The sequence below is a fragment of the Raphanus sativus genome, chromosome 6, assembly GCF_000801105.2.
Source record: "Raphanus sativus cultivar WK10039 chromosome 6, ASM80110v3, whole genome shotgun sequence".
In the NCBI taxonomy this organism is placed as follows: Eukaryota; Viridiplantae; Streptophyta; class Magnoliopsida; order Brassicales; family Brassicaceae; genus Raphanus; species Raphanus sativus.
Window position 1 is genome coordinate 25169150 of NC_079516.1, and position 71307 is coordinate 25240456.

At 36.0% G+C, this 71307-nt stretch overlaps 8 protein-coding genes across 11 annotated transcripts; 5 read left to right on the forward strand and 3 right to left on the reverse strand.

Annotated features, from left to right (window-relative positions):
• Positions 1–785: 785 nt before the first annotated feature.
• On the forward strand, positions 786–3650 carry LOC130495671 (uncharacterized). Its single transcript, XM_056987113.1, has one exon. The coding sequence runs from the start codon at positions 786–788 to the stop codon at positions 3648–3650; it is 2865 nt and encodes a 954-aa protein (XP_056843093.1).
• A 1666-nt stretch (positions 3651–5316) lies between these two features.
• LOC108807339 (protein SHI RELATED SEQUENCE 4) lies at positions 5317–6842 on the forward strand. Of its 2 annotated transcripts, XM_056987545.1 has the most exons (4): positions 5317–5471; positions 5631–5702; positions 5758–6237; positions 6532–6842. In XM_056987545.1, the coding sequence occupies exons 3-4, from the start codon at positions 5781–5783 to the stop codon at positions 6738–6740; spliced, it is 666 nt and encodes a 221-aa protein (XP_056843525.1). In that variant the 5' UTR covers positions 5317–5471; positions 5631–5702; positions 5758–5780; the 3' UTR covers positions 6741–6842. The 2 variants fall into 2 exon arrangements, with proteins under 2 accessions (XP_056843525.1, XP_056843524.1); XM_056987544.1 differs by having other exon boundaries at positions 5631–6237.
• Positions 6843–12648: 5806 nt separating this feature from the next.
• On the reverse strand, positions 12649–15838 carry LOC108812330 (zinc finger CCCH domain-containing protein 44). The gene is made up of 4 exons (XM_018584569.2): positions 15364–15838; positions 15208–15287; positions 14949–15136; positions 12649–14751 (listed from the first exon to the last, which is right to left on the reverse strand). The coding sequence occupies exons 1-4, from the start codon at positions 15606–15608 to the stop codon at positions 13048–13050; spliced, it is 2217 nt and encodes a 738-aa protein (XP_018440071.1). The 5' UTR covers positions 15609–15838; the 3' UTR covers positions 12649–13047.
• A 2482-nt stretch (positions 15839–18320) lies between these two features.
• LOC130497102 (uncharacterized) lies at positions 18321–22812 on the forward strand. 2 transcript variants are annotated; one of them, XM_056990065.1, is made up of 2 exons: positions 18321–18629; positions 18830–22812. In XM_056990065.1, exon 2 carries the CDS (start codon positions 19722–19724, stop codon positions 21270–21272), a length of 1551 nt encoding a protein of 516 aa, XP_056846045.1. In that variant the 5' UTR covers positions 18321–18629; positions 18830–19721; the 3' UTR covers positions 21273–22812. The 2 variants fall into 2 exon arrangements, with proteins under 2 accessions (XP_056846045.1, XP_056846044.1); XM_056990064.1 differs by having other exon boundaries at positions 18322–18629; positions 18807–22812.
• A 16607-nt stretch (positions 22813–39419) lies between these two features.
• On the forward strand, positions 39420–44355 carry LOC130495672 (uncharacterized; the record flags this gene model as incomplete). Its single annotated transcript, XM_056987114.1, has 6 exons — positions 39420–40520; positions 40626–40917; positions 42069–42299; positions 42519–42619; positions 42674–43964; positions 44024–44355. Coding segments are annotated over exons 1-6 (3348 nt in total), but the record flags the coding sequence as incomplete, so codon positions are not given.
• Positions 44356–47063: 2708 nt separating this feature from the next.
• On the reverse strand, positions 47064–47508 carry LOC130495673 (uncharacterized; the record flags this gene model as incomplete). Its single annotated transcript, XM_056987115.1, has 2 exons — positions 47064–47085; positions 47345–47508. Coding segments are annotated over 2 exons (186 nt in total), but the record flags the coding sequence as incomplete, so codon positions are not given.
• Positions 47509–61204: 13696 nt separating this feature from the next.
• On the forward strand, positions 61205–64704 carry LOC108809570 (NAC domain-containing protein 37). 2 transcript variants are annotated; one of them, XM_018581709.2, is made up of 4 exons: positions 61205–61338; positions 62541–62709; positions 62848–63119; positions 63942–64704. In XM_018581709.2, exons 2-4 carry the CDS (start codon positions 62553–62555, stop codon positions 64596–64598), a joined length of 1086 nt encoding a protein of 361 aa, XP_018437211.1. In that variant the 5' UTR covers positions 61205–61338; positions 62541–62552; the 3' UTR covers positions 64599–64704. The 2 variants fall into 2 exon arrangements, with proteins under 2 accessions (XP_018437211.1, XP_018437212.1); XM_018581710.2 differs by lacking the exon at positions 61205–61338 and having other exon boundaries at positions 61348–62709.
• Positions 64705–66877: 2173 nt separating this feature from the next.
• Positions 66878–68662, reverse strand: LOC108805919 (binding partner of ACD11 1). Its single transcript, XM_018577911.2, is given in 9 exon segments — positions 66878–67153; positions 67296–67419; positions 67508–67842; positions 67934–67975; positions 68070–68111; positions 68113–68145; positions 68386–68464; positions 68554–68614; positions 68617–68662. Coding segments are annotated over 9 exon segments (783 nt in total). The 3' UTR covers positions 66878–67132.
• Positions 68663–71307: the final 2645 nt, after the last annotated feature.

Consider the following 71307-nt stretch of genomic DNA (forward strand, 5'->3'; position numbering starts at 1 on the left):
TTTGATTTCAGAGCTTTAGCCAGAAACTGCAGGTTGAAGGAAATCCCTAGCTCTGGGAATCGTTTGTCTTTGGGAGGAGTGAGAGAAGTTTTAACCAATGGACTTAAAGAAAAGGTTTGGGTGCAATGCCGTCTAGATCGAGCTTTCGGCAACGCAGAATGGTTCAGTTTATTTCCTCAGGCTCACACATTATACCTTGACAAGACTGGTTCGGATCACAGACCAATATTTACGAGTCTTGCCAACAGTGGTCAGAGGAGAACTGGCAGATTTACTTTCGATAAGAGATGGTGCAAGAAGCCTGAAATCGTAACAGTGATCAAACGTGGTTGGTGTGACAAGTTTGATGCTGCTCAAGGCTCGGTCTCAGAGAGAATAAAAGCGTGTAGGCAGGAGTTGTGCAAGTGGAAGCGACACGCCAATGTCAACTCAAGTGTGAACATCAGAAATTTGAGAAGGAAGCTTGAGGTAGAAGAAAGTAAAAGGTTTCCAAATCTGGCAATCTTACCTTCTCTACGTGTAGAGTTGGAAAAAGCTTATGATGAGGAAGAGTCCTACTGGAAGCAAAAGAGTAAGAACACTTGGTTGAAAGTAGGCGATAAGAACACCAAAGTCTTCCATGGTTGGGTGGAATCTAGACGCATGAAGAATAAGGTTCACTCTCTGATTGGTGATGAGGGAGTTGAGCACTTCACGGAAGAGAGATGGGAAATATAGCAGTTACCTACTTCAAGAACCTTTTCACAACCTCTGGCTCTGCTGATGCAACTGAACTGCTTGAGGGTATGGAGCCTAGAGTCAATGAACGGATGAATAGAGATCTTATACGGCCTGTATCAGATGCTGAAATCAAGAAAGCAGTAAAGGCGATCAAGAGTGACAGTACCCCTGGTGTTGATGGTATGACAGGACAGTTCTTTCAGAATTTTTGGAGTATAGTTGGTCCTCAAGTGACGCAAGAAGTAAGGCGTTTCTTTGAAGACGGTTATCTTCCACCGGATTGGAACTATACTGAGCTATGTCTGATTCCGAAAGTTCCAAATCCTAACATGATGAAGGATCTGAGACCTATCAGTCTTTGCTCGGTAGTATACAAGATTGTTTCTAATATCTTGTGTGATCGCCTTAAGCTGGTACTCCCACATATTATCTCCCCTACACAAGGTGCCTTTGTGGCTGGCAGACTTATCTCCGATAATCTTTTGATTGCTCATGAAATGATACATGGATTGCGGACCAACCCGGTTTGCAAATCAGACTTCATAGCGATTAAAACAGACATGTCAAAAGCATATGATCGTGTTGAGTGGGATTTTCTGGAATCACTCTTCCTGCGATTAGGCTTTCATCAACGATGGGTGTCTTGGATCATGCTTTGCGTCAGATCGGTATCAAACTCGGTGCTTCTAAATGGGCAATCTTTTGGTCATTTCACGCCACAACGAGGGATTAGACAAGGTGATCCGCTCAGTCCTTTTCTTTTCATACTCTGTGCTGAGGCTTTGGTTCACACAATGGAACAAGCAGAACGCTCTGGGAGTATTTCAGGAATGAAACTAGCGCCCCAGTGTCCGGCAGTTCAGCATTTATTGTTCGCAGACGACAGTTTTTTTCTTTGTAGAGCTACACTAGCTGAGTGTGCTGAGTTCCTACGGAGACTGAAGCTATATGGAGACTCGTCTGGTCAGATGATTAACTTCCAGAAGTCAGCCATAACTTTTGGCGCAGGGATCGATCCAGTTAACCGTCGTGTCTTAGCAGAGTTCCTTAATATAGAAAAGGAGGGAGGTGATGGGAAATATCTGGGTCTTCCAGAGTGCTTTAATGGATCCAAGAGAGAGCTGCTAGCATTCATAGGTGAAAACATGAGCAAAAGACTGCGAGGATGGTTCGCGAAGAAGCTTTCTTATGGGGGCAAAGAGGTTCTCTTGAAGTCGGTAGCGATGGCTCTTCCAGTCTATGCCATGTCTTGTTTCAGGTTGACTAAGCACCACTGTCAAAAAATCATGAGTGCTATGGCGAGCTTTTGGTGGGATGAAGATGGAGAGAAGAAGAAGATTCATTGGATATCCTGGAAGAAGCTCTGTATTTCGAAAGAGAATGGGGGTCTTGGCTTTCGAGATATCGAGGATTTTAACCAAGCTCTTTTGGCCAAACAGGCTTGGAGATTGCTCAATGATCCTGATAGCTTGATAGCCAGAATCTACAAGGGTCGTTACTTCGCATCGTCGAGCTTCATGGAGTGTGGGAAAGGATACCGTCCCTCATATGCTTGGCGCAGCATTCTGTTTGGTCGGGAGCTTCTATCGAAAGGACTCATCAGATCTGTGGGTAATGGAAGAGATACCTTTGTATGGTCTCAACAATGGATTATGGATGATTGTCCCAGAAGACCTATCAACAAACAGCGAGACTTTGATGTCAATCAACGGGTGTCATCGCTAATAGGGGAGGATGGTCAATGGGATATTGAGAAGCTGCAGTACTTCTTTCCAGAAAATGAGGTGCTGAGGATAAGGCAAATCCAGTTAGGACCTACTGAGGATAGAGATATACGGGCCTACTCTGCGAATGGAGCGTATACTGTGAAGAGCGGCTACAAACTGGCAACTAAGCACAAGGAAACAGAGGAGGTACAGTCAATGAGTTTGAGGCCGGGTGTTTTGGAACTAAAGCGACGTATATGGAAGGTTAAAACAGTTCCTAAAATACGTAGTTTCTTATGGCGAGCATCTTCGGGAGCCTTGGCAGTCGCGGAACGCCTCAACACGAGAGGACTGAACTTGGATACACGTTGTAGAATTTGCTTATCTGGTTCAGAATCCATCTCACATGTCCTCTTTGTCTGTTCAAAAGCACAAGAAGCATGGGCGTTGGCAGGTTTCCAAGATCTTTCTCACCTGCATACGTTACCGTTGACAGAGGCGCTTTCTACATGCTTGAATATGATGGAAGATGTATCTCTTTTGGTAACACAGAGACGAGATATCCCTTGGTACTTGTGGACAATCTGGAAGAATAGAAATTCACTGCTATATGCAGATACCCAGGAATCTCTTCTTAACCAGGTACAACAAGCGAGTGAAGAAGCTCGGTTATGGCATGTTCTCAATGATCAGCAAGATGTACATTCAGTGCTACGTGGTTTAAATGAAGAAACTCAGAAATGGGAACCTCATATCTTTGGCTACGCGAAGTGTAACCTGCACGCTAACTGGAGAAATGCTTCACTACACAGTGGTTTAGCATATATCATTAGAGACCAAAGTGGTAATGTCCTCCATCACGCTCGAGATGCTATCATTTTCTCACCAAACAGGTTCACAGCGGAGCTGAGATGTTTGGTTTGGGCATTACAGAGCATGAAAGACTTAGGCTACCAAGATGTGATTATAGCTTCTGACTATCGCGATGTTATCTCTGCGGTGAAAAAGCCGAAGGAATGGCCACTCTTCAGAGCTCAACTTCAGGAGATCAGAAACCTCCATACCTCATTTAGGTCGGTGGCTTTTGAAACAGAGTTAATCTCCTCAAATCAGATAGCAAGAGAGATAGCTACAAGTGTCCTACGTGATGGTCGTCTCCAATCCTATCTGGCCTTAGGAGGACCGGCGTGGCTCCATAACAGAATTTTAAGAGAATCTATCTAGACTGGCTCGCAGACCTGTTTCAGGTTGAGCTCATCTTGTTTTTTCTCTTTGTTGTTGCATTTTATCACTTTCTTCCCCTCTGTGTACGAACCCTTTGCATTATTCAGTTGATGAGTTAAAAAAAATTACAAAAAGTAAACTTTAAATAATAAACTTTAAATTCAAACCCTAAATCCAAATCTTAGATCTTAAATTTTAATCTAAACCCTAAACCATAAACCCAAACCTATACCCTAAACTCAAACTATATACCATAAATCCTAAACCCTAAACCCAAACTCTAAACCCTAAACCCAAACTATAAACCCTAAATCCTAAATCTTAAACCCAAACTGTAAACCATAAACCCGAACTCTATACCCTAAAATGTATTTGAAAATATATTTGATGATCATTAACCCAAAGGTATTTGAAAATTATGGGTTTATGATTTACCGTTTGGGTTTAAGGTTTAGGATTTAGGGTTTAGAGTTTGGGTTTAGGGTTTAGAGTTTAGGTTTAAGATTTATGGTTTGAGTTTAGGGTATAAGTTTGGGTTTATGGTATAGGTTTAGAGTTTTGTTTAAAATTTAAGATCTAAAATTTGGGTTTAGGGTTCGAATTTAGAATTTATGATTTAAAGTTTACTTCTTTTGTAATTTATGATTTATTTATTTATGTGATATTAATATTTATGGTAATATGATTGCAATAAGGAAAGAGGTGAATTCATAAGTTCATCCTAGGGGTGAACTTGTTCATGATTAATTAGCTAGAATTTGAGATATGGAAAACAAGTATAGTACGTATAGACAACCCATGTGCTAGTTTTCCGGTTCAATTATCACCACGTGTCAAATTATGGTCCCTCGGATGAGCAGGACAGAGTAAGTATTGATGAACTGATAGGATGAGAGAAATAATGGACACTAGGTGTTTTGCCCGCACATGCGGGCATAAATTTCTTATAAATACTTATTAGTTTATGTCTTATTAATCTAAAATCAGCATAATAAATTATTATTTATGTTTTTTAAATAGTTAAATCAAACATCAAAATATTTATATATGTCAAATACTTTTAATCAAAATATATACTTATTATTGTGTTAAATTTTTTTAAAACACTCATATCTTAGAAATAGTTTAGAAAATATATTTATATTTTTTGGTTGACTAATATTTACTAATAAATTTTTTTGTATCTTAATTTTTTTTAACTTTTATAATAAAATATTGTTTTCAGATAGACACAAAAAAGAATATATATAGAAGAATTATCTTTTTTTTTGATAATTCTAAAATATTATTTTGTAATCAATTATTTAATATAGCATATAACATATAAATTTTATATCATTAAAATAAATTAGTGAATAGTTAGAAACTAATAATAAATTAATAACCTATCTAAAAGTCTAAAACCTAATAAAAATATGACAAATAAGAAAAGCTAATATAACATATAAATTTAATATTAATAAAATAAAATTTGTTTTTATTTATATAGAATATTCATCAAGGCTATTATTTTAAATTAATGATTTAGTGACTCAGTTCAAAACAAATAATACATCAATGATAATTTAGCTTAAACTTAATAAAATATGACAAATAAGCAAAATTAGCTAAAATCATAGAGAACATGACAAATAAGCAAAATCACTTCATAAATAATAGTATAGATAAGAGTTATAGAGAGAGGGGAAAGAAAGTTATTTGATTGGTTTCGCTTTGCTTTTTGCTCAGAAATCAAGTTTTTCACTTTGGTTTCACAAAATCTGTCCAAAAAGACGAACATAAATTCTCTGCACAAGTCGGCGTAAAAGAAATCTAGAGCAGGTAGTTTCTGGTTCTCTCTCTCTCTCTCTCTCTCTCTCTCTCTCTCTCTCTCTCTCTCTCTCTCTCTCTCTCTCTCTCTCTCTCTCTCTCTCTCTCTCTCTCTCTCTCTCTCTCGTCACCCCAACCACTCATCTACCGATTAATGATCACAAACTGTAGGGGGGAGATAGAGATTTTAAGAGCATTGAAAGCAAAGAGAAAGACGCGGATTGGGGTGCCAATATCATCATGGTAATTAGGGTTTCTGAATGATTATTAATATTATTTTCCTAACCAAGGTTTCTAGGAGGAGCTTGTTCGAGTTTAAAAATGGCTGGGGTAGGATCATCAAGAAACAACGAAGAAGACAATCAACACAAGACAAATTGGCTTTGGTACAGAAACACAGTTAGCTCAAACACGAGCCACAGTAATCAGCACCCGATATGTCAGCAGCAGATATGGCAGCAGCAAAGCCTCGATCTATATCCGGGTCAGATCAACGTCTGTGATGTGAATACGTCATCAAGATCCGTAACCATAAGTTGTCAAGACTGTGGAAACCAAGCAAAGAAAGGTTGCACGCATATGCGGTGCAGAACTTGTTGTAAGAGCCAAGGGCTCGATTGTCCCACTCACGTGAGGAGCACATGGATCCCTGCTGCCAAACGCCGTGAGCGGCAGCAGCAGATAGAGACGCCAACAGCCAATCGAAATGGCCGTGGCTGCGGAGTTGGGAATATCCCAAAACGGAGTTGGGATCTACCGGCTACCTTAGACTCACCAGGTTGGGTCTGCATAATTGCTATATTTTATTTCAAAAGTCAATGCATCATTTTTTTCCTTGATAAAAACCATTTCGAAATTGTAAATACAAATCCAATAAAGAAACATAAATTTCGAAATTTGATTTCAAAATGGTGATAATTAGCATATTTTTTATTTAAATGTAAGAAGGTGTAAAACGCTTATTTTTGTTAGAAACAATCAAATCAGTTTTTGTTAGAAACAATCAAATCATTTTTTGTTATATATGTTTGTTTTGAACCGTTTTGCATTAATTCTGTGCAACTTGTGGTAGAGATGGGTAAGACAACATTTCCAGAAGAAGTGAGCTCAGATGCACTTTTCCGGTGCGTTAGAATGAGCGGCACAGACGACGGAGAAGGCCAATTTGCTTACCAGACTACCGTGGGCATAGCTGGTCACGTCTTTAAGGGAATTTTATATAGCGAAGGCCCAGAAAGCATGCCTGGTACACAATTCTATGAGAACCCATTAAGATCTTAATTGTTGCATAAACATTTCTTAAAAAAATATATGTCGTATGCAATGTCTTTGTTTTGAAATATAAAAACGCTTTACCATTAATAAATGATTACCTGATGACTAGTCAAGTGAGAGAAATCAGTACAATTAGATCCAGTGCATTTTGGTAATGCTGATTGTTCCAGATGCTTCTCCTAAATATGGGTAAAAGGGTAGGAGTAGGACGTTTAGTTACTGTAAATATAGTCCCACAAAATGAACAATCCTTTTTACCGTTTCAACATTTGTTTATACTGTTTAATGTCCAGAAAAAATGCTTCGTTCCTCCCATTAATGTTAACACGGACTGTTTAAGTCGAAGTACTAGAGTTAAATTAAATAAAAATCAATTGTTACTCTATTCTTCTATAGATTAAATGTTAGCGGAGTTTTCTTCTTATTTAATGAATAGTTATGAAAAAACACAATAAACGACAGGTTTAGGAAAGAAAGGTATGATTGCTTAAAGAAAAAGTTGCTAAAAAGGAAAGAAAGTTGTTTCTAATAGAGAAAAGTAGTTCAAACTTATTCCTAAAAAGTTGTCAAAACAAAAATTACTCCACAACAATTTGGAAATTGTGAACGAAAGTTGAGATATATAAATGATGAGATAGATAAATGATCCTGCAAAGAAAAATGTCTACATGAAAAGACAACTCACAACTCTATGAGTAATTAACGTGCCTATACATGATTAGGGATGGTCTATTACAGTAAATTCCAATAACTGAGGTTGTTGTTAATTGGCTACTTGGATAACTTTGTAAATTTGGTACGGATGTATTAATTTTCAAATTTCCCTATGTCACTTAAACATTTTTTTCCGTTTTACAAAAAATCATTTTAAAATTTAAATGCGATTTATAATTATTTTTAAATTAATATTAATTGTAAACTGCATTGATGTTATAAATAATTTATTTATTTTAAATATTATTATTATTTAAATAAAATATAACTAATAAAAATATAAATATATTTTAATCAATTTTAATATGCGTGAAAGTATCAAAATAAGATCCGTTCAAAGTTGGAGGCAAAATTCTCTTTTTATAACAACAAAATTTATCTGAATCCATGCAGATGTTGTATCACATATACAAAACCTAATATGCTAAAAGAAATTAGTAATACATAAATTAAAGTTTGAGTTTTATTTATTCCATTTATATATTATCTTATATGAAATGTAAGATGTTTTTTTTGAACAACAATGTAAGATGTTTTAAAGAATTTTTGATGTTCTAATACATAAGAGGTTCTTATATTTCTAGGTAAGTTTTAACTTTATTGAAAACATGAAAATTTAATAATTAATTTTGTAATTGACTGAGAACATTTTAATTTATACTTTCAATTATACTTTTCAAATAAAAGGTTATTTTTTTAACATGTGTACTTTAGTTAGAACATCTTATATTTAGAAACGAATGAAGTATATAAACTATCTTATAGAGAAATATGATGTAACATATTCAATCATCGTTTTACATATTTTTTTTGTAACCTTTTTGGAAGCGTAAAAAAAAAGGTTTTCTCCTTTTGTTTCAAAGCGCTTCAACAAGAAGTCTTCCTCCGAGTCAGACCTAAAATAGGATATTTCAATAAGAAAATATGTTTTTTCTTAAATATGTATTTCCATTCACTATATAATTTTAATATTACCTGTAATGGCGATACTCCATTTACTATCTATGAAATCAGCAGCTACTAAGATCGTTTCCGGCCATGCCTTGCTGCTAAAAACGAGTTTAATATTGTGTGCATTTATCTTAATCATAGATATTATAATTAATATTATAGGAGGAAGAACAAAAGAAGCTATAGCCAACAATGTTTCTCTCTCCTTATCCTCACATGAAAAAATTGAACTGAGTTTCGCTCGGACGTCCAGCGCCGGAGGTTCCCTTCCTCCTTCTCCTTCGTTTGTACTTTTCTGTTCTTAGGTCATGTGCTGCGCTTCCATTATATCGCTTGGTTCTGGGGTATGGTCTCTATCCGGTGGGTGCTCCACACATAAGGGTTTCTTCCGCGAGGAGTTTAGGGTGATCTACGATTCGGTTTGGCGGTGGATCTTTGCCAGGTCTTGGGTCAGGAATCACTCCTCTACAGAGTTTCGGTTATGTGGTTCATGTTGGTGTCGCAAGTGGACCAACTTCTCTTTCCCGGTGGGTAGGTGAGCTCTGATGGCTTCTTCAGTCATATGAGACGAGTCATGAGCCTAGTGTGCAGGAGATGATGGCACTTATGCTTGCGTTTCTTCGGTAGGCTCCGACGGTCATCTATGGCTTTCGGAGACCTCTTGCCACACTACCTCACCACAGACCTCTTTTCCCCGGCCGCCTTCAAGTTTATCCGAGTGTTTCTGACATGTCTTGGAACCCGATTTTTCAGTCTCTCAGTTGCTTCAATTCTAACCCTTTCCGAATGACATGGGTCTTTGGTTTTACAGCTCAGTGTATGGCTTTCAGTTCTCAGAGGTCACAAGTGTGGAGCGTTTCTCGGGGATCATTAACCGTCTCCATGTCAAACACTTGGACATGTTCACTTCCCGGTGCCGTAATGTTCTCTTGATCTTTTTCGGCAGTGAGCTATGACTTTTTCTGCAGGTATTTGAAGACTGCTGATCTGATGGTGGTGGCGAAACAACTCGCTTTCTGCATGGTTCATGGAGGCTTAGTGGTGTGTACAGCTCAGTTCTAAGACGCTCTTTTGGTAAGGATATCTCAGAACTTCCTCCTCTTTTTTCCTTCTTAGCACTTATCGACTGTAACAAAGAGAACTTTACTTTCTCAAGGTCATCGGAAACTAACTACTTTGGAGACAACATGGGAAGTCCCGGTATCCGAGACAATTAGGAAAACCTCACTTTCTCGAGGTCATCGTAGATGGTTGAGAACAATAACCGATTCTTAAGGAGGTTAAAAACTGATTAGTGGTACGTGTCGGGTATAGTGAGTGGGTAAAGCTAGAAATGTAATAGGCTGACTTGTGTTGTTTTGTACAAACCGAGCTTATAATCGGTTCTGAATGTTTTGTTTCACGGATTGAATAAAAATAATAATAAATTAAAAAAACAGCTAAAAACAGATGAAGCTCAATTGGAGATGATGAGGTATAAGTGGCCGTTGGATGGAAGGATTTGAATTAAAAAAGTAAAGTGAAAATATCATTTTAGAAAGAGGGTTTGCGGTATAAGTGGATTTCATCTTAAGAACACTCTCATTTGAATACTTTTATGTTTATATCTGAAGATCGTTTGTTAGTTGTTACCAACAATAGAGCTTAGAAATCGTATCTCCATTATTGATATAAGAGAAATCGACTACAAGAGTAGCTTAGCAAGTTTCAATCACAATCACTTTCTCACGGTAAAGATTGATCACGACAGCCATATTGTGACTCATGACGTCAAAAATCTACAACATACAAAAAAAAACTTTTCTCTTCATCTGGCTTCCGTTCTTATACTTCTCTCCTCCTTCACGAGTTGTTTCCACAATTAGTAACAACAAAAACTTCTCCTTCAACTAGAGTCTCTACTTTATCCTCTTCACCTGATTAACCACATCAGACATATCTACTTAGTCAGCATTTTGACTTCTCCATTTTGACTATAATTTGCTTCAGCAACTCCGTAGCAATTCCTGCAATAACTTCATATCGCTGCTACTATATATACACTGAAGTATAACAAAAAGGTAGATTTACATAGTTACATATAATCATAGATAAAATTATATTATTTGAAGGGGAAAATTGCATAAAAAACATTCAAAGTGTAACTTACTAGCACTTTAAACCTTGAAGGTTTTTCACTAACACTTTTAACCCTCAAAGTGACATTTGTATCATAAAAAACCTCAAACGCAAAAATTTGACTTGTTCAGCAGGTAATTTTTCAAAAGTAATTATTTAATTTAAAATAAAATAAATAAATGAATAATAAATTTGAAAAATAAATAAAAATCGAAAATCTTAATAAAATTCATAAAATGAAAACATAAATAAAAAATTAAATTATAATTTTAGAAAACTAAATAAATATTTTAAAATTAAGTAATTTTCTAAAATTTTAATAAAACAAAAATAATTAAAATTTAATAATAAATAAGATTAAAATTAAATAGGGAAGAACTGAATAAAAAGTTCACAATTTTTTAAAAAGTAGAAAATTAAAAATATATTTTTTAATTATAAGATTTTCTTCAAAAAATATATCGTATCATCGTGGACTATAACAATTTCTAATATATCACTAGTGACGATGATGGTTTCTCACATAACCATTAACAATGACGATAATTGTCATATCTCCAATGATAATTTCCAATATCATCATTGAAAAAAAATATTTATGAAAATATATTATTTAATTAATAAAATAAATAAAAATCAGAAAATTAAAAAAAAAATCGTAAGATTTAACTAAAAAATCATAAGTTAAATAAAAATCAGAAACCATCATCGTCACTAGTGATATATTTGAAATTGTTATTGTCCACGATGATATGATATATTTTTTGAAAAAAAAATCTTATAATTAAAAATATATATTTTGAATTTTCTATTTTTAAAAATTTATGAACTTTTTATACAGTTCTTCTCTATTTAAATTTAATCTTATGTATTATAAAATTTTAGTTATTTTTATTTTATTAAAAAATTATTTATTTTCTAAAATTTTAATTTAATTTTTTTATTTTTGTGAATTTTATTAAAATTTCGATTTTATTTATTTTATTTATTTATTTATTTTATTTATTTATTTTATTAATTAAATAATTATATTTTAAAAATTACCTGCTGAACAGGTCAACTTTTTGATTTGAAGGTTTTTTATGATACAAATGTCATTTGAAGGTTAAAAGTGTTAGTGAAAAAACTTCAGGGTTTAAAGTGCTAGTGCTAGTAAGTGACACTCTGAGGGTTTTTTATGCGATTTTCCCTTATTTGAAGTAAGCAAATCCTGAATTGCAATGCCCATTTCTATAATATTCTTGGAACCGTGTACATAACAAGCAACTATAGCAAATTAGTGAATCCTACGAATATGTAGAATCAGCCAAAAAAATGTACACAAGAACAACTAATGTTGATGCCTTCCCAAGTGGCTAGCTAAACCTTCCCAGGGCTTTACAAAGTCTTCTTCTTTTAAGGCAAAGCCAGCAACTAAAATGTCCACTGCTGACAGTATTCCAGCAAGCAAAGAGACTTCAACATAAAACACGTACAGGCAATAAATTATAAGTCCCAACGAAAAACTATTGTTGGGGTGATTTAACAGCGGAAATCGAAACTCACTCTTTTTTTTTTTTTTTTGAAACACTCGAAACTCACTCCTTGATTATGATTTTCTCCAATGGCTTTAAACTCAAATCTTCAATGTCTCCAGCTCTCCTCGCCATCGTAGTGTCAGTGAGCACAGATCCAGCTGCTGATCATGAACACATTCAGAAGCAAGGATAATGCAAATCTGGTACGTGATCATCATTTTTAGATACTGTGGTATAGTCCTTATTTTATATCTCCAAAAGATGCTGCAACAGCAACAGAATCAGTAACAGTTCTCGCAGCACTAGCAGCTGCAGCAAACTCACTTACTCCAATTGCGGGAACTAGAGTGCCTAGTATTAGTGCCAATGCAGCTATTAGCTGTAGCAGCCAATCATGTTTCATATAATATGTAAATCAAAACAAGTCCAGAATTAAACTTTCACATCAAAACGCTTCTAGTTTCCAAAACGTGGGAATGGATATTAACAGTTACAAGACACCTTACCACAGTGAAGGCCATCGAAGTATACTATGTTAAAGCAGCCACTCAGAAATAAACAAACGAAGAACAAAGAAGAGGTATGAAACATTCAGAAAGAATGAAACGTTACACTACCAAATTATCATATATATATATAGAATACGTAATGATCCCTACAGTGTTTTGATTACACCCATTGACACTTTTATAATTTACCCTAAGTACACAAACAATGTAGAAGATACACAAGCTGGGTCTGTGCAAATCTTAAAACAGGATAACGTACAGAACCTAGATACCAAAAACAATGGTCGGTGCAGCACACAAAAATATCACCAAGAAACATTTGAACAGATCTTCTTCTTATGCACCACTCTTTTTTTTTTCTTTTTCTGCTGCTGCTGTTGCTGATGATGATGATTGGCCACTTATTTATGTTCCGTAATAACAATCCTGCAAAAAGAGTAGAGAGAGCATAGTCCACCATCGATCTTGGGTACAACCTATGAGCCCTGATATGATTCTCTATATCTAAACCCCCCACGGCAAAAAGTCCAGGACGTTGTTAGTTCGTAAACGCATATGCAGGTCGTTTGTGGAGCTCATGGAGTCACCTTTACTTACATCAAATGCTGGGCTGTGCCCTTCTGCAGCAGGACTGAAGCTGCTATCGTTGATGGAGTGTTGTTGGAGCATTTCTCCAGGACCACGGAATGTTGAAGTTGGAGAAGATAGACGTTTTTGGGACTCCATAGCTTCAACTTCCGCCAAAAGATCCGACACTGACTCGTCACACTCGTCAGGTCCGGTTACAATGGGTTGCCAATCCGTGGAATTAGAGGTAAAGTTGAATTTGAAGGTTGGACTAAAGAGATCTAGGAAGTCTATTTCTTGATTGTCTGTGAAAGACACCAGACCGGAGTTCGAATCCCACACGTTTGAAGCAGTGCTTGGAGTAGCAGCATTCCAGTTCTGTCCGCATGACTGAACTGTAGCCGTGACTTGTTTCTCAGCCGCTCCGGTAAGGCCAATGTCGTTTTGATTGCAACCGTTCTTTACTGCCTCTGTATGACCACCATTCCATCTTTCCTGTAGCGGCAGAGAGCCGGGAAATGTAGACAGTGAAAGGGAACAGCTTATGGGGCTCTGTCCAGGCAAGGGACTTTCGACTTTCGTTTTGTCCACAGCCTCCCTTTCATTAGAAAGTGTGAAATCCAAGGGAACGTTGTGGCTTTTGTTGCTAGCATCCGAGCTCCTTGTGATGACACTGTTAACACTCTGGTCGGTGGACACTGAGTTTGGGCTGAAGTCAAGTACTCTAGTCTCTAACCTAGCAACAGCCACACTCTTGTTTTGGTCCTTAGCCGTCTCTTCCTCCTGCCTCGGGATAGAATGATTCTGAAGCGACAGCGTTTTATGGAACTGCCCATTTAACGCGTCGGTCAGTAGTATGGAGCAACTTTGCTGTTCACCCAACCTCCATATCCTCAGCTCAGGCGGGAAGTAACCACTTGCATTCCACTGTCGCAGGTTCATTAAAGAAAACGGTCCATGAATCTTCCCATCTGGATCTCCGTATAACCACACCATATTCAAATCCAACTCATCGATAGGCTTGTTGGACATAGCGGCACATGTTTCAGACTTTACAACCGCATGTTGTTCAGAGGTATTCAGCCTATCATCCACCTGGAAGGACATAGTTTCACCGGCTGAGGTATCTATAGCCGGAGACCTTTCTTGATCCAGGAAGTGAGAATCAAGAAGCTTTAACATTTCCAAGTGATCCACTCGCTCCTTCCCGAACAATCTCATAAGCCTAGCGTCACACATTATTTCTGAACTCTGAGGAGCGTTTTGCAGATTGTTTCGTCTCACATACTCTAGCACGAGCGTTTGGACATCATACTTTGATAAGACGGTAATGTCACCGTTTTTCATAAACCTCACAAAGTCCAAGAGCTCATCTGTTCCCCACGCAGCAGCATTATTAGACAATGGTGGAAGTCTGTCATCCAATGCAGCTTCCATCCTCCTTACTTTAGCTGCTTTCATAACCCCATCGTCATTTCCATGAAGCCTGCTAGTAGTTTTCCTCTTGGAAGCAGAGGACTTCCACGGGTTTCTTGCATTGGTAAGATCATCTAACGACAAAGATAGCTTTTCTTTAAGAGAAACCCAGTAAATCTTAAAAAGATACTCCCAGCTGCCTTGATCGTCAAAATCAACCTGGACCTGGACCAAAAAAATGTACAATGTTAAACACATTAGACCATCTCCAATGGTTTACACTATTTTAAAGTAGTTTTTACTCTAAAATAGAGTAGAGTTACAAAACAAAAGAAGAGAAAGGCCTCAGCTTCTAAATCTTGTTTGTGAGAGTAAGCGAAAGAAAACAAAAAAAAAAAATGATGAGGGAATAATCTTTGTACCTTTTCTTTGTTAGCATCAGCTGCATTCTCAATAAGGAGTATAGTCTTCATGCAGATTCCACAGAACCCTTTGTTCTCCCGTACAAGTACATACTCTGAGCTTCTAACGCATCTCTTACAAACAGAATAAGGACAAGTATAGCACATGTAGAAAGAATCCTTCTGACAAGCCGTACATATATGCCAACCTGAAAAAATTAATTAAAGCTCAACACCCAATCCTTTTAGTAATGTATCAAAAAATGCATTACTAACTTACCACAGTTCCATTTTGATCTCGATCTAAAGAAAGCTTCGGTACGCTTAACGCAAGCTGGGTGGTACACCTTTGGACATCCTCTGACACATTTAAGAAAAGCCTTTCAGTTTCATAAATTTCTATTTTTGGAAAGGTCGAATCTACTGACTAACTCACCTACGATCGCAGAGGACGAGACTACCTCCATCGAAGCAAACGAAGCAAACATCTTCGTCTTCTCTCTTTTTCCTCTGTGGAGAAATCGGAGAAGCTTTCGCTAGTGTTCTCGGCGGACGGCCGCGTCTAGGCCGAGTCGTCGTCTTCTTCAAGCAATCGGGCTCTTCCTCTAGCTTCACCTTCACATCTATCGAATCTAAACCAGTAGCTTCAATAGAATCTCTCATGAGCTCGATTTCAGGCATGGATGATCCGAAAATAGAAAGATCGGAGAAGTATAGAGCCTAACCCTAACCCTAGGTTTGGAGAATTTGGGAATCGGAGGAGGAGGTGGTGGTGGTGGTGGAGAAGACAGAGTGGGCACATGGAGGAGAAATGGACTTACTCTCCGAACAAAAAGCTAGAGAAAGAGAGAGAAAGTGTCAGATGTGACTAGGCCCTGTCCCCTTTTCTTGACTTTCTTTAGAGAGAGAGAGAGATAGCCTCTTCTCTTTTTTAATTAGTTTCTTGTAAACGCCGCGCTTATGGCTGTTTCCACGTGGGCTAAGTTGACTGTAGTGGGAGCCACGCGACGCGCGTCTTTTCCTATAGTTGTATTTGCATTGTTTTAGTGCGTAGGCTTCGTGTCTTTAGCTAACACGGAAACTTAAAAGTACTTGTCTTTATTAAATTTATTATTTTTAAATAGAAAAGAGTGGACCAAAGCGAAAATGAAATTGAACTACTTTTTTTTTTTTTGTGTTTCATGTCGTGCTCGGAGTTTCCTCCTGTGTGGTGGTCGTCTCTCTCTACCTAACCTTTCATATCTTTAATTTTCTTTCCGAGATTTTTTTTTGTTCTTCTAAAAAAAATCAATATTGTGTTTAATAGTATAAGTTGACAAAACAAAGTGGACAAAAAAGTATTCAATACCAACGACTTTATTAAAGTTACAATGATTTTCTTTCTAGCAGGATATTGTTTTTATAATCTAGATCAACTTATATTTATAGAGTTTTGTAGAATGAAAATTATATATCAAAATAAATGTTAAGGTTAATAACAAAAATCTATGTCCACTAGGAACAAAACGACACTAACAAAACATGATGAGTGTTAAAGAAACTCTAGGAAGTGAAAGAAGATAGGCCTAAATAATTTTAATGCGTGTTGGTTGGTCTTCAGCTAGGTAAGCTTTATATTCTTTATGGTAGAAGGTAAGCTTTAACTTATGTCTTTCGCATAATACTCCTTTTTAAAAGAACTTTCGAATAAGACAGATATTACTCTATGATAAAAAAGGATCAAAAGTAATACGTACAACCGACTTAATCTTGATTAAGATGAATGTGCCACGTTAAATCCTTCATGTGTCGAGTGTCGTCGTCTCAATATGTGGTGTATAAAACCAAAAAAAATAACTATTTGGTGATTATATATAATTCTTGATAGTACATTCTTTATCAGACTCTCTGATTCCGTCGACTGATCTGATCATAGGTCGATGTGACATGAGCTATCTCGCTAGAATGTCATTGTTAAATGTATTTATCGAATCAATGTAAATAGTCACACACATGCATTTGTAACGTGAAAAAATATATATCTTGTGTTCTTTTGATCGATGCTTTGGTCTTAGATTGATACTTGGGGGGTTTTTTTTTTGCAACCCTCTGTATCATACTAGCTCTGATTAGTTTTAGAGCAGTTAAGATTGCAAAAAAATTGTAATCAGACAATTCATTGACTGGTTAATGATATTTACATTTTTAGTATATATATATATATAGTATATATATATATATATATATACCTTTGACTCAAATCTGCGCCTCTTTATACTTCTTCAAGAGCCACGAGGATGAAGCGGAGATACAAACCAGGAGATGAAGAGACATCATTTTTAACATTCAATCTCCTAGCGACTAGATGCAGAGCCGAAACTCACATATCGTTGAGAACTAGCCGGAGATCCTTGCTAAGAAACAGAAGATGAAGATCAAACTCAAGGATCAATCCGATGCTTGACTGCGGATGTGTTCTTATTTTTTCCTCTCCTCCTTGGTTGTTTATATTGCTTGTGAATCTTATGGTTTGATTTAGAATTTGCTTCTGTTCTCACTATAGCCATGTTTTTATGTTGTTCGTTCTAGTTTTCAGAAAATCAGTTTGACACTACAAGAAAAATGCGTTTTAATAGCAGACGAAGATAGCGTTTTTTATGATTGTGCTATGGTTGAATATATCCGCATTTTTAAGATAGCGTTTGTATTTTCGGAAACGCTATGATAGAGTGATATATTTAGAAACGCTATGAAAACTTAAGATTTAATAGCAAAACATAATTAAACGTTATGTTTGCCTTTTGAATCCCTAAACCCTAAATAAGGTTTTAAACCCTATACTCCAGATACAAAACTCAACTCTAATGTTTTAACATCAAAACTTAAATTTAATTCCAAATCTTAAATATAAACTCAAAAATCAATCTTTAAAAAAATTTCAAATCTTAATTCAATACCTCTAAACTTTAACCTTCAAACCTACACTTTAAACATTTATTCTAAATTCCAAACTTTAAATATATATTTTAAAAATTAATCTCAAATATTAAATCATTACCCCTAAACTCTAAATACAAACTTCATAATCTAATTTTTTAACAACAAATTTTAAATTTAACTTAAAATAATTAAAAAATAAAATTTATTTCTTTTTCGAAAATTAATAATGATAACATTTTTGTAAGAAAATAAGTTTTACCTTAAACTCTAAACTTCATATTTAAACTACACATCCAAAAATCAACATATAATCATAAATCTAAGTTTTAAATTTTATAAAAATACTGTTTAACATAAAATTAATTTTAACCATCAAAATAAAGCATTCACCATTGATTGTTTTTTAATCTAAGGGCTATAAATAAATCTTGTGGTTATCCTCTAACTTCTTTTTCATTGGCTGTTTTTTAATACATGAATAACCAATTAATTCTTAACCATTGATTAGTGTTTGATCTAATGGTCTAAAATTATTTTTTTTCTTCACGTCTTTCTTCTCCTTCTTTCACGCCTCTTCTCCTCCTCTCTTTCAAGTTCTTCACAGTCTCAGATTTAAATCTCTCTCACTTTCTGTCTTGTAAACGAGAGAGATTCATCATCATCACTTTGCTGTCGCCACGGATCTTAAGCTCGGTCGTCGTCATCATCTACACTCGCCGCCATCATCCTTGTTGCCGCTTCTCAGATCCGTAGTCTCCACCACCACCGCTTCTCACCACACTGGTCACCTCTCTCCCTTTCAATCTCTCCCTCTCTATCTCTCTCTCTCTCTCTCTCTCTCTCTCTCTCTCTCTCTCTCTCTCTATCTCTCTCTCTCTCTCTCTCTCTCTCTCTCTCTCTCTCTCTGAGTTCTGTGGTTTTGATTGCCGTTAATTTTTTTTTTTTGAGATTTTGTAACAGAGAAACAGATCCTCTCTTTCCAGATTCAGAGCAGAGCGCCGGAGATAGATGAAAAGGGTGACGGCGGTGGCCTAAGCTTCTCTCCGCTGAGAAAGAGAAGACAGGGGAAGAGGAAGATAGTATTGGTCATGGGCTTGTGGCGAGGAGGCGACGGAGAATCTGGTGGTCGCAAGCATAGTGGTGGTTGAGTGCGGTGGAGGAATATGAAGAAGGCTTGACGGCGGCGGCGTTAAGAAAAGTAGGTTTAGGTTTAGTTTTGGTTTAGGTTTAGGTTTCACTTTAGGTTAGGTTTAAGTTTGGTTTAGTTTTGGTTTAATATTTTTTTTGTAAACCAATTTAATTATAAATCATTTTATTTAATAAAAATTTAAGTATATAAACGAGATTAAACTTTTTTAATTATGTTTTTATTTTTCATTTTTTTTTTAATTTTTATAGTATAAACAATAACGAAAATTATACGCTATTAAAAATATTTAATTGCAGATAGAAAAGCGCTATCGTAGAGAAGAAAAGATAGCAGTGCAAAAAACCGCTATCTAATATCTCTAACCTACTATCACGGGCGATGATACAGCGTTTCTAAAACCGTTATCGTATCGTTAGATAGCGTTTTTCGTCCGCTAATAAAACTCATTTTTCTTGTAGTGTGATTTTGCTGGCTTTTATTCTCAGAGGATGTTATGTATCCTGCTGACCTTAGCTTCTGGGAGTTCTTTAGATAGTTCGCCCTAGCGTCGAAACCTCTCGGGCACACAAATCGAGAAGCACTTGCGCCACCCCCACCTCGACGCCGGCGGCGGTCTAGTTCGCCGGCGTCGTCACCGCTCTCTGCTACTTGTCTTCTCCGTCACTGTTCTCTGCATCTGGGCATCTTCATCGTTTCCTTGAACTGTCACCACTTCGCTAGTCTTCATGGTTCCCACCGCTGCAACTCCTACGCAGGTCGTCATCGTCGTCTTCTCTCTTGATCTTGTCGTCGTCACCGCCCCTCCTACCACTCCAACCGTCGTCACTCCTCCACTTAGCGTGAGTGAAAGAGCCAGATCTGTTCAACCCGAAGGTAGATTTACCGGATCTGTTAAACACTTCACTCTCGCCACACCTCCGAACTCTACACTGTCTCAGGCGCCTCTGAGTCGTCTCTATTCCTCGCCGGAAGCACAACAAGTATATAAATGGCTCTGTTCTTACTCCGCCGGAAACCCGAGCACCAGCTCTGCGAGTCACAACGTGACGAGGATGAACTTCAGAGCTGTGAGGTCTGATGATTTTGATCTTCATCTCCAAACACTCTCAACAAAGAACACACAATTTGAACACCAAGCTTCATCTCTAAACCTAGCCTCAAGGGATTTGTCTATAGCTGTGCAAAGTATGGATGTAGAAGTGAGATATTGGGTTGAAGAAAGTATTGATTTCAAGGTAGTTCATTTCCTGTACGTAAAAAATCAGAGTCTTGAGGACTTGCTTCTGATTTTCAAAGTATGGGGAGTGACTTGTTTTGTCAATTTTCAACTATTACCCAGACCTCTCTTCATTACAGGCGCACCCACATCACTTCCAAACGACCACTACAGCTCTCTCACCATCAACATTTTCTTTCTGTGGTCACCAATCCAACGCCGCCTTCTCTATACAGCACCAACAGAGGCCATTAGCTGCATTATTTCAGAGATTAAAACCTGCAGGATGGCATCGATTTCTGTTATTGCTGTGTCTGACGAGCTTATGATTCTCAAGGACAAGAAGGTACTATACTTCAAATTTCATCTAGTACTTCTCTGTTTGTGTACCTGCGGTTCACCTAGCCGTCCCCCAAATAGGGTGTCCCTTGTGATATCTCCTCCATTGCTGCATTTCATATATACCGAGCCTCGAAGAACTGTCACGACGAATATTAACTCTAGAATCAGAGTTCTTGGCTCAACTCTCTCTGACCAAGGAGATTTAATGGAGCTTTCATCATATGCTGTTGTATTAACGTCAACCGCCTCACCATCCTCACCCAACTGTTTGCTTCACATCAGTGTTAGAGTTGATATGATGGGCTGTTTAGCTAAATCTAGGCATCTCAGGCCTTTTGGCTACTATTGTGCAAGAGTGTGGATTCACCAGAACTTCTCGCTATTACTTCACCCCTGTGTCTCCATTACAATACGCCATCTCAAGCATCGATGGTTCTTCACAAAGTCAGCTCTACAATCTCCTACCCATTTTCGAGAGCTAGGGCTCTCTTCAGTCACGATCCACTACGACTGCCAAACGCTCATTCGAGCTATTTTTAACAAAAGTCAGATTAAAGAGATTTATGGTGTTCAGCAGGATATCATCAGCTTCTTGTCTTACTTTGTCTCTTTCTCCTTTCGGTTCATCCCTCGTTTCCAGAACAGAGATGTTAACCTTTTAGTTAAGCAAACCCTTAAGGTTCATCATTGTCGTTCTTCATTTTGTTTTGTTGGCTAGCCTTTGGGTTCAAACCTTATTATCTTTTTGCATTTATAAAATTAACCGTTGTTCAAAAAAAAAAAGTTTCTGGGAGTTCTGTTAAACTCGCCGGCGTAGTGTAATACCGATGTATTTTCTCTCGATGTTATCAATGAAATCTTCTAGTGTTTAAAAAATATATATACTCCCTCTATTTCATAATACTTGATGTTATGCTTCAATGCACAAAGATTAAGAAAATTACATTTCTCTAAAAAAATATTTATATATATAATTTTAAAGTCAGTTGACCAATTATAAAAAAGATAGATTAATCGTTGACCAATTATAAAAAAAATAGATTAATCTAATTGGTTGAACAGTTTTCAATAAAGTTAAAGTAATCTTAAAATCTCAAAACTTCATGTAAATTGAAACAAAACAATTCTTCTAAAACATCATCTATATTGAAACGGAGGGAGTATATACTTTTGACTTTCTCGAAAACAGTTTTGACTTCGAATGATAGAAACCAAAGGAATGTGTCAAGAAGTAAAGAACAGCATAATAGTTTCAAATAAAAATATACTCCCTCCGTTTCATATTAAGTGTCGTTGTAGGAATTTTTTTCGTTGCAAAATAAGTGTCGTTTTAAGTTTTCAATGCAAAATTTATTAATTTTATTATGCATTTTATTTTTCTATTAGTTGAGATGTATGGGTAATGATGTTTTTGTATGGAAAATATGTAAAATTTAATGATTTTTTAATCCGTGTGCCTAACTCTAAAATGACACTTATTAAGAAACAGAGGGAGTACATTTAAATGGAAAAATAAAAAATAATATATGTTACTTTGGTAGTTGAATCGGTTAGATTTTGAGAGTTTATTATATGCTTCACTGACAAACACGAGATGATTAATTATTTACTTGTTTTTACAATAAAAAAAATTATTTACTTGTTTTGTGCAAAGAAATGGCTTACTCGTTATTTTGATTTCAGAGTAAAAATATAACATTAATATATTTTATTTTCTAAATTATAATTTATCTACATCAACCCCGAAAAATGGTCGGAACAGTACAAGGAAATTCCGGTTAGCCTGACAAACAGTTCCCTCCTAGATTACATGTGATCAAGACTGAGCTAACAAAATATGCAGAACATTTTTACCAAGAAAAAATATGCAGAACACAAAATGGAGGTAAAAGAGAAGAAGGTGAGGGAAGAAAACATGGAGACAGTGCTCCTCTCCGGTTTGAAAAGAAAAACGAAACATGAACATTTGAACTTACGTACACTTTTGTCTCACTTCCAGCTAATCACCTTTAAAAAACGAGACGAATAAAATGGAACAAGATCTCCATACTGGAAGTAGTATTAGAACGAGATGAACGAGTAAGTGGATAAAATTGATTAGTAATCAAACCTTCAATTCCAAACATATAAATTTACAAAAAAAATTATGAAAGTATTGATCATTGTCGTTCCTTTAGTTTTGAGGAAAAGAAACGTTTTCAAGTTTAGGGGGAGTTATATTAGATTACACAAGACAAACCAAGACAAGGCCATCAAGCCTATTACTATGTTATATAAACCCATCTATATTATTAAAAGAGAAGTACTCATATAAAATACTCCTTAGTTTTCACTTTTAATTACAATGGTATGCCACTGACATTAAATAATACTTCCTATTTTAATGTTGTTTTTTCCACTTAGATTAATGTATTTTCCAAAATTATATTTAAATTAAATACACAATTAAATGACACTTCCTATTTTAATGTTTTGTCTTTTCCACTTAGATTAATGTGTTTTCCAAAATTGAATTTGAATTTAATACACTTCATTAACTTCTCCATTAAATCAAAGTCAAATTCAAAAAAAAATATGTTTTTATTAGACAAACAATTCTGGAAATTATAATATCAACTTTTCATTTAAAAAATCTGAACGAAAAAAGTATTAGCAAATTTAAACCGAAACTAGATAATATCCAAACTTGGTATCTAGAGAACCATAACCAAACCTTATCCGAACGAAATATTTGGATATTCGAATGTATTTAAATCATATTTATATACTTTAATATGTTAGCTATTTTTCGAATTAATATCTAAGATATAAGCTATTTTAAGTTGTTTAAAATATTTGAAATATAAAAAATAATCAAAAGTTAACATTTAAAGTAGATAAACAATAATCAAAACATCAAAAATACTTAAAATATATATTTATTCTTCATCTAAATATTCAAGTTAAACCTATTTTTAATTTTTAATTTAGGTACTTTGGCTTTAGATTTAGAGAAATTTAAAGATATATAAATTTTGAAAATTTAAAAATAGTTTAAACGGGTTATCAAATCCGCAAAGATCTGAATCAAACCGGAACCAAAGGTTATAAATACTCGAATAGAGTTAGAATCTTTAAACTAAAAAAACTCAAATCCGAATAAATTTTAACCGAATTCGAGTGGATACCCAAATATTCACTCCTACCTTAGTCAATATAAAACGATCAAATATTACAAATATACTATTTAGTATAAATAAATAAAAACTAAAACTAAAAATTAATACCCGTGCGGTCGCACGGGTCAAGATCTAGTGTGTATTAAGATTCTTTTGTAAGTGAGTTAGTAGTATAAATAGGATTGTAATGTGTTAGAGAAATGTAACTTTGGCTGCCTTGAGTGCAGTCTCTCTTATCTCTATATGAAATATCAATCTTGGTTTCTATACTTTTGGTGACAATCTAAAGTATTTTCCTTTTCTATTTCATTGCACAATAAAGCTCTTAGGAGCTATCTCTTTATCTATGCTATTTCTATGTCAATAAGCTCTTGAAGAGCATAAAGCCACTTGCTTTGATTTATCTACAAGTTAAAGATATTTTTTTTTTGATCGAGGGGGATTTATAGATTATTATGTCTTTGGGAAGACAAATTATCGATCATTCGTGCAACAAGAACAAATTATCGATCATTCGTGCAACAAGAACAAATTTAATTTCAATTGTCTTGACTTTTATAATAAGACATAAATAATGAGATCCCAGCAACATAATTACTTATTTATTATTGGCCCGACATGGATTGACAAGAACCCACTCTATGATTATACGAAGTAGGTTATTTTATCATCATATATTATACGAAGTAATATAAACACAGTAGTGATGTACTTATAATTTTTTGAAAATTGCAATTATAGTTGTAGACCTTAGATATTGACCAAAAAATAGTTCGCAAACTTTATTATTTGTAGGTTTGTTCACCGTGCAACCTTTACTTGGCAAACAAATTAAAATGTGAAAAGAAAGGAATAATTCTGCCTAAATACAAAAAGAAAACTCACAGTATTGAGTAATTCTACAAAATATTGTTGAACCATGTGTACAGGAGTTCTAGGGTCAACTAAAATTTAATTCAAGAAATTGGAACAATTTGTTCAGATGTAGAATTGAACGTAAATTTTTAGTTTGCACAAGAAGATTTCTAATATTTTAGCATGACGGGCTCAACCTGTTAAAAGACTTGTAATATTGCAATCTTTGTCCTTGCAGGACTTGCCTTGGACCATTGTTGAGACACCGTTCAAAGCAAGTCTATTCTAAACTCTGCTCTTTTTCTTCCGCTTTGGGTTGTGCGTCTGAATTAGAGGTTTTTCAACAACGTTGGCCCATTATCGAAGTTTACTTCGCTGGTAGTCTTTTAACTTAGAAATATATAACTTGAATAGATTTGCATCGTTAACATCAAGATCCTCGGAGCCGTGACTATTCATAAAATTTTGAAACATTGGCTTAGAGCATATTTTGTTGAACTTTAATACATGGCATATTACAAAGTTGTTATTTAATTTGACCTATTGAAAAAAATACTTTCTTGAAAAGTTGCCGTCACTTGAATATAGATTACCATTAATATTCTTAGAATCCCTTTGCTATAAGCATAACTTAAAAAATTTAAAATTAATTATACATCTTTACAGGCGTTTAAAATTTTAGAAATTATTTTAAATCTTTTTCTTTTTATCTAATACTAGAAAACATATTGCTTTTGAAACTAAATCCCTATTAATATTCTTGAAATTATTTTCTCTTAATCTATTACTCTTTCCCGTTCTATAAAAAAATTCTAGAAAACAAATTGTTCCTAAAAATATATATTTTATGTTTCCAGTACATATTTTGTCAACTAATAACGAGTAACTGTAAATTTCAAATAAAATGATTGCATTTACTGAATTCTAATTGGTACAGAATTATGGGAAATGGATAATTACAAAATTATGTATTTACAATTTTAAAATTTAATACGTTTTATTAATATATATGAAAATCTTAAAATATGCATTATTTCGAAATAGAAATATATTATTTGTTTTAAAATTGAAAATAAGCTTTGTGCTAGAAATTCATTATTTATATTAAAGACTATATTTGAATGTTTTAGTTCTATTTATAAAATTGACATATTAAAAATAGATATAAAATATTTTTTTTGGTAAGTATTAGTATTAAAATTTGTTTCACAAAAATACTTGTTTTGTTATTTAGCTTAGTGTAATTTAGTAAAAAAACTATAAATTTATTCGTCTTATGAAATAAAATAAAAAAACTGTGCACGGCTCTGAAGATCCTTAATACGATTAACAAAGGTATAAACATGATAATTACAATTCCTAAACATTTGTTAACCGTTCGCTTCAAAACGTTGGATTTAAACATGTTGATTAATGTTTCTTATAAGATCAAAATAGAAAACATAAAACAGATTAGAATTATATATTATCGACACATTAATTTCAAAATTAATTTCACCCGTTGAAGCAGTTACTCCAACAAAAAAGTACGGTAAACACAATTTATAGCACAATTGCAAAAAAAATTAATTATAGAAAAATTCAAAATTTTCGAGAACAAAATTCATAAAAAAATTATAGGAATAGATAAATTTTGTGGAATTACAAAACAAGAATTATATAGACCAAAATTTTATACACTATTCAATATATTTTAAAATATTTAATTTTTTTATCAAATTTAGAATATTAAAAATTAATAGTTAGTTAATATTTAAAGTAATTATTATTAAGATATTGAAACAAATTAAATTTATTAAACATATTTCGCTTCTTATTATAACTATTTATTTTATTTTTAAATATGTTTATAATAGTATATTAAAATCTTATAATATTAGAAAATTAAATTAAATTAAATTTTTTATTTATTGCATAACTATTTGTTATCTAAAAAAATTAGTAAATATTTAAGTTTTAAAATGTTATAGTTATATAATTAAATAAAATGAAAATGTTGATTCTAAAAATAATCTACTAACACTCATTTTTCATTTTATAAAATTTCTTTGTATTTTGTGTTTGACATTTTTTTTGTTCTGTAAATATTTTTGATTAACGAAGTATTTATGAAATCATGTTATTAGGATAACTACGCCATTCCACAAATTACCAATCAAGATTGTGTAGAACTAGCAATGAGTTTATTATCCCACGAAGTGTAAACATATTTGGACCATTCTTGTTTCTTGGCATCCTTCAAAATCCACATGTTCAGTACAAAGCAAAACATCACATAAGGTTGTGCATCTTTGGTTTATATAAGTAAAGTTATAAAAACACAAGTTTATAAGAACAATTTTCTTATTGGATTTAGAAACTTCTCAAAACTAAATCCCTCAATGTATTCTCATATAAAACATCTCTCCATTGACAACTTTTTATATATGAGGAAACTATGTCTTTTCCTAATAGCAATATGAAAACATAAATCCGTATTTTGATATATTTCTTATTTCTTTAACTCACTAGATTTCCTTTTAATGAGTTAACTTGTTTTTCAAGTTATTGGAATTATCCAACAATAAGTAGATACAAAATTCCATTAATGCATATCTCTTTAATCAGCAGCTCATGTTTTAAGAGACATTTAAGTTTCATCCACGTTTTTACATGTTCCTAATGTTGTAAGTTTATGTTCCCAAATTAGACTGGGAATCAACCAAAAATAAATAATCAGAGGCATTTTGTACATTAAGCAATGAAGCGTATAAATCCAAGTGAGTATACATTTTTTTTTGCTAAAAAGGACACATTTTTTTACTAACAATTTTAATATGGTTTTGAAGTGAAAAACAAATCCTCAACATTGTATGTTAACTTGCATAATAAGAACAGTTATTGGATAAATGGAAGACAATACCACATCATGTTAATAACAATCAAATAATATCATAAAATCCGCTCTTACAAGATGAGATGAACTATCTCTTCAAGAAGTTGCAAGTAAGACACCAAGATTGGTTAATATTTGCATCGTATACCAAAACCCTCTCCAGCCGTCACACCCAAACCCCTCTGATCTGATCTTCGTTTCTTCCCCCGGTGGCGCTTATCGCTTATGCCGGGGGAAGATTTATCTTCTCTTTTAGTCTTTTGAAAGTTCTTCTTCACCCTTCTTCACTCTCCCATGTGTTTCTGTATTGGAGTTACACTTCATATAAAGAAGCAGTGGTGGTGGTGATAACAGTTACAGGAGTTAGGTGGTATTAGCTGTGGGTATTGTGTGAACTCAACCTCCTTTTCAGTGATTCTTTTTGTTGTATGTGTTTTGCAACGGGATCTGGAAGTGTTCCGGATTGGATGTTCTTCCGGATTGGATGTTCAATGGTCACGTGTCTGGTTTCTTATGCCGGAGTGGAAGATCGACGGTGCTCTTATTGGTGTGCTTATTTCTTTGGAAATTTATCTCTACCATAGTCCCTATGTAAGTTTGAGATACAGCGAGAACAAACAGCACAAAATAATTTCAAGAACAATTATCTCTTTATTAAGAATCATTGAAACAATCTTTTACAAAGACTTGTCAAATCCGAATTACTCAACGCCACACACGGCTTGACACGGATCAATTCTTAATCTATCCTTATGAGGAACCAACCCCTGTTGATCACCTCTATAAATCACTCACTGTCTGAAACCCCAAAGTTGCTGCTATGTTTCTGTGAGAATTACAACGTCAAAAGCTCTAACCCTAATTCTAGGGAAAAGCCATAATATATATTAAATAATATTTTCCTACTATCTAATATAATATTTCCTATATTTTAGCATCACCAAATCTTCGAATTTGTGATCTAATCACGCTCTTTTAATGCATATTTCGTCAACCAAGTATATAGAAATATTCCACATCATCGCATCTTGATGTTTCCTTTTTACTCTCTGAAGCGTGTGTCACACACCATCCTTCGTGTGTAACACATGTACACGAACCAAAGCTCCACCACTGCAGCAACACATCAAGCTCCAAGTTCTTGAGCTTACATTCTCCCCCTTTTTCACTGAGTTTCACAACTCAAGCTCACTCACTTCTAAGACCAATATGCATCATACATACCACCGAAGTACTAACTTAAACTCCCCCTGAATCAAGTATCATCTCCCCATGCTTGAGTGAAAAAACTCTGTGAAAAACTCTCAGTACCTTCTAAGCCAACGAACTGGTTCTTCAAGCTCAGTATATTGATCCCCAATTTGATTGTATGACACACTAGTATGTTCGTGTGACACACCTTTCGTAAACTTAGGATACAGATCCTTCTTAGCTATCCAAACATGTCCATACCTTCTGGGTTCAACATAACAAAGGTTCATCCTCCAAGCTCGCTCAATCTGGTTTCTCCAAGAATAACAGAAAGTAACTATATGTCCAGTCTTACCACAAAAGTGACAACCATTCATTCTCTTAGCAACAACTCTTCTGTCTTGTATCTTTGGAACCAAAATATTTGCTTGAGTTTCATCCTTTCGTTCAGCTGAAACAACTGGGATTGAAGGTTTTACAAACTTGATTACTTCATTCTTGTCAACCTTCTGTGAAGTCGTCCCTTGATAACCCAAACCCCAATTGATTTTTGGAGACTGCCCAACTGACAAGATATGATCCAAACTTGTTGATCCACTGTTCAACATTCTCACTTTCTTGTAGTTCTCAGCAAGTTGTTTTTCCAGAAGCTGAGTCTTCTCAAATTCTTGATTCAGCAGTTGTTTCATCTGATGAAACTTTATTTCAGACTCCTGTCGAACTTGGTTATGCTCTGCAATAACTCTCTGAAGTGACTGAAGCTCATCTTCATTATCATTCTCTCTCACCCTACACTTTGATTCACCCATCATATCAGTGCGTTCCATCTCTAGGGTGTTGACTTGATCTTTTAAGACAGTGTTATCCTTGATGAGCTGTAGGTTTTCGTGACTGAGTTCTTCAAATTTACCAAAGAGAACCTTATACTCGGCTAGAAGATCTGCATCTATGTCACTTTCTGTATCACTGTGTGACGCATCTGAATTAGTGTGTGACACACCTGACATACGAATTTCATCATTGGTGATGTCTTTTTCAGACCCTATAACTCCATGAAGAGCCACGAAATTGAGAGCATCTTCTTTTCTCTCTGGCACTTTGTCACTGTAACTTCTCTTCATCTTCATCTTCTTGGTGTTCACACAATCTGATTTTATGTGCCCATAACCATTACATCCATTACACTTGATTTCTTTTCTCTTGAATGATGGACAATCTGTTTTGACATGCCTAATACCATGACAATTAAAACACACCACTGCCTGCCATTTATGTCTTTCTTCTTCTCTAGGCAGTCTGTCTCTGGACATCTTATTCAAAAGATTCATGGTTTCTTCAAGTTTCTGAATCATCAAGTCAATAGATTCTTCAAGCTTCTTAACTCTCTGGATGTCTTCATCAACTGCAACTCGAGATTCTTGAGCAGGCTTTGAACACTTAGATTCTAATTCCATCTCCTCAGCCTTTAATATCCATACTACCTCAGCGAACTTCAGTTCATCAGTGTTCATTGTCAATGTTATCGCTGCTTTATGTGCTGCAAACTTAGTAAGTAAACAACGCAGAAACTTCTTCACCAATTTTGCATCTTCATATTTTTTACCTAAAACTTGTGCTTGATTGGCTATGGAGCTGAGCTTTGCACTGAACTCTTCTATCTTCTCATCATCACTCATCCTTATGTCTTCAAACTGTAATGCAAGCAAGTCTAGTCTTATCCTCCTAACATTCGCAGTACCCTCAAACGCATTTTGTAGTATATCCCAAGCCTCCTTGGCTGATTCACAGCCCTGTATAAGTTCAAATTGCTTTCCATCTACAGAACTGAAGATTGTATCCAGTGCTCTTGCATTAAATCTTGAAAGTTTTTTCTCTGTTGCTGTGCACTTTGTCTTCAATTTAGGTATCTTCAAACCATCTTCTTGCATCACATACGGTTCTTCCCATCCAGATTGAACAACTGTCCATATATCTTCATCAGCTCCACGTAAGTTTGCTCTCATTCTCACTTTCCAATACCCATAATTCACATCATTCAGCAGCAACATATTTTGTGTCAAAATCGCCATAATCTCTTCTCAGGATCTCACCTTGGTTCGAAGATGTCTTCTTCGTTTAGGTGTCCTGCTCTGATACCAATTGTAAGTTTGAGATACAGCGAGAACAAACAGCACAAAATAATTCCAAGAACAATTATCTCTTTATTAAGAATCACTGAAACAATCTTTTACAAAGACTTGTCAAATCCGAATTACTCAACGCCACACACGGCTTGACACGGATCAATTCTTAATCTATCCTTATGAGGAACCAACCCCTGTTGATCACCTCTATAAATCACTCACTGTCTGAAACTCCAAAGTTGCTGCTATGTTTCTGTGAGAATTACAACGTCAAAAGCTCTAACCCTAATTCTAGGGAAAAGCCATAATATATATTAAATAATATTTTCCTACTATCTAATATAATATTTCCTATATTTTAGCATCACCAAATCTTCCAATTTGTGATCTAATCACGCTCTTTTAATGCATATTTCGTCAACCAAGTATATAGAAATATTCCACATCATCGCATCTTGATGTTTCCTTTTTACTCTCTGAAGCGTGTGTCACACACCATCCTTCGTGTGTAACACATGTACACGAACCAAAGCTCCACCACTGCAGCAACACATCAAGCTCCAAGTTCTTGAGCTTACACCCTATTGGTGTGCGTGGAATCTTTGGTTTCTAATTTTTACCATAGCCCCTATTGGTGTGCGTGGAATCTTTAGTTTCTAATCTATGTGTACCTTCATGGTAAACGGTTCGGTGGGCTGTCCTGAACAATCCACATTGGTTTTTTGGGCTGTCCAATACAATTGAGCTTACTCGGCAAGCACTGAACTGCTTCCAACACTGCTGTGATGAAGTAGTGACTGTGGCTGCAAATAGAGTAGCAACTAAGATAGCTCTTAGTGTCACTAAGACAGGTTCAATCCTATGTAGCTCGTGGAGGTCCAAGTTGGCTTACTGATATCACTTTTGTTGATGCTGTCTCCTCTCCATCTACATACTCAAGATGAGCCTGCAATGGCTTTCAGCCTTTCACCTAATTGAGTATGAAGCCATTTATATCTTCAAAAGCTCCTTTCCCTTTGTAGGATTTTTTCTTTCGTTTAAACACCTACTGGTGTATGTTTTTTTTAATATTTGCTTGTCTTCTCTTTGTTTTCCCAGAGCATTGATTTTGGGAATCAAACTTTTGGAAGTTATTTTAATGACAAAAAAAAAGACACCAAGATTGGTCCGGACAGTTGGTAGATGAGTGGATGGCAGTGTAAGATGAGATTATAGGCACTGTCATTAGTTCATCAGGCGGAGATTTTTGTGTATGGATTTGGAGGTACATGGAAAAAAATTGCAGAATGTTCTTTCATATGCTGTCCATTCAAGAGGTTGTATGATACTTAATGTTTCTTCTAGTGGCATAGCCACATTATTGTTTTCTGGTGGAAGGACTGCTCATTCCAGGTCTAACGTTCTTATAAAACCTGATGAATTCTCAACTTGCAAAATACAACTAGAAAGTGATCATACTGAATTAATATCTATAGCTCCTCTTACAATTTGTGACATAACACCGATAATGAGAAAATATTGATTTGAAGCTTTAAATCACAGATTGTGCGACATTATGAAGACTATAAGAAGACTTTTTGGAGAAAAAAATATTGTTTTCGGTGGTGATTCCAAACAAATATTATAAAAGAATTAAATGGCTGAATCTAACACATGGTGTGTGTACTCTATTATAATGAAGCAAATGACTCATGCTAATATGCCAAATATAATAGTCTAATATATCAGATTTTAAGTATGTTTTAATTGGTCATTTTATTATATTTTATTATCTACTTAGATATTATTTTCAAGGATATTGATAAATTTATATAAATATAATTGGATAAAATTTTCCATGATGTTTTTTTGATGATTTTATTTTATTTATGTATTGTTCAATAAAGTAATTTAATTTGGAACCCTAAATTTACTAAATGTTTTCAAGATCCCAAGCCCATATCTACCAGGGGACGGGTCTGATTAAGACTTAGAAAAACCCTAACTAGGCCTGGGCAAATTATCCGGATCCGAAGATCCGAACCGGTAATTACCCGAAAAACCGGGTTTCGGATCGGGTTCGGCTCTAGAAAAATACCCGGTCGGATGAGGTTTTAAAACTGGTCGGGTACCGGATCGGTTCCGGGTATATCCGAGATCCGTACGGGTATCCGAGAGATCCGAGATCCGTATGGATATCCGAAAAATCCGAGATCCGTACGGATATCCGAGATGTAAAATTTAATATGCATCACTAGCGAATCGAACCATGAACCTCATCCTACACTTACCATATCACGTGACACTATACCAACGCATCATATAGTGTTTATATGTATTTTAAAGTTTATATCTATATATATATATATTAAATTTATAAATATTAATCGGATCCGTTAATTTTTTGGTTACTTCGGATATAACCGGATCCGAACCGGATCCGACCGGTACCGAACCGTATCCGAACCAAAATTTTAAATTATCCGATCGGTACCATTTTCAATAGTTCCGAAATATCCGAAATCCGAAATATCCAACCCGGATCCGAACCGATAATCCGAATGCCCAGGCCTAACCCTAACTTATGTTATGACCTAGCTATATATCGCGACAAGTAAATATGAAGCACATCAAAAAGTGTGTTGAACCTATTCATTGCTCTTACCGAAATGTTGATTATCTTTTTTCCTCACTGCTTATCGAACAATTTTTCTATTGTTTTTCTTTATAAGAACTCAACAGTTTTTCTATTATTAATTAACTAAGTTGTATCCGGTTACTTTTTTTAATTGAATCTTCGGTTATTGTTTCTTACTGATATTTGTCTTCGTTCGCTTATGGAATGGTCAGAATTATTTACTTAAGTGATCGGGATGCCTAAAAGCCTTTTACTTTGTGATTTACATCTATATTTTGATTTCTTAAAAAATATATCTTGATTTATTTGCTTAATACTTAAAATCTGGGATTAAACAATTGCTTTTGGCTTTAGAATATATATATATGTGTGTGCGCGCGCGCGCCTTATAGGCAGGAGAAGATGCAAATGCAAGATTGATTTTGGTATGGGGCACATAACTAAGTTCTGGTTTTAAGCAAAAAAAAAAGTTCTAGTAACTAATGTTGAATTTAAGTGAGTACTAGATTTTGATCCGCGCTTCGAAAGTGAGGGTTTTCTGAATTATAAAAATTTTGGATATGAATTACTATTCTGGGGTTATTATATTATTATGTTATAAAACTCTATTATATTGAATAAGGAAATTTGTTTAAAATTATATAATTTATGAATTAGTTTATTTGATATTTTGTATATTTTACTTTTATATAACTCTTTCTTAGAGATGAGAATGTTTTCCCATATCCGAAAAACGAACCGAAATTGACACACAAAATACATGTTTGGGTATGGGATCAGGGAAAAGTTTAAAATTATATAATTTATGAATTAGTTTATTTGAGATTTTGCAAGTATATTTTTATGTAAGTCTCTCTTAGGCATGAGAATTTTTAACGGATCCAAAAGACGAACCGAAACTGACACGAAATACATGTTTGGGTCTAGGATCAGGGAAAAGTACCTATTCCATTTCTTGGACCCGCAGATATCTTCTCGAGTACGGAGACCCAAAGTACCCAAAATGTTTTGTGTATATTATGTATATTTGGGTATTTCATATATGTTTTCAGTTTAGAAATATATTTTTATAAGTTTTGGGTTCGCTTTTTCGGTTTATTATCTCAAGTTTCGGGTAAATTTTTAATCTTTTTAAAAAAGTACTTAATTAGGGTTTTCGAATAAAAATTTGGATTTTTTGGTTCATCGGGATAAAATTTTGGGGTTTTGGGTATTTCAATATTTTTGGATATTTGTTTGATTTTTGGATATATTTTGTGTTTCGGATTTTACAACTTTTCAGGTGCTTTGATTCTTTTTGGTCCGAAATACCTAAATATCGAGCCGGACCCATTACATACTTGAATTGCCAGTATTTTAAATTATATACTCGAACTGACTCAGATCCAAAAGAAACCGAACTAAATTATTTTCAAATACGTAGTTGCATTCAAATGTCGAGGATCCGAACTGGAACTGATTTATACCAGACCCGAAGACTTGATTCCCAAACCTAATTTTTCATTATATTTTGTGTATATTTTATAAGAGTTAAATTTATTAAGTTGGTGAGAATTGATATTTATTTTCGAATATTTTTGACTAATTTAATAGTACAGTTTTGTAGTTTTTTTCTAAAAGTTAAACAGAAAAAGAAAAAAAAAACTATTAGTAGGTTTTTTTGTCAACAATTAGTACGGGTTTTAATAATTTTAAACATAACTTCAATAAAAATTGTTATTATAAACTTTTTTATTAAAAATAACGTAATATATATATATATAACAGATAGTCATTAAAGTGTTTATCTAATTTTATTTTGTTTTAGAAAATAATTTAATGTAATAGTATCACTATTGATACTATTTTGATTTTTTATGTTTGGCTATCTATATAAGGTCAAATTATATATATTGGTAAAGAAGGTAGAAAACATGTATATTGCATATTATTAACTTGTTTTGACTTCTTCCTTTCGTAAGAATTGAATAAATAAGTCACATTTTCCTGGTCATCTACACGGATATCGGCTACTGCATTTCAGTCTATTTGAATACTCGGGAGAAGATCTATCCGTGAGTTGCATTTCTCACTCGAGGGTTAATCTGTATATTTAAGAGATTCGGGTTTAACCCTTTTCTTTTTCAAAAAAGGAATTGAATAAATAAACTTAAATATTGAGATATGTAAAAAAGGTAAGTTTGATGCAAAAATCTAGGGTGATCTAATTATTAACTTGTTTCCATATTTTTCTTACGTATGAATTGAATAATAATAATAATACACTTAAGGACTGAGATGTGTAAAATGGTATGTTTGATGCACAAATGTCGGTGATATAATGATGAAACATCATTCTGTTATAAAGAAATCTTAATTTGACATAGATACTAACCGAATTAGGTGGGTTGATTAATTAAGGTAATATAAACTATAACATAAATAAAATTATGAAAAGGTCCAAACAACTTGCATAAGTCGACTTTTCAAAACTGCTTTCCTTTTAATAGTATTAATTTAGATAATTTAATATTAATTATCATAAAGAAAAATAATTTAGCATGGGGCAGATGTCACATAAGTTTAATCCTCAAATCAATGTAGTATTTGAAGTGTCATTCCAATCCTAAAATGATTCTAAATACAGAAAATGTAAGATATTTACTTAATCTAAACGCAAACAAAGTTGAGTTGGAATAGTAACCAAGTAGCAGTAATTAAACTGAAATTAAGAACTAGAGTAACAGAGAGCAAAGAAAGTTTTCAATCAATATTAAGAGAGAACTCATGAATATAAGGCAATTGATCCAAGATGACTAGCTTCCAAGTCAAGGTGTTATCCAAACAATCAACAAGTTCTATAAGTTTAGATCTCATCAAGATAGATTAATCCACTTCCGTGACAGAAACTTTTATGCTATCATGAATTAAACAACAACTGTCGTTGGCTTAATGCAATCTAGCATGCATGAGTTACAAGTCTATTAACCATCTAGCAGTCCTAACATCAACTTCCATTAGCCAGTCATGCAAGAGCTTTACTAAATTCGTTCAAGCATTTCAACAAATACCTTGCAGACGTGAAATAGCTTAGAATCTAGATCTAAGAGATCAAGTCAGATCTAGCATTAAGAACCCTGAAAAAGCATAGAAACAAGTAGATCTAGTGATAAATACCATAACTCTTTAATAATCACCTCAGATCTGCCTAACCCATAGATTCATGGTGAATCTACTCACTAATTGTCGTCATGATAGATTTTAAAGTCATGTTAAGTTCAAGACAAATCATGTTTAGAGAATTAGATGAACATTTAATACTAAAAATCCAAAAGGCAAAATGAATAAAAGATGATAAAGATTGTAACTTTCACCCTAGTAGAAAAAAAAAGATGATAGAGACAATACCTCAACGAGAAAAGGATGAGATGGGTTTAGTCGAGCTCGAGATGCTATGGAGAAGAGAGAGATTCGAGATGAGATGAGCTCGGAGAAGAGAGCTTCGAGATGAGATTATCTTAGAGATGGGAAGATCGAGAGAGAGAGATTGAGATGTCCGAGATAGAAAGAGAGAGAGAGAGAGAGAGAGAGAGAGAGAGAGAGAGAGAGAGAGAGAGAGAGAGAGAGAGAGAGAGCTTGAGATGTCTGATATCAAGATGCGTCTATGGAGTTCGTCTGAGCTCGGGATGCGTCAATGGAGACAAGAGGGACGAGAGATAGAAGCTGCGTCCAGAGAAGCTGCGTCAATTGAGATTAGAATTACGGTTTTTAGGAAATAACGAAACATTGTAAAGGCAAATGCGTAAATTACATCTCTAGACGCAGCATTATGCGTCAAAAGGTGATAAAACTGTTGTTAAAAACTTATGGACGCAGGACGCAACGTTTAGCCGCAGCGTCCTGACGCAAATACGGCGTCAATCAAACGAACACACTTCTTTGCCGCCGCCGCAGCCACGGACGCTGCAGCAACCAGACGAACAGCACTAGTCTTTTAAAATTAGGGTTCAATCGGTAAATTGCTCAAATGCCAGTAGTTAAACGCTATTATTCCGCGACTGCGTTTTGACACAAAACGTGTTTGCATTTGGTCTTCTTCTTCACTGCGTCTCGAGCTCGGGTCTTCTTCTCGCCGTTGTCACTGCTGTCATGTCCCAAGTTCTAGATAAAGCCATCCGGATGGACCATGGTGCAAGGACAAGCACCAGCCAGGTCATGAGACCAAAGGGGCAAGCGTATCATGGTCCAGAAATGGGGTTAAGTGCATCAGGAAGCTGAGACTTAACCAGAATGAAGGAAAGGTAAGCTCAAAGGAGCTGGACAAGTGTTTTGGTAGCTGGCCGTTGAGGTTTGGTAGCTCGGGCAGCTAGGGAAGGAGTGAGGCAAGCTCACAGTGGCTCAGGCAAGACTAGGACAGCTCCAGTAGCTGGCAGGTCAGCTCACTCAGCTGGGGAAGCTAGAGACCAGCTCACCTCAGCTGGACGGAGTGATTAGCTCTTGGGCGGTTGGACCGGACCATGAGCGGTTATGGGTCCGGCTCGGTGGTGGCATGGTCAGGTGAGACCATGGAGTTGGGCAAGTGAGCTAGGTACCTGGAGGAGTGTTGGCAGCTGGAGATCGATCAAGGGAGCAGTTGGAGGCAGTTGGGAAGCGGTTTGGCCGAAGGGATGCAAAGAGAACCGTTTGTGCCTTTTCGCCCAAAACCGTGCAAACGCTCGGTCCAACTGCTTGTCGATGACATTTCCTATAAATAGGAGTCATTGTTCATCGATTTGAGACACGAAAAACACTAGGCAAACCTCTGCCAATATTCTACCAGAAAGAAAGAGAGAAGAGACCGGCGGTGAGGAGTGATCCGTGTGGTGTTCCAGTGTGATTCAAACGGTGGAAAAGGCTCAGGCAAGGCCATGACAGACGGGCAAAGTGATAAGGACAAGAGGAAGGAGTCAGAGAAGGATGGAGGCGCAGAGGAACGCACGCCTAAGGTATTGATGCACTCCGGATGGTGACCGCCCATGACCATGGGTTTGTATGGTCTGGCCGGTTGAACCATGATGTGTTGGTTGCATCCGTTTCTTCTTTTCTCTTTATCAATCTCTCTTCTATCTTATTCCGATGTAATCTGAGGGTTTAAACCCACGGACAAACCCCCAGGGCTTGGATTGGTCAGTGTAATCTCTCCATGGCCTTGGTTGGGGAGGTATGGTCCGATCTCATGGTTCCCAAGGGAATTATTGGGGTTTGACGATTGTAATCTCTTAATTGGGATTTTTAATGAATTATCAAAGTGTTAGATTCAATTTATATCATGGATTTAGGGTTGGTCCAATTTGGCCGGTTGGCGGTTCATGGTCAAGGTCGATATGACTGAGGCCGGTTCTGAGGAATCCAATTGGACCATCCTCTTAGTTTGGATTTATCATGATTTATCATGTATAGTATAGAGTTTTTGGCCGAGTATTTAGTGTGGTCAGAAATGGGTATTAGATGTGATCTAGGATCCGGAACCATGTACTAGTTAGATTGTTGTTAGGATATCGGATCATATGTGTATTCATGTGTTGTGGTTTGGTTTCAGGAACAAGCAGTGATCGTGGTAAAGCAAAGGAGTCTTGAAGACTTGGCCGTGGATGGATGTGTGATGTGTGTCTAGTTAGATGAACTTATGTTAGCCTATGGTGCAACTTGTGTGGATTGAATAATTTGTATGGATCACATTGACTTATATATATGAAATGATCTTTTCTTTATGCTTCCGCTTTGTACTTGTCAATTATAAACCTCAATTGAATGAAAAAGGACTTAGACACTATTGGACTTAAACCGGCTGAATTGCACTTAGACATGTAGGTAAGTACCTGGATTGCTTGGATCATGGGATCCAGGTTCGGGTCTTACAAGTTTGTATCAGAGCATGCTTGATTCTAGGCTGTTGGGTTAGGGGCAGATCATCACACATCCGGCTGAGTCTATTGACATTTTGGTTTAAGTTTGTATTCATTAGTGTTGATGTTGTTGAGGTTTAAAAGTGCTGTCAAGACTAATACCTGATTTGTGTTTGGTTTTGATGTGTCCTAAGGGAACTAAGAGGAGGTCTCGGAAGGCTAAGGATGGGGCTGGGGTTTCTGGTGCTGGAGATGCATCAGTACCTAACCCAAGTGCAGTGTTGACAGTTCCACCTATGGGTCGGACTGGAGAGGCTGTCCTGACTGAAACCCAAGTTAACCAAACTGAGGTTCAGCTGGACGGAGTGGCAGGACAGCTGGATGAGACCGGAAGGCAACTGGAGGGAACTGGAAGCCAGCGAGGTGCAGCTATTGGGCAGCACAGGAATGATCAGGATGGGGAGGCTGAGTCCTCAGAGATTGGTCATCGAGCTGATCCAAACATCAGGGATGGTGTACGGACTGGTCCGGGTGATCAAGGGACTGAACCTTCCATGCAGGAGATACTGGCTGCCATTAGGCTAATGGGTAGTCAGATGGTAGCCATGACTCAGGTGCTCACCCCAGTGGTAAACTCATCCGTTGGTCAAGCCACACAAGCTCAAGTGGGAGCTGGTGGACGAGTGTTGCCAGTAGCTGAAGTAATTGAACTGGATCCACCATCTGGATCAGTTAAGAAAGTGGATTACTTGAAGGTTCTGGAGCACATATCACGCCTAGGGACAAAGCACTTTGCTGGAAGTGTTGATCCCATGGAGGCTGATGAATGGAGAGACCGGTTGGTTAGGAACTTCAAATCAACCCGGTGCCCTGAGGAGTACCAAAGGGACATTGCAGTGCACTTCCTAGAAGGTGATGCACACAATTGGTGGATAGCTTTGGACAAACGTACCAATGGTTCCATTGAGCGCTTTGCTGACTTCGAAGTGGAGTTTAACCACAAGTACTTTCCTGCTGAGGCATGGGACCGTTTGGAAGCTAAGTTATTGGACTTGGTTCAAGGGCGTAGGGCAGTAAGGGAGTACGAGGAAGAGTTCAACAGGCTCAGGCGCTTTGTGGGAAGGGAGTTGGAGGATGAGGCAGTACATGTACGAAGGTTCATCCGCGGCCTTAGGCCTGAACTCAAGACCTACTGCTCAGTCCGGACCTTCTCCAATGTGACTGAACTGGTGGAGAGGATGGCTATGTTGGAGACAAACCTTGCTGAGGAAGCTAAGCACAAAGTGAAGAGTGTGGTGGTGGCTCCTGGGCAAAGTGGTGACCGGAAGAGGAAGAGAGACCAGGTGGAAGAGGGTAAAACCTCAAGTGGTAAGCCTGTGTGCCCTAAGTGTGGTAGAAACCACTATGGGGAGTGCTGGAGAGCCATGGGTGCCTGCACTCGTTGTGGTAAGATGGGACACTTTGCTCGAGAGTGCCCAAATGTGGGAGGTGACCGGACTTGCCATACTTGTGGTCTTAAGGGTCATCTCAAGAAGGACTGTCCAAAGCAAGCTGATGGACAGAACAAGAACAGGAGTGGGGGTAACAGGCCGGACCAGAACCGGGGTCAAACCTCAACTCCAAGGGTTTATGAGCTGTCCAAGGATGTGGAACAGACAGGGCCATTCAAAGCAATCACTGGTAACTTCTAAAACTCATTTGTTTTCTTTCTAGAACTATGCATGGTACGGAATCTAGAATGGTTAGGAACTTAGATGGGGTCTTTGTAGGGACCTTATGTATTGGTGGTGTGGAAACACATGTCCTGTTTGATACTGGAGCCTCACATAGTTTTGTGAGTCCATAGATGATTGGGAAAGGATTGTTTTGTATTGGTTCAGGGGATGATCCTGGGGTTGTGGTTGCGGCCGGAGGCCAAAGGATGCAATCACAAGGCCTGGTAAGGGATATCCCAGTTATGATACAAGGGAGGGCATTGCCTGTGGATCTTGTAGTGGTGAGCCTTAAGAATCACGAAGTGATCTTAGGGATGGATTGGCTTGGGAAGAATCGGGCCACCTTAGATTGTCACCGAGGAAGGGTGCAGTTTGAGAGTGGGTGTGGACCCCCGATCAGGTTCCAAGGTATCCGACCAACCTCAGGTAGCTTAGTGGTCTCAGCGGTCCAAGTGGAAAGTATGCTGAGGAATGGTTGTGAGGCCTGGTTGGCGACCATTAGCACTAAGGAGGTTGTGGGGGGTGGTAGCCCGGACGGGATTCGGTTGGTTCAAGAGTTTAGTGATGTATTTCGGGCGCTTCAGGGTGTGCCTCCTGATAGGGCTGACCCGTTCATGATCGAACTTGAACCTGAAACGGTCCCAATGTCCAAAAGTCCGTACCGTATGGCACCAGCTGAGATGGCTGAGTTAAAGAAACAACTGGAAGAGTTGTTGGATAAGGGGTTTATACGCCCAAGTGTGTCTCCATGGGGAGCACCAGTCCTCTTTGTCAAAAAGAAGGATGGGAGTTTCAGATTGTGCATTGACTATAGGGGGCTGAATAGGGTTACTATCAAGAATAAGTACCCCTTGCCCAGGATTGATGAGTTGCTAGATCAGTTGAGAGGAGCCAAGTGGTTCTCAAAAATTGATTTAGCATCAGGCTACCATCAAATCCCCATTGCACCAGAGGATGTGCAAAAGACAGCATTCAGGACAAGGTATGGCCACTATGAGTTTGTGGTCATGCCATTTGGACTGACCAATGCACCAGCAGCCTTCATGAAGATGATGAATGGTATCTTCCGAGATTTCTTAGATGAATTTGTAATCATCTTTATTGATGATATACTAGTATACTCTAAGACTGAGGAGGACCATGAGAAGCATCTCAGGTTGGTGCTGGGACGGCTAAGGGAGCAGCAACTCTTTGCTAAGTTAAGCAAGTGCAGTTTCTGGCAAAAGAGTATTGGATTCCTAGGCCATGTGGTGTCTAAGGAAGGAGTTTCTGTTGACCAGGAGAAGGTCAAGTGCATACAAGAGTGGCCAAGACCAAAGAATGCTACTGAAGTTAGAAGCTTCTTGGGTTTGGCCGGATACTACAGGAAGTATGTCAAGGGGTTTGCAAGTGTGGCACAACCTATGACACAACTTACTGGAAAGGATGTGAAGTTCACATGGTCTGATGCATGTGATAAGAGCTTCCAGGCCTTAAAGACCATGTTGACCAGTGCACCAGTGCTAGTGTTGCCTGAGGCCGACCAACCATATGTGGTTTACACAGATGCATCCATAACCGGATTAGGCTGTGTGCTCACACAACATGGGAAAGTCATTGCTTATGCCTCTAGGCAACTGAGGAAGCATGAGGGCAACTACCCAACTCATGACCTGGAGATGGCTGCAGTGGTATTTGCTCTGAAGATATGGAGGTCCTACTTGTATGGTGCCAAGGTTCAGATCCTAACCGACCACAAGAGTCTCAAGTACATTTTTACTCAGCCTGAGTTAAACTTGAGGCAGAGAAGGTGGATGGAATTTGTGGCGGATTATGATCTTGATATTGCTTACTATCCGGGCAAAGCAAATCTGGTAGCAGATGCCTTGAGCCGGAGGAGAGCTGAAGTGTCAGCTGAAAGAGAAGCTGAGGTATTGGAAGGGATGGTCAGGTCTTTGAATCTAAACACCTTGGTCAGTGAGGATGAACCTCTGGGACTAGAGGTTGTGGATCAGGCTGATCTCCTGAGTAGAATCAGACAAGCACAATGCTTGGATGAGAATTTGCAAAAGGTTGCAAGGAATGACAAGACAGAGTACCAGACGGCCAGCAATGGTACCATTTTGGTACATGGGCGTGTGAGTGTTCCGAGTGACCGGGGACTAAAGGAAGAGATTATGAGACAAGCTCATAAGTCTAAGTTCTCAGTGCACCCGGGGCTGAACAAGATGTATAGGGACATGAAGAGGTATTACCATTGGGTGAGGATGAAAGCAGATGTGGCCGAGTGGGTGGCTAAGTGTCCAACTTGCCAACTAGTTAAGGCCGAGCATCAGGTTCCCAGTGGTTTACTTCAGAACCTCCCTATACCTGAGTGGAAGTGGGATCACATCACAATGGACTTTGTGACTGGGTTCCCGACGACAAGGAGTAAGAAGGATGCAGTTTGGGTGATTGTGGACCGACTGACCAAGTCTGCACACTTCTTACCAATCAAGAAGGGTGATGGGGTGGATGAGATAGTGAAGATCTACATTGATGAGATAGTGAGGCTGCATGGAGTGCCAGCCAGTATAGTCTCTGACAGAGACCCAAGGTTCACCTCTTACTTCTGGAGGGCTTTTCAAAAAGCCTTAGGAACTAGGGTGAACATGAGTACATCCTACCATCCCCAAACAGATGGACAATCAGAAAGAACTATCCAGACACTAGAAGACATGCTGAGGGCATGTGTACTGGACTGGGGCGACTCATGGGAAAAGCATTTGCCACTGGTGGAGTTTGCATACAACAACAGCTTCCACACCAGTATAGGCATGTCTCCCTATGAGGCTTTGTATGGGCGGCCTTGCAGGACACCCTTATGCTGGACTCAAGTGGGGGAGCGCAGTATAATAGGACCTGAGATTGTGGAGGAGACAACTGAGAAGATCAAGTTGGTCAAGGAGAAGATGAAAGAGGCACAAGACCGCCAAAAGAGTTATGCTGATAGAAGAAGAAAACATCTTGAGTTTGAGGTTGGTGATCTAATCTATCTCAAGATTATCACATTCAAGGGAAGGGCCAGAGTTTCTGGAAGGAAGAAACTGGACCCAAGGTTCCTAGGTCGTTCAGGATACTTGAAAGAGTTGGGGCAGTGGCCTACAAATTGGATTTGCCATCTGAGATGGATGCTTATCACAATGTGTTCCATGTGTCCCAACTAAGGAAGTGTCTGACTGACCAGGACATTGTGTTGCCTGAGATTCCAAAAGATCTTGGTAAGAACCTAACCTTAGAAACAAGGCCGGTTCGGATCATAGATAGAATGGAAAAGGCAATGAGGAGAAAGACTGTACCTATGCTTAAGATAGTATGGGAATTCAATGGCAAAGACATTATCACTTGGGAGACCGAGGCAAGGATGAAAGCTGAGTATCCTGAGTGGTATAGTCAGTATGTGGATGGTGAACCATCAAGTATGAACTCGGGGACGAGTTCCTTCCAAGTGGGGGAGACTTGTCATGTCCCAAGTTCTAGATAAAGCCATCCGGATGGACCATGGTGCGAGGACAAGCACCAGCCAGGTCATGAGACCAAAGGGGCAAGCGTATCATGGTCCAGAAATGGGGTTAAGTGCATCAGGAAGCTGAGACTTAACCAGAATGAAGGAAAGGTAAGCTCAAAGGAGCTGGACAAGTGTTTTGGTAGCTGGCCGTTGAGGTTTGGTAGCTCGGGCAGCTAGGGAAGGAGTGAGGCAAGCTCACAGTGGCTCAGGCAAGACTAGGACAGCTCCAGTAGCATGCAGGTCAGCTCACTCAGCTGGGGAAGCTAGAGACCAGCTCACCTCAGCTGGACGGAGTGATTAGCTCTTGGGCGGTTGGACCGGACCATGAGCGGTTATGGGTCCGGCTCGGTGGTGGCATGGTCAGGTGAGACCATGGAGTTGGGCAAGTGAGCTAGGTACCTGGAGGAGTGTTGGCAGCTGGAGATCGATCAAGGGAGCAGTTGGAGGCAGTTGGGAAGCGGTTTGGCCGAAGGGATGCAAAGAGAACCGTTTGTACCTTTTCGCCCAAAACCGTGCAACCGCTCGGTCCAACTGCTTGTCGATGACATTTCCTATAAATAGGAGTCATTGTTCATCGATTTGAGACACGAAAAACACTAGGCAAACCTCTGCCAAAATTCTACCAGAAAGAAAGAGAGAAGAGACCGGCGGTGAGGAGTGATCCGTGTGGTGTTCCGGTGTGATTCAAACGGTGGAAAAGGCTCAGGCAAGGCCATGACAGACGGGCAAAGTGATAAGGACAAGAGGAAGGAGTCAGAGAAGGATGGAGGCGCAGAGGAACGCACGCCTAAGGTATTGATGCACTCCGGATGGTGACCGCCCATGACCATGGGTTTGTATGGTCTGGCCGGTTGAACCATGATGTGTTGGTTGCATCCGTTTCTTCTTTTCTCTTTATCAATCTCTCTTCTATCTTATTCCGATGTAATCTGAGGGTTTAAACCCGCGGACAAACCCCCAGGGCTTGGATTGGTCAGTGTAATCTCTCCATGGCCTTGGTTGGGGAGGTATGGTCCGATCTCATGGTTCCCAAGGGAATTATTGGGGTTTGACGATTGTAATCTCTTAATTGGGATTTTTAATGAATTATCAAAGTGTTAGATTCAATTTATATCATGGATTTAGGGTTGGTCCAATTTGGCCGGTTGGCGGTTCATGGTCAAGGTCGATATGACTGAGGCCGGTTCTGAGGAATCCAATTGGACCATCCTCTTAGTTTGGATTTATCATGATTTATCATGTATAGTATAGAGTTTTTGGCCGAGTATTTAGTGTGGTCAGAAATGGGTATTAGATGTGATCTAGGATCCGGAACCATGTACTAGTTAGATTGTTGTTAGGATATCGGATCATATGTGTATTCATGTGTTGTGGTTTGGTTTCAGGAACAAGCAGTGATCATGGTAAAGCAAAGGAGTCTTGAAGACTTGGCCGTGGATGGATGTGTGATGTGTGTCTAGTTAGATGAACTTATGTTAGCCTATGGTGCAACTTGTGTGGATTGAATAATTTGTATGGATCACATTGACTTATATATATGAAATGATCTTTTCTTTATGCTTCCGCTTTGTACTTGTCAATTATAAACCTCAATTGAATGAAAAAGGGACTTAGACACTATTGGACTTAAACCGGCTGAATTGCACTTAGACATGTAGGTAAGTACCTGGATTGCTTGGATCATGGGATCCAGGTTCGGGTCTTACAACTGCAACTGCTCGCCCTCGTCTTTTCGAGTCCTACGCCGTCATGAGTGAAACTCCGGCGTCGTCGCTTCACGTCGCCGCCGGGATATTTGCCTTCGCTGTGTTGTCTCCTCCGCTACACGGGCTCGTCTTCTCCGTTCAAGCGGTTACAGCTCTTGCATGCTTAGTTTTGACCCATCAGTTATCCAGCTTCTTCATATCGAGAAATGTCAAACTCTGAAATGTGTTGAATGGATCATGAAATGTGTTGAGTTGGCTTCTTTCTCTGTTCAAGTTAATTGAGAGTTAGCGGGCTATTTCAACAGTTCTAGAGGTCTGAGACAAGGATGCTCCTTATCACCATATCTATTTGTCATGTGCATGCAAGTTCTGTCCAAATTACTTGATAAGGCGGCTGTGGAAAAGCAGTTTGGGTATCACCCATATTGTCAAGACCTGAAGCTTACACATCTCTGTTTTGCCGATGATCTATTGGTTTTCGTAGACGGGACACAACAGTCTATGGAATGCATTCTCGGGGTTTTTAAAAGGTTCGAGGAGATATCAGGCTTATCAATCAGTCTTGAGAAATCTACACTTTACACAGCTGGGGTTACTGATCTTGATAGAGAAGCAATTCTCAGACATATACCACTTGCGTATGGTTCCTTGCCAGTTCGCTATTTGGGCTTGCCACTCATGACCAAGCGTATGTCGTCTCAAGATTATTCTCCTCTGGTTGAAAGAATTCGAAAACGAATCACATCATGGACAGCACGTCAACTATCTTTCGCAGGGAGATTGCAACTAATAAATACAGTTATTCATAGTCTCACAAACTTCTGGATGTCTGTATATCGAATGCCAAAGAAATGTATCAGGGAAATTGATCAACTCTGTTCAGCATTTCTCTGGCCAGGCCCTGCAATGAGCTCAAAAAAGGCCAAAATAGTGTGGACTACTGTCTGCAAACCGAGGGCGGACAGTAGTCCACACTCGGGTTGAGATCTTTGGAGGAAACAAATAAAGTATGATGTCTGAAACTTATCTGGAGAATATTGTCTAGAGACTCGATGTGGGTTAGATGGGTGGATAGATATCTAATAAGAAAAGGATCGTTTTGGCAGACAAATGATAAAAGTAGCTTGGGTTCCTGGATTTGGAAGAAGATCTTAAAATACAGGAACCTCGCAAGCTCTCTTACTCGGATTGAAATACGCAGTGGAGCAAGGACTTCTTTTTGGTTCGATGAATGGTCGCAGCTTGGAAGAATCATTGATATCACTGGATCTCGAGGCAGTATTGACCTTGGGATTCCTATGACTGCAACGGTTGAGTACGCAGTTCAAATCTATCGAACTCGCAGGCACATAGTTGGGAGTTTGATTGACATAGAGAATGAGATTTTGAAACTTAGGCTGCAGGGTTTGTCTTCAGAGGCTGATGTTAGGCTTTGGAAGGGAGTGGGAGACTCTTTTAAGCCAAGCTTCAGTACATGCCAAACATGGCAGTTGACGAGAATGCAGTCACCACAATTCAGTTGGGTTACGGCGGTCTGGTTTCCTGGAGCCACGCCGAAGTACTCTGTGCACTTGGATTGCAGTCCATGACCGGTTAGCTACAGGTGTAAGAGTTAAAAAATGGAGTCCCAACTCAGATGCTCATTGTGTCCTATGTACAGGCCATATAGAAACTAGGGAACATCTCTTTTTCTGCTGTCCGTATTCTCAGCAAATATGGAAGGGATTAACAAAGAATCTGCTACGGTCTCGCTATACTGAGGATTGGGATGGCATTCTGAACCTGTTGGTGGAAAGTGGAAGGAACAAAACTTATATATTTCTTCTAAAATATGTTTTTCAATGCTCTGTTCATACCATATGGAGGGAGAGAAATGGGAGGAAACATGGTAAGAAGCATTAAGCTTCAGAAATTCTGCTAAAGTTCATTGATAAAGGTGTAAGGAACCGCATTTCCTCGCTGTGTGTTGGTGGAAGTCGACGTAATACAACGGCAATGACGTCGTGGTTTGCTGCAAGGGAGTAAAAGTGAAGCTGTTGGAAATCTCTTTATTTTTTATTTTTTTTTATCATCTGATGGATTTATATTAATCTTGGAAATGGGAGTACACAAAGCCAGCAAAGGTGATATGACCTTTCTGGAGCCATAAGCTGGTGAGGTGATGGATACCATCCAGAAACACAGATTGATACTAACACTGAAACCAGAAACTAGACTAAAATTGAAAACAAAGATGATGAGAAGGATGGTGGAGATACATGAAAGACTGTAGCACTGGTGAAGCTGACTTGATACGAGAGAGAGAGAGAGCAATTCCCACCTAATAAATTGAGTTGCAAGATAATATCCACGAGCGCTTCCAACCGAGAAACCCACACATAGAACTACCGAGAACTCACCAACAATTAATACAGGTTGAGAAGAAACATGAGGGAGACTGGAAGCACTTGAAAACCACTAAAACATAACTGAATCGAGAGGGGTTAGAATCCTTAACTGTCACTGTAAACACCTTTCAATCCCAACTAAGACTCGCCATTGGACCTTGAATAGGCTCTCCACGCGCCTCATACACACCAACTCCTCTCGGCGAAGCCTCTAAAAGCTTCCCGAACACTACTTATTCAGACAGCCGGTAACTGGAAAAAACCACTCCAAATCCAGAACTAACATGATTACCTCCACGGCAATCGAGCAACTATGAAGCATACGTTCCACAAACCAGCTAACACCTTCTGATCTTCTCACAACAAACGATGAGCACGAACAGGCTCTGACCACACACTCTGACCATTAAGAATCAATAACCACCGGAGATGACTTCAATGAACAGAGACAGCACTCCCAAACCACACCTGCAGTTAAAACTCACGCACCTCTCCACAATGACCACCTTCAACACTAAAGAACACTACATCTAAACACAACAACACTAAAGAACAAGCTTCACCCAACTCAACACCTTAGGTAAAGGTAGAAACGGGAGACTTTCGATGTAGGACGAGATCCCAGACTTCATTGGCGGTTGAGCCCTACCAACTAGCCCACAACCACCGCCCAGAAACTGGCGAAACCTCAACCAACCGAGTCTCCAAACCAAGTAAGAAAGCAAGAGAAATCATAGATCCATCAAGACCAATCAGAACCCCTTACTAAAACCAGATATGTACCTTTCACCAAACAAAGATGTTGGAAGCCAAAGTGAAGAGACCGGAACAGAGACAGAACGGGGCTGCTCCTGACGGTGGCGAGTTCCCACCCGCCAGAGCAGCAGACGGAATAACGACGGCGGCTAAGTAACTGAGGGATTATAAAAATCTCTTTATTTATTTAAAAGTTTTTTCAATACACAGATTAGATCCTTATAGAAACAAAAACGTAAGCACTCATGTTGTAAACAAGTTTTTTTATTTGAATAATTTAACACTCTTTCAAAAAAAAAGAGAAATGTCAAACTCACTAAACAGCCATGGCCAATTTCTGCGAAATTTCAGGATTGGTCCCAGCATTTTAGTTCTTCTTCAAAATTGGCCCCAAAACTTTCATTTAGTACAGTTTAACTCTTGATTTCGCCCCAAAACTTCTGATTGTGCTGTCCAAACCCATGTGTATGCAATATGTACAAATGTGATACAGTCTGGAAATCAGACTATATAGAATTGATGCACTGAGGTTCAACCTGAAAACAAAGAAGATATATTTTTATGAGTTTTATGAGTTTTTATGAAGCAAAAGAAAAACAAATGGAAGATGAATGAGTTGCTAATAATATGAAGAATAAATCAGAGTAAATAGACAAAGATAAATGATAGATATGGTGGAATCAAGCTGCTGGATGTGTATCACTCTCTGCTTGATCAAATGATGGATTGAAGTGGATTTGCGGATGAAGTTTTGATTGAATCTCTCAACCAGATGGGATGATGGACGAAATGGATTGAATAGACACCACAAAACTCTGTGAAAGGAGACTTTGATAAGCCTGGTTGCTCTGAAGCTACTTCTCACAAACTCTAAAGACTTGAAACAATAGTTTTAAGAAAACTAGAAAACTGCATTTTCATTCATAAAATTCAAGGGTGTCTATTCAATCCATTTCGTCATCCCATCTGGTTGAGAGATTCAATCAAACCTTCATCAGCAAATCCACTTCAATCCATCATTTGATCAAGCTGAGAGTGATACACATCCAGCAGCTTGATTCCACCATATCTATCCTTTATCTTTGTCTATTTACTCTGATTTATTCTTCATATCATTAGCATCTCATTCATCTTCCATTTGTTTCTGTTTTGTTTCATAAAAATTCATAAAAACTCATAAAAATCTATCTTCTTTGTTTTCAGGTTGACCTTGAGTTTATCAAGTCTTATAGTCTGATTTCCAGGCTGTATCAAAATGCAATCGACACCTAAATGCAATACTTAGACACTAAAATGATTAAAAATAAATGGTTAAAAACATATAAAAACACTACACATCACACCCATTTCAACTCTAAGTCCACCCCTGTTTATAGGCCAAGAGTTTTTGAGTTTTTGAAGCACTGAGATGGAAGAAGACTTGCGGACGTATTTTGTATATACAATATTTGAACTTTTTTTTTTTGTAAACAACAATATTTTAACTTAAATTTTTGATTATACAACACAACCTCATGTCATCACATCTCTCATTGTTTTAATCAAAATATAATGCTGCCCTTAGGTGACCTTTTTTTTTAGCAACAGCTCTTAGATGACCAGACTTGGAAAAAAGACCGTGCATATCTATCTTATTAAAACAGAAGTACACATATAGAATACCCCTTAGTTTTAGTGTTATTTACAATTGCATGCCACTGATAATTAAATTGAATTTCCTATTTTAATATTTGTCTTTTCAGTTATATTAATGTGTTTCTTTTTATTTCCTATTTTAATGCTTGTCTTTTTCAGTTAGATTAATGTGATTTTTTCTTTCCTATTTTAATATTTGTCTTTTTAATTAGATTAATGTATTTTGTTTTTCATTATTCAACAATTAATGATATTTTAAAGTTATCTTTTTGTCAATTTAAAGTTGTCTAAACTATTTGAAAATATTAAAAATAGTCAAAAGTAAACATATAAAGTAGATAAACAATAATCAAATACCAAAAATATTTAAAATATATATTTATTCTCCATCTAAATATTGAAGTTCAACCTGTTTTTTAATTTTTAATTTAGGTATTTTGGCTTACATTACTCAAATTTATATGTTTTGAGAAATTTAAAGTATATATAAATTTTTGAAAATTTTAAAATAATTCAAACTGGGTTATCCATATCCGAATCGAACCCGCAAATATCTGAATCAAACCGATACCAAAATTCATAAATATTTGAATGTTGTTGAAATCTTTAAACTCGGGAATCTCAAACCCAAATAGATTTTAACTAAATCAGTGGGTATCCAAATACACATTTCTAACATAGTCAATATAAAACGATCAAGTATTACAAATACATCATTTAATATAAATAAATAAAAACTAAAACAGAAAATTAATATCCGTGCGGTCGCACGGATCAAGATCTAGTAGTACTTGTAGTTGGAGCATTTTATGATATATCGATGAACTTTGTCCTCGCTTTCTTACATATTATTGCCCACTCTCTTATTATCATGATTAATCATCGTCCCTTTCTCTTCACGATTTCATTTTCATTCACTGATTTTAGTAATCATTCACAACAGAATTTGTTGAAATATGTCAACCGTGTGCGGTATACGATTTGATTACTTAATGACAAGAAAATATCAAAAATAACATACAAAAAACTCACGCTTTCATTTAAGCCAAGAGAAGCTCCAAATAAGAAATGTGCAATATAAGCTAATTTAAATCTTTTGTTAAAAAAACTTTTGTTAAATGCCTTTAAAAAATTTAACAAGTTCTCGTTATGCGTCACAAGTTCCAATTTTATAAATTCTTCCGGTTTAAATTTTTCAAACTTTGTATTATAAGAAGGAAAAACTATTATTAGCAATCTCATGCTGAAACCTAGATTAATTTCTAAACCAAGTAGAAAAATGTGTTTTAAACATTTAAGCAGTGGCTAAAATATGTTTTTAAAACAAGCCCTTTTTCAAAAAAAAAAAATTAAAAAACTTTTCATTAAGAAGCTTGTATCTCACTGCTATTATATACAAATAATTATTTTGATCCGCACAACGCATTATGTTAGTGGAGGACAATAAAAAGGAAAGAGTAAAACTGAAGATTAATTGTTGTATGATTATAAAAAGCTATACATATTTAAGGTCCACATGCTACTTGTAGCATATTATTTTCTAAATAGACTATATTACCATATAATAATTTTACGAATATTTATAATTGTTCATAATTGTTCATTTGTTTAAAATATTTAATAGTAAGTTAAAAATCAGAATTTTATATATGATAAATTATTTCATCACAACAGAATTATTTTTATTGCAAAAAATAAATTTGAAACACTCATACATTAAAATATTTACTATTAAAATAAATATCAAACTCTATATATGAAAAAAAAATTAATTTTTTTTTTATAATATAAATATTTTATTGCACAAAATACTCTTTTATACTAAACAAAATATAATATCGATAACGTCCGCATGTGCGTACGCGAATTCGAACTCAAAGTAAAAGAGTATATCTATAAAATGTACGCTACAAGTGAGGCAAATTTAAACTTATTCACAAGTAAGAGTGTCAAAATGAGTAAATCAACCCAGATCAAATCATATCCAAATGGTTTTAAGTTTATATGAGTAATTAACCCAAACCAAATCATATCCAAATGGTTTAAACTTATATGGGTAATGGATAAAACAAAATAGATTGGATCAATCCATAATTCAGTTAAATTAATGAGTTAATGGTTTTAATGGTTAACCCATGAACATTTATTTTATAGCTTAAAAGTTATAATGTGTTACAAAAAAAGAGAAATAGTTATTAAGTAAAAAATATTATTTGGGGGCTGAAAATAAAAATATTATTTAGACTTAAAAACATACTCATATAGTTTTGGTAGAAAATATAATTTTTTATTTGGCATAAAAACTAAATTTATGATTTTAGTGAAAAGGTAATTTTGTTGTTTTGGTGAGGATATACGAATTTTATGTTTTGGTGGGAAAACTTGATTTAACGATTTTGCGGTTTCAACAGGAAATTTTTCTAGAAAAATATAATATTCGGAGTATAGGGGAAATTCGACATAGAAAATATTTGGATTCGAGAATTTTCAACTTTTGGTTTAGAAAAAAAGTAAATATTGAGCCTGATACTAAGAGTAAAAAAATATATTAAGACTAAAGTTCAGAATTATCAAAGAATTGATAAAATAACTATTTTGATATTTAAGCAGAAAAAAAAAATTTGCGGTTTGGGCGAGAAAACATGATTTTGCGGTTCTGGCGATAAAATACGATCACACGGTTTTGGAGGGAAAACACGATTTTGTGTTTTTTTTTTGCAGGAAGACACAATTTTACAGTTGTGGCGGAAAAACTTGATTTTGTGATTTTGGTGGGGAAAACACTATTTTTACGGTTTTGATGAAAAAATATGATTTTAGCGGTTTTTTGCGGAAAACACACAGCTTTTTGCGGTTTTGACGGAAAAACACGATTTTACGGTTTTGGCGAGAAAACTTGATTTTGCAGTTTTGGCAAGAACCCTCAGTTTTTACGGTTTTGGCTGGAAACTCCAAATTTTGGTTTTGGTGGGAAATCACAATTTTGCTTTTGTTTGCGGGAAAACTCGATTTGCGATAGTGTGGATAAACTCAATTTTGAGGTTCTGGCGGGAAAACATGATTTCCCGGTTTTGACGAGAAAACTAAATTTTGCAGTTTTGGTCGGAAAACGCGATTTTTTGGTTTTGGCGGAAAATTTTTATTTTAAAGTCTTGATGAAAAAAATGAATTTATAATTTTGGTGGAAATTTGTATTTTATAGTTTTGGAAAAAATTAATATTAATTTGGCTTATTAAAAATCAATTATTCACAAGCTTGCCGAAATCCTTTTGAGCTGAGGTCGTTTGATTGCTGCCAGTTTTGAAGTTTTGTGTTGCTCTCTTATTGTTGTTGTTCTTGTATTGGAGATAGCTCTTTGTAGCTAGAGTCTTTATTCTGTTAAGGTTGTTAAACAGAGAGTACGTGGTTGTACTCATACCCATTTATATAGTATATTTTGAGTGGACTACGATCCCGTTGGTTTTTCCTTCTCACACCGAGGAAGTTTTCCAGCGTAAAAAGTGCTTATGTCATTTAGTTTATGCTTATACCATATTTTGATATTGTCGATGTATTTTTTTCACAGGTTCACACAATGTCAGGGGGAATACAATCTTTATATTTTCCTGCGTGTATTTCCCAACAGAATGATATCATAAAGAGTCGACTCATAGTAGGTTGCTTGTGCGATACTACCCAACAAAGTGGTATTAGAGATTATGGTTTTTGAGCTTTGGATAACTTAGGTTATTTTTTCTTGTATGAATGATGGATAATATGGACAGGAGGATGGATACGATTGAATTGTGCTAACTATATTTATGGAAGGGTAAAATGTAAAATTTACTCTTTGTTAAATAATTCAATGTTCCAGTCTTTGAGGAGAATAAACCGTAAAAGAAGACAAAGGAAGAATGGAAGTTGTTGCATCGTCAAGTGTGTGGGTTGATAAGAAAGTAGGTGGATGATAATGTTTTGTATCATAGTAAGACTGAGACGGATGCTCGTTCTTTTTGAAAAAGCTGGAGCAGTTCTATGTTAGGAATATTGGAAATAACAAGATGTACATGATCACAAAATTGATTGAGCTAAGGTATCAGGAGAGGAACCCGAAGACGGATCATTTCAATGTGTTTCAGGGATTTCTCAACAAATTGTCTGATATGGGCATCAAGTTTGATGCTAAGATTCACGATCTGTGGCTTCTTGGTACTTTACCAGATTTTTGGGAGATTTTCAGGATGTCTCTTTGCAACCCTACGTCTGAAGGTACTATTTCTATGGATTCGGTGAAAAAAAGTGTTCTTAATGAGGAAGCATGAAGACAGCCGAATGCTAACAGTTCGCGTTCTAATGTCTTTGTTACTAAATCAAGGGGGAAGAGTTCAAATAGAGATCCCAAGAAGGACAAGAACTGGAGTTGGAGAAAATCTAATAAATTTACAAATTTGGAGTGCTATTTTTGTCATAAGAAAGGGCACATGATGAAGATAAGTTGAAAAACAAACAACAAGGGAATCAAGAAGAAAAGGTGGATCGGATGACTGTCACCGAAGATCAGTTTTTCATTCTTCTTGAGGATGATGCCATTAATGTCCCATGCCAGAACACCAGTTGGGTGATTGATAGTGGAGCTACTACTCATGCTACATCACAACATAATTGTTTTCTACATATACTATGGGTAATTATGGTTATATGAAGATGAAAAATGATGTAATGGCTCATGTTGCTGACATCGGAGATATTTTCTTGGAGACTAGTCTTGGGACTAGGTTGGTGCTTAAGGATGTTAAGCATGTTCCTGATATTCGGATGAATCTGATATCTACTGGAAGACTTGATGATGAAGATTATTTTAGTTCACACGGTGGTGGTAAATGGAAGCTCTCTCATGGTTTTTTATTGTGGCTTGAGATGAGAAGTCTTCATCTTTCTATTGGATGCATGCTAAGGTCTCCAAAGATATTGTTTATGCGGTGGAGAAAGATAATGCCATGGAATTATGGCATAAGAGACCCGAGGTACTGGATTTGGTACACTCAGATATGTGTGATCTAATGAAGACAAGATCTCTCGGCGGCGCATTATATTTTGTAACTTTCATTGATGATCATTTAAGAAAGCTTTGAGTATTTCCTATGAGGACAAAGGATCAGGTTTTTGTATATTTTAAGCATTTTATGACATTGGTTGAGAGACAAACGGGAAAGAAGCTGAAGCGTATCCATAGTGATAATGGTGGAGAGTATTCTGGATCATTTGTTCCTTATTGCAAAGAGCACTGAATAAGGCATCAGTTCATGCCGCCTAAGACTCTACAGTTGAATGGGTTGGCTGAGAAGATGAACATGACTATTGTCGAGAGGATGAGATGTTTGATCTCACATTCAGGCTTATCGATGACATTATGGGCAGAAGCTTTGAACATGGTGGTTCACGTGCTAGATTTGTCACCAAGTGCTCCATTGGAGGGGATATTCCAGAGGAGGTTTGGACCTGTAAGGATGTTTCTTACGGTCATTTGAGGGTCTTTGAGTGTAAGGCGTTTGTTCATATTCCTAAGGATGAGATCAAAACTTGAGATGAAGTCGCGATAGTGTGTGTTCATCGGTTATGATCAGGATGAGTTTGGGTACATATTTTATTATCCCGATTTTATGATCTCGTTGAGAAGAAGCTCGTAAAGAACAAAGATGTTGTGTTCATGGAAGGTTAAACGATGAAGGACATTGACAAGTCCAGAAATCCAACTTAGGTTTTTGAGGGTTTGATCGATACAAAGGCTACTCCTTATACATCCGTCCAAAGTGAGGTTTACAGATGCCCCCACACATGATGATGGAATTGATGATCATGGTGACGATCATGGTGAGACACCAGATGCTGAGAACTAACCTACTGTTGTTAGAAGATCTGAGAGATGTCTTAAACCGTCGAAAAGGTATGATCCTAGTGAGTATTTTTTACTTACTAATGGGGAGAGTCTGAAAGCTATTATGAATTTTTGCAGGATGAACACAAGGATATGTGGTTTGGCGCCATGGATGAAGAGATGGATTCTTTTGAAGAGAATCACACATTTGAGTTGGTGGAATTGCCTAAGGGCAAGAAGGCTCTGTTTAATAAGCGGGTGTACAGAATTAAGCATGATAATGGAAATTTGCCACGTCGATTCAGGGCTAGATTGATTGCAAAAGGCTACAGCCAAAAGAAAGGGACTGATTATCATGAAATATTTTCTCTTGTTGTGAAGATGTCATCCATTTGGGTTGAGCTTGGATTAGCAGCTAGCCTTTATCTAGAGGTTAAGAAAATAGATATGAAGACTGATTTCCTTCATGGTGATTTGTAGGAAGATATTAACATGGACCAACCGGAAGGCTATGTTAAAGAGGGCAAAAAAATTTGTTTTTCCGCTTAATGGATTGAACATGGACCAACCGGAAAAAAAAACTTAATGGATTGAAGCAAGCACTGAAGCAGTGGTACATGAAGTTCAAGTCTGTTATGGGGGAGCATGGTTATGCAGATATTGATTCAGACCATTGTGTATATGTGAAAGTGTTTGATGATGATGATTTTATCATCTTATTGATGTATGTCGTGATATGTTGATTGTGGGCAGGAACATGGACATAATTAAAGAGCTGAAAGAGCAGCTCAGCATGTCCTTTGCCATGAAAGATATGGGTCTATCGAAACAGATTCTCGGTATGAGGATTGTTCGAGACAGAGGTGAGAAACTAATTTACTTGTCTCAGGAGAAATACATTGAAAATGTATTTAAAAGATTTCACATGGACAAGCCTAAAGTGTTAAGTACTCCTCTTGCTGCGCAATTTAAGACTGAGCAGTCAACAAAGTCCGAAGACATATGCTGAGAAGGAAGACATGGCGAAGGTTCCATATGCTTCTGCAGTAGGTAGTTTGATGTGTGTCATGGTTTGTACAATACCGGATTTAGGATTTAGTCTACGCTGTTGTAGTTGTCAGCAGGTTTCTCACCAATCGGGAAAGAGAACATTGGAATATTGTGAAGTGGATTTTGAGATATATCTGAGGGACTTTTGATATGAAGATTACATTTAGGGGTAAGAAGCCTTTGCTTGTTAGTTGTACTGATTCTGACATGTCTGAAGACGTTGATTCTAGTAAGTCTACTTCGGGTTTGTTGGTAACATTTGCAGGTGGAGCTGTGGCATGGAAGTCAAAATTGCAACATTGTGTTGCATTATCTACCACTGAGGCAGAGTTCATTGCTGCAACAAAATTGTTGTAGATGAAGAACTTCTGTGAAGAGATAAGTTTCAAACAAGAAAAATATGTGTTGCTTTATGATAGTCACAGTGCTATTTGTTTTGGGAAAAACTCTATATATCATTCTAAGTCGAAACACATTCAGAGGAGGTATCATTGGATACTAGATGTGGTTGCTTCTAAGGAAGTGGAACTTAAGGAAGTACATACGAATGATAATAGAGCTGATATGTGATATTTACGCCTTTGAAACCCTAAAGTCCAATTGCGCAGCTACTCAGACATTGAAGAAAAAAAAAGAAAAAGAAAACATGAATAATATATATATATATATAACAACAACATAGTTCAAGAGATTTCTCTCGAAGAGAATTTTTTCTCTCTCTCTCTAAAGTCTGCTAAGATGAACAATAAAGAGAAGATATCCTTAGGTTTTTTCTTTTACACATATATATAATCCTAGAAAAATAGGTAAAAAGTCAAAGTTAAAAGCCAAACGTAAACGCTATTTTCTGCGATCAAAGATTTTGTTTGGAAACGCTGCGATCTGCACAAAATCGTGTTTGCCTTTCTTCTTCATCTTCTCCTCTCCGTGTAAGAGCTTTGAGGGGCTCTAACTCGTCGGAACCACCAGCGTCTCCTCTCGTCAGCCGCGACCATTGGTGACTATAACTCTGCTGTACCAAAGCTGTTGTGGTGAGCTTCTTCTTTTGTTTTCGTCACCAGAGTCAAGGAGCATCAGTGTTTGACCGAGAGCGTCCCATCGAGCAGTTCAGTTTGTCTCAAGCCTCCGATTCGTGCTGGTCGGGTGGAAGAGAAGGCTAAGTGTCGAGAGAGATGGCTTGAGTAGTTCAAATTGTGTGGCTCCATGGATTGAAGCTTCGCGGGACGCTAGCTGCAGGATGGGTGTCGAGAGCACTGCATCGCATGGATGATCTTCTTGAAGTGGTAGGTTTGTGCTTTTCGTATAGAGAGGCTTAAGTCTGGGATTGAGGATATCTGATCGAGCAAACCAGAGCTCAGAGATCGACCACTTAGTCTTCTTCGTTGCTCAAGATCCATTTTCTGCATATTTTTACACTTGGTCCTTCTCTTTCTTTAAACTCCATTTCTGACCCCTCAACTTCCAATGGTGCAGATTAACCCACATTTTTGACCCAGAACTTTTAGTTTCGCACTCCAGCCCCTGAAACCTGTATAAATGTTATAGAGCACAAAAGACTCGGAAACGACTAGAATACATAATAAAAACTAATCAAAATCAACTAAAAATCAAAGTAAAAACCGAAATATATGACACTCATCAATATGATAACAAAGTCTTTATCGAGGGAGAAGTTTAAAGTAATGCCAGGGATAACCCGATTGACTGTTTTTTTCATCTAGTCAGAGGGAGAGTTTGTTGGGTGCCTCCTAGATTGAGGAAACCCATTGGGTTTGGTTGGTGATAACCAAACTTGGAAGTTAGACCATTACAATTAGTCTATTTGATTAATATTAGGTCTTGAGGACTAATGAGACATTATATAAAGTCTATTTACCTAACTTGTGTTGTTAGAGAATTGACACAAGAAAGAAGAATGCTTAAGAATGATTCATTAAACAAAAGAAAAAAATAGAGAAAAATGCAAATTTCGTCAAGATTTGTCAATGTAGTTTTGGAAGGTCAAACAGATTCTTTTTGGGCTGATATTTTGTGGGAAGACTTTTTAGTTAGTGGGTTAGAAATTCACTGAACGGATTTAGATTTCAACGATTGAATCTTCTGTTGTCTAGGTTTTAATGAAACTGATCGTCACATTTTTTCAGCAGTGTTGTCTTGATTGTTTTAAATCTGACGATGAAATTCTCTCTAACTTTATTATATTTTTTAACCTCATAATAGAATAGAAAGTGGAATTACTCGAACATACAATATTTGTATTTATTACTCTATTTTATTATTCATTACTATATTTTAGAATAAAAATAAAGTAGTATTAAAGTAAACCAAAATATATTTTAAAATAAAAATAGAATATTAATGTTCGTAATCATATTTATGTGGTGTAAAAAATAACAATAGTAATAAGTGTGAAAAATAACTCGGTTGAAGTTAAAAATCATTAAGGGCATGACTGGTTCAAACGCAGCGGTTGCAGTTGCGGGTGAGGGAGTTTGCGAGTGTGGGTGATTGCGGTTTCAAGTGTTATATGGCGTTTTGTATGACTGGCGTAACGTTTAAAAATTGTTGCATTTGCGGGATGTTTGTGACTGGTTGATTATGAGATATTGCAGCGGTTTAATAATAAATTATCAATATAAACATATTATAATTTTATAAAATATAAAAAACATACTGTTGTGATAAAATATAATAATTGTTAATATAATATGATTAATAATAATATTAAGTTTATTTTTTTTTATTTTTTAAGTAGTTGAAAGTTATAATTTAATATATTTTTATGAAGATTTATATTAAAACTTTTAAAGAATATTTTGTTTCTTATTTATATATGTGTATATCTTTATATATGATTATGTATGTATATTAACTTTTAAAGATTATGATGAATAGCTACTTTAAAGTTTTTTATAAACATACTATATTGTTTGTGAATTTAAATTAATATATAAAATGTGTATATATTTTTATTTATAATATTTTCATTTTAAATCTTTAGTTTTAAATTTTAAAATATTTAGGAAAAAAAAGTTTAATATTTTGTATCCAACCGCAACCGCCCGCAACCGCAAACGGTAGCTGGAACCAGCTTTTGATTTTAAGAGGTTCGGAGCGGTTTGAAACGATTTGTAGAGGTTTGTATGATTGTTTTGAAACGCTGTCAACCGCTACCAACCGCAAAAGCTGTGTTTGCGGATGGTAGAGCAAGACGAGAGCGACATGACTCAGTGAGTGAATGAGGAGGACGTAGGAAAGGCCACGCGCAATGAAGGGGTCCACGCTCTCTCTTCGCCTTTATAATCACGAAACTGGATCGTATTTCTCATTAATTCATCTTCTTCCTCGTCCATTCTTCTCTTGTTCTCTTTAATGTCCCCCACATATATTGAAAACTGAGATTTTTTAATCACCATTGATTTTCCTACCATCTAATATAGTTTCCTATTTATTGTGCAGAAGATTTTTAAGGTAACCCTAATATATGTAGCTTTTACTTTTGTGCAAGGGTTATTTGTAACCTGTAAGACCATCTCCAATATATTTTATTATTTTCACTTCTAAAATAGAAGAACTCTATAATAGAGGTGAGATATGCTCTAATATATTTCTTTATAATAGCAATTTCTATTTTATAGAATAAAAAATAGAGAAATGCTATTTCTTCCTCTATAAATAGAGAAAAAAAATAAAGATGAGGAATAAATAGAGGTGGATTGGAGCAATTTCACTTCTAAATATTATTATAGAGATGAAAATAGCAATGGGTTGGAAATGCTCTAAGCATCCTTAGTTGATCTTTTGATCATATATTAATTTCTGATTTCATATAGCTTTCCGTGCATATAAGATGTTTTATTTGCGACTAAAAATCTCATTTGATGCTAGGGTTATTCATTTAGTATACTAATGTTTAAAACATATTAGTTTTTCAAATTATGTTTAAATATAAAAGAGGCTTGAGTTTAAGCAAAAATAAATAAATAAATATACAAAACATGTTTGATCAAAAAAAAATATACAAAACATGTTTAAGGTTTGGGAAAAACGCCGTTCTTGATGATCATCGCCTCCATACACTAACACTACACTAACACTAACTAAGACATCATCATTAGTACCCTCTCCATGTCCGTTTGTTCTGATCTCATCATTTCCTCGAATTCTTCAACATAAAACCTAAATTTCACATATGTAAATATATTTTTATGTGTACATATATATATATATATATGCAAGTTCTTGATATACACATGTATATGTAAGTTCTTGATCATAAACCACATAAGTCATAATATTGATGATAATAAGTGGAAATAACGAAATGAGCTTAATAAATTGTACATCAGAGCAGTTTATGAACTATCTATCGAGTACTATAAATGATTTTTATGTTATATAGTACTCCATGAATGTATATCAATTTTAGAGTAATCTTTAGTAATCTCGATCGATAGCTATGTTTCTTCTAAAAATTGTTATCATTTTCTTCTTCGCCTACTTTTATCTAATTTTAGCTTCCTAGAAACATATTCATTTGTGATCTCTTGGGATCATAACTGAAAATATATGTTCACATAATTAACGTACGTACATAGGTAACAAGAGGATATTTTGGCGCATGCATGTATATTGATATTAATGTTGTGGTTTGTTTACTTTCGGTCGTGTAGAAACAATAGTCAATGGAATCTTGTAGCATTCCTCCGGGATTTAGGTTCCATCCGACGGACGAAGAGCTTGTCGGGTACTATCTCAGGAAGAAAGTCGCGTCGCAAAAGATCGATCTCGATGTCATTAGAGACGTCGATCTCTACAAAATTGAACCATGGGATCTACAAGGTTACTTACAAACCACCAAAAGATAACTCCATTGTTTAATTTGTATATCTCATATCTCATAATGTTATATCATCATGTTAAGATATATGTATACAAGTATCTATGATCTTATTTAAGCTTACATTTTATATATTACAGAGCGATGTCGAATCGGGTACGAGGAACAAAATGAATGGTACTTTTTTAGTCACAAAGACAAGAAATATCCAACAGGGACAAGGACTAATAGAGCGACCATGACTGGATTTTGGAAAGCCACGGGAAGAGACAAATCTGTTTATGACAAAACAAAACTGATTGGGATGAGGAAAACTCTTGTGTTCTACAAAGGACGTGCTCCTAATGGCCAAAAATCTGAATGGATCATCCATGAGTACCGGCTCGAGTCAGATGAGAACGCACCGCCCCAGGTATTGTCAATTTGATGGACCAGCCTCATTAACCAAGATTGATCATGACAATTTTTGTCTGCTTTGCATTCATCTTTTCACCTTACATAGGGATGGTACTTGTGTTTCTACTTTAATGGGGACAAAACACCTTTTTTAATTAGGGCTTCTAGTCTCTTGGGCTCTTTTCTGAGACACATGCTAGCTTTTAGGTGAAACTCTTACACTTTTATGACATTTAGAATAGTCCACATATTGAATTAGGAAGAAAAAAAGAAGGTAGAAGTCTCACCTAGACTCATATCCAAATTTTTTTTCGGAAGTCACAGTAGAATTTGCAATTTTCTACTAACCAAAAGTGAAAAAGCTCAATCTCATTTCTCTTTGAAGAAGTAGACAATTTAAAACTTGTGTCTTTTAAGTCATTAATTTCCAAAAGTTTCAATCCATTAATTTGTATATATATTTGACATATATTAGTTAGATAGAATTTTCCAATTAAATAATATATATATATATATATATTTGTAAATAATAGTGTTGATGAATTATATGTATGCTTTTTCCAATGTTCTAAAGTCAGTAGAGTTCAGAAAGGAAACTCTAATAGATTGCATTAGTATGTATCTACACATTTTACTAGCTTTCTTCCTTGCGGTCTCACACTTTTTAAGCATGTTCCTATGTGTCTCTCACTAAAACTAGAGCCCTTTTCTCCTTTTTGTTGCATTGGTCTTAAGGATTATATGAATCTTTGTCAATGCTTGAAAATCATACTAGAGGAAGTTTCTAATTACAAGCCATTCTTTATGATCATTGTGTGTATACATGTGAATATTTTAGGAAGAAGGGTGGGTCGTTTGTAGAGCGTTTAAGAAAAGAGCAACAGGGCAAACTAAAAACACGGAAACTTGGAGCTCCAGTTACTTCTACGATGAAACCGTATCAAGTGGAGTTAACTCGGTTCTAGACCCCATTGTGTACATCTCTAATCAGCAGAATGACATTTTCGGAAAAGGTTTTATGTGTAAGCAAGAGCTAGAAGGAATGGTTGATGATCTAAACTATATGCATTCGTATCATCAATTCATTCAGCTTCCAAAACTCTTAAGCCCTTCTCTCCCGGTGATGAAAAGGCCAACGAGCTCGATGTCTATATCATCAATGGACAACAATACTAACTACATAACCACATTAGATGATGAAGCAAGCTTTGAATCAGTTATAAGCAAAGATAATAAGAGGAAGAAGAACAAAAAGAAACAAGTAACGATGACGGGAGATTGGAGAGAACTAGATAAGCTTGTTGCCTCACAACTCATGAGCCAAGATCGTGGAACTTCACATTTAGTAAGTCATCATATGAATCATGAAGATATGGAAATGGATTCATCGTTTTTGTTGAACGAGAGAGAAGAGAACATGTTCGTTAATGAGTTACTGAATTCAAACAAGGATTATGATAGTGAGATTGCGTATTTGATGAATGAAACTATATAGATGTCATGTGGTATTTGTTATTCATGTGCCGAATATATTAGACTTCATATGCAAATATAATCGTTATATTAAGTCAATTAAAGTATGTTTATGATGGAAAAATATGATTTAGGGTACGTTGTGATCAATACGTACTATATATTATATTTCAGTTTGATTTACTGTTACCTGTGATGGTATGAATTATTTTTAATTTATAGTATAGAGATGATTGTTAAAGGAGTAACTAATTAATAGTCAAGCAAGAAATGAAAATTCTTTATAAGTTAAAATGGGGTCAGGAGATGTCGAGCGTGCGGTGTGCAAAACGGGGTCCGTTGGGCATGCTTTGTCGTCGACAAACAGTAGTACTTAACAAGACTTTGGGAGCAAGAGTCTTTTCTTTTTTCTTTTGAGAAAGAGTCTTCCTTTGCATCATTTTAAACTTTATTTCCATTTTTTTATATATCATTTGAAACATTTGTGTTAAAAAAAAACATCTGTATTCTTTCAAATGGAAAAGGTTGCTATATAGCATGAGTACATGACTGCATAAAACTTTTTTCGAGTTTTAAGTTGGCCCACCCAAACCCATATCATTCCAATATACTTCTTTTATAAAAACTATCCGGTCAGCTCCAGAATGAACACATTCAAGATCTGATTGGTCTTCCAGAGCGTTTTTGAAATAATCATAAAAGACGCAACAAATTATTTCAAACTGTTTTAAACCTTTAAAATTAAAAATTGGTTGTTGTTACGGTTACAAGAAATTGCAACTAGTTGCAGGTGGATAAATAAATAATATAAATTTTTAAAAAAAAATATTTTAAAAAATATTTTAAAGTTTAAAATTAAATTTCGAAAATATGAATATTCTAAATAAAAATATATAAAATTTTAATATTTTAAATTAAATCAGTAAACAATATCATAACTTGTTTTAAAACTTTATTCTAAGACTATTCATTATAATTTAAAAATTAATATATATATATATATATATATATATATATATATAAACGAAACAAAATATTCTTTTAAATTTGTTAATATAATCTTCAAATTTTTTTATTAAAACTATAACTATCAACAAATTGAAAAAACATATATTATTATTAATTATATTATATTAATAATTATTCTATTTTATCACAATAATATGTTCTTAATATTTTATAATATTATAATATTTTAATATTGATAATTTATTATTAAACTTCTGCAGTATTTAATAATCAACCATTCACAAATATTCGCAAACTCACTAATTTCTAACAATTGTACCATCGTACAAATTGCTTAAAAACGTTAGAAAGCGCAATCACCCACATTCACAAATTCTAGCAACCGCACTTGCAACCACTGTGTTTCAAATAGTTAGACCCTTAGTATTATATCAAGCTGAGAACTATGTTTTTTACTTGAGTTGAAGGCCTTCAAACAAATGTTAGGTGTAGTTAAGTAAGTGTTTAAACCCCTATAATCAATGATCTTCTATGATATTACAAGAAAATAGTATGTGATTTTCTTAATAGTAGTTAATGTTTGTATTAAAATATATGATCCAGTGAATTAAAACACCATACTATTTTATCATATTCAATTTTTAAACAAGTACTAGAGCTGAATCTGCACGCTCTAACAAATTTTGATTTTTTTTTATAGATTGTCTAGTGACATTTTTAAACATATATGTTATTTGAATATTTTTAGGTTCATGGGAATCTATCTGGATACAGAAGGATCCGATTCGAACCATGTTCGAAAAATTTAAATATTCAAATGGAGTTTAACTTTGAAACCCAAAAAAATCCGATTGGTATTCGAATTAGGTATTTAGATGCTCATGTCTAACTGATTATATAAATAAATAAAAAACTTCTTTGTTAACCAGTTTGAATTTTCGTAACAAATTAGATAATTTTATGTAAACATGTGAAATTGTTATGGTTACTACATAAAATAAATGATGTTGAATCATTATAATAAATACAATTAGTGTAGTAGTCAATAAGAATGAAATAAAGACATTTTGAAATATGTAAGTTTGGTTTTATAGTTTGTAACAAGTGTTGTTAAATTAATTAGAAAATATAATAAATAAAATAGTTAGAATTAATTAAAAAAGAATGAAAATTTATTTTTAAAAATTATTTAAAAACATGTAAATATTATTCTGTGATATAATAGAATATAATAGATAATACTCCCTCTTGGATGAAATTTTAGAAAATGTGTTGTGTTTCAATTTACATGAAGTTTAAGTTTTAATTTAGCTGAACGTCAAGTCGTTCACATTTTAATGCAGTTCTAGCGTCTTTCATGGAAACACAATACAAACACACACCCAACGTGAATTCGAAAACACTTACACTGATGCAAAAACATGAAGTGAATTAAGGGAACAATGCAGAATATAATGAACACTAAAAAGAATAGGCATATGCTATTTATCACACAAAATTTGTTCACACAAGGCCATCATATAATAGCTCTTAGGAGCTACTCATTGATCCTCACTTCGACGCTTTTTACTCCCTTCCGACTTCTTATTATACAGCAATCGGTGTATCCTGTATAAGCCATTTACAATCAGTATGTGCCACAAAAGGAATACTCAAGTCTTCAAAATTATCATCACACAGTCATACTAACTCAAAACAAGAATTGGTGTTAGTGTTGTCTCCTTGATTTTGGAATGTTTTGAATACTCACCTTGGAAGCTATGTTGGAGACGGCTAGATTGAACTTCTCTTTGGTTTTCGAGCCAGCAAGCTGACCTGCTCTCGCAACTTTGCTGAAAGCGCCACTAAACCAAGCAGCTCCAGCAGTCACATACCTGTTTCGTAAGAGAGAGAACAAATCATCAGCTAAAACTCATTTTCCTCAAACAAGACATTAGCCACACTGATTAATAAAAAAATGACCTGCTTGATTTGACAGCTGAACCAGTGTCGTTTAACTTCTTCTCAGCTGCAAATATAGCGGCCATGGTTTTATCGGAAACCTGAAGCCTCTGGTCAACGGATTTTACTTTCTCGTTAACCACAGAGATACCCACGTTGAACTTCTCGCTAAGCCTGACTCTCTTGTCAAAAGAAGAAACTCTGGCGGAAGCATTGGCTCTTATCTGGTGCAACTCATCAAAAGCCTTGGCTTTGTTCACAGCATCTTGTCCAAGAGCAGAGCCTTTGGCCAAAACAGTAGCCATCACATCTTGCGCTTTGCTAACGTACGCTCTACCACCATTGCCATCATTGTTCTGCAAACAAGAGTTCATCATCATCCCACAACAAGGTTAGTGACTTCACCATCAAAAGGGGAGGGGGGGATAAAGAAGAAGAAACATTAACCTGGCGTGTTGGTGTTGCTGGCATCGCGTTCTCTACCACTTGCTGCAAGAACGGAGACAAATATATCATTCAGAGCACACACACACAACTTGAGAAGGAAAAAGAAAGTTTGAAAACTTGGAAACAAAGACAAAACCTGCATGATCTCACGCCTAGGAACATAGTTGTCAGCTGGAGTTTATAGTAACGATCTTGTCTACAATTGTGGCACCCTGTAATTGACAAAAAAAATGTAAAGATTCTGGTTAGAATCAAAAAGTTTTATACAATTTAAACTTAGCAGAACAGGTTTCTAGTCAAAATACAAAAGCTTTTGATTTAGCAGCTCGAAATGAAGATGCAATAAGCAAATATTAAAATACCAATAGCATATAAACAAAAAGGGTTCTCTAGTCAAAATACAAAAGCTTTTACACAAGTAGTAAGTAATCACACTCTTTATAACAACATACCGATAATAAGAGAGCGATTTCAAGGGCTTTAGGTTCAGTAAAGGTAACAAAAGCGACTCTTGATTGCTCGGAAGCATCTCTGCACTCAAAAATCACACTTTGAATATTAATTTAAAAAGGCATCAACACAAAATCAAAGCAGAGAGTGAAAAAAAGAAGAGTTACTACTTAAGGATGTGGATGTGGTCTATGTCGCCGGAGAAGGAGAAAAACTCGTGAATCTCTCTTCCGTTGCCAGATCTGACACATTCTCCACTTTAACACTTCTCGTCTGCATCTCAAAATTTCAAAAAGTGAATAATATCAATAAACTCAAGGTCAAAGAATTGAAGATTGGGTGTTTTTATGTAAACAAAGCAGTTGGAGGAATCGTGACCTGGTGCTGCATTGTCGGCGGCGGAAGGAAGGAAGGAAGGGAGTCTGAGAGGGGGAGAGAATATTAATTTGCGGAAGAGAGAAGTAAAAGATTTGAACAGCCCACTCACCCAACTGACCTTGCCTGTCACTTTCTCCTCCAGCTAAGTGATTACCGTTTATATCCTTTTTTTTAATACTATAAAAAAACATAATAATTCATTAACCTATTGAAATATATCCCCACACACATAATACACGGAATACATTATTTTAAGTAAGGTAACAAAAAAATATTGTAAAGAACTTTCTCGTTTTAACGCTATCTTTTAGAAATCGAGCACTTGTCGTGATATCGTTATTTCTAATGGTACTAGGGTCGGCGGCGAAATATACTTTATTTGTGATTTATATGATTATTTTTTGTATAATTTACATTTATCTCATAAATACATCACTTATAATTTTTTTCAAGGCTGACAAAATGTTTGTAAGCTGACAAAAAATAAAATTAAAATATAAATATATATTAAATTATGATAAAAATGATACAAAGTAAAATATAAATATACCTTAAATTACGGTAAAAATGATACACAATAAAATATAAATTATCTTAAATTGTGATAAAATTTTAAAAACAAACTTAGCATATTCTTGATTTAAAATAAAATGATTACAATAATGAGAATATTATTTTATTTATATAGATATCCTAGCATGTAAAATAATTCAGTTTCACAAAATAATTATAATGTACTATAATATAGTCAAATGTGTATTGTGCAAAAAAAAATGTGTCTGGATTTAAACATTTGTCAAAAGATACCAAAAGAATTATTTACATGTCTCGATGTTAAGTTTCTTAATTGTTATTTATTCCATTAAAACAAAACTATATGTCAAAGAAATTGAAATACTTATATCCTTGATTGAATAACAACCCCTTATATTTTGTCCTTCATAGATTTGAATTATGCTGCTTTTCTTAAAAGTTATATGTTGTCATGTACTCCATAATTTTTTGTTTGTTGGATTTTTTTAAAAAGAAACGAATTAACTTTGCAAATATGTATTGACTTGAAGTTTTATTTCGAAATTGAACGTATGCGACATATTGTTGCTGAATTGAGTCGTGTTACCAAAAAAATTCTGTGATAAGATTAGCACATGACTTTTTAATTATATCACTAAAAAATTGACACATAAAAGTAAAAAAAACAATTTTTATGGTTGCAGCAAGTTCATATATGAAACCCATTATATGAAGTTGCTTACAAATTCACCTAGGAAAAGAAAATGATACACACTAAAAGCAAATTAGAAACTCTTCGTTTGGAGTTGCTTTAGTGGAAATCTCCAACTGGAATAGCTTCTTCCTATTCGTTGTTGGCGTTCCTGTTTTCTCCATCCATAGTTTTCAGTAAACTTTGCTAATTGCTACCATACCATCAACCTAACAGAAACAAACTGATCTGTGATTGCTACAAGCCGGTCACAGTAAATTAATAATTCAGAGCTATGCTCTGGCCAAGAACACTGCTAATATTTCTGATGACATCAATATTCTAGAACTGCAACATGATGTAATATAACCCTCTTTCTAAAAGCAAACATAGGAAATATATATATGCAAAACTCTCACAATGATTTAATGGCTGAAATCTTCAACGGACTTTTTGCTTTTATTGAGATAATTTCAACGAAGATAACTTTTGGCGGTGGAGGCAACCAAATCCTCATCCCCCACCATTTCAATCACTTTAACATCTTCATCTTTCTTAACAACCTATATATATATATATATATATATATATATAAGCAGCTCTTTCAAGTTTTAAAAATATAAAATAAAGATGTGATTTTGCTTAGATATAAGAAGATTCAAGTACCAAGTTTGAGAGCCCAGATTACGAAGTGTAAAAAAACATAATTGAAGTGTTTCTTCAATTACAATGGACCAAAACCAAAGATGAATATGAGCAAAGCTAAGAACAACCCATAAATCAAATCAAAGAACAATGACACATTAGTATATTGTGAATGATACGAAGAGAGGATGAGGAAAAGATGAGAAGTACTCACATATTTATATAGATCCTTGCTGCAGATCTAAATGACACATTGAATGAGATTAAACACGAAGTCACAGGTCGAACCGTTTCAGATGGCGAGAAGAAGCCCAGACGTCCCGGCATCGCCGTCGCACGAAGAGTATTCTTTGATCGAATAGAATTAAAATTGGAGAGCAGACTCCATTTACCCGGGCCGTACACAGCATTAGCCCAACACACATTAATGATCAAAACCCATCTAGAACCAAGCTAAATGAAACGCTGAGTTGCATTTTTTTTGGACACGTGTCAACGCAAGGATACTCGAATTTCTTAGGTGGATGCTGATGTGTCAGCAGGAGAGATCCAATCTTCTTTTATATATATAGATTTTACGGAAAACATTCTTGTTTTCTTATGGTGTTTTATACAAATTTATGATATCACAAAATAATGATATCATTATTATCTAAATTTGTAAATTTTTGATATTCTGGAATTCTATAAAATACCA

Bases quoted from the DNA above. Each gene is read 5' to 3' on its own strand.
- LOC130495671 (XM_056987113.1), top strand. From the start codon at position 786: ATGGAGCCTAGAGTCAATGAACGGATGAATAGAGATCTTATACGGCCT.
- LOC108809570 (XM_018581709.2), top strand. From the start codon at position 62,553: ATGGAATCTTGTAGCATTCCTCCGGGATTTAGGTTCCATCCGACGGAC. The intron at 62,710-62,847 runs GTTACTTACAAA...TATATATTACAG, and splicing joins TGAACCATGGGATCTACAAG to AGCGATGTCGAATCGGGTAC. The intron at 63,120-63,941 runs GTATTGTCAATT...TGAATATTTTAG, and splicing joins ATGAGAACGCACCGCCCCAG to GAAGAAGGGTGGGTCGTTTG.
- LOC108812330 (XM_018584569.2), bottom strand. From the start codon at position 15,608: ATGCCTGAAATCGAGCTCATGAGAGATTCTATTGAAGCTACTGGTTTA. The intron at 15,288-15,363 runs GTGAGTTAGTCA...TAAATGTGTCAG, and splicing joins CTCGTCCTCTGCGATCGTAG to AGGATGTCCAAAGGTGTACC. The intron at 15,137-15,207 runs GTAAGTTAGTAA...TAATTTTTTCAG, and splicing joins GAGATCAAAATGGAACTGTG to GTTGGCATATATGTACGGCT.
- LOC108807339 (XM_056987544.1), top strand. From the start codon at position 5,781: ATGGCTGGGGTAGGATCATCAAGAAACAACGAAGAAGACAATCAACAC. The intron at 6,238-6,531 runs GTTGGGTCTGCA...AACTTGTGGTAG, and splicing joins GGCTACCTTAGACTCACCAG to AGATGGGTAAGACAACATTT.
- LOC130497102 (XM_056990065.1), top strand. From the start codon at position 19,722: ATGGTTCCCACCGCTGCAACTCCTACGCAGGTCGTCATCGTCGTCTTC.